The sequence below is a fragment of the Zingiber officinale genome, chromosome 7A, assembly GCF_018446385.1.
Source record: "Zingiber officinale cultivar Zhangliang chromosome 7A, Zo_v1.1, whole genome shotgun sequence".
NCBI classification, from domain to species: domain Eukaryota; kingdom Viridiplantae; phylum Streptophyta; class Magnoliopsida; order Zingiberales; family Zingiberaceae; genus Zingiber; species Zingiber officinale.
This window is the reverse complement of record NC_055998.1, coordinates 3,271,739-3,343,827: the sequence shown is the minus strand read 5'-3', so window position 1 is coordinate 3,343,827 and position 72,089 is coordinate 3,271,739. Positions and strand designations below refer to the sequence as shown.

General features: G+C 38.8%; 5 protein-coding genes across 5 annotated transcripts in view; 2 read left to right on the top strand and 3 right to left on the bottom strand.

Moving 5' to 3' along the window:
* Positions 1-319, top strand: part of LOC122002053 (zinc finger MYM-type protein 1-like) — a 1,952-nt gene extending 1,633 nt beyond the window's left edge. The window contains exon 3 of the mRNA XM_042557086.1: positions 1-319. This exon is cut by the window's left edge and continues 125 nt beyond it. Within this exon, the coding sequence (XP_042413020.1) occupies positions 1-319 (319 nt within the window).
* A 14,709-nt stretch (positions 320-15,028) lies between these two features.
* On the bottom strand, positions 15,029-15,668 carry LOC121999858. Its single transcript, XM_042554490.1, has one exon. It carries the CDS (start codon positions 15,474-15,476, stop codon positions 15,216-15,218), a length of 261 nt encoding a protein of 86 aa, XP_042410424.1. The 5' UTR covers positions 15,477-15,668; the 3' UTR covers positions 15,029-15,215.
* A 1,279-nt stretch (positions 15,669-16,947) lies between these two features.
* Positions 16,948-19,567, bottom strand: LOC122000772. Its single transcript, XM_042555225.1, has 2 exons — positions 17,796-19,567; positions 16,948-17,354 (listed from the first exon to the last, which is right to left on the bottom strand). Exons 1-2 carry the CDS (start codon positions 19,508-19,510, stop codon positions 17,168-17,170), a joined length of 1,902 nt encoding a protein of 633 aa, XP_042411159.1. The 5' UTR covers positions 19,511-19,567; the 3' UTR covers positions 16,948-17,167.
* A 7,704-nt stretch (positions 19,568-27,271) lies between these two features.
* LOC122000771 (protein trichome birefringence-like 26) lies at positions 27,272-32,366 on the top strand. The gene is made up of 4 exons (XM_042555223.1): positions 27,272-27,582; positions 28,357-28,425; positions 28,794-29,071; positions 31,412-32,366. Exons 1-4 carry the CDS (start codon positions 27,372-27,374, stop codon positions 32,174-32,176), a joined length of 1,323 nt encoding a protein of 440 aa, XP_042411157.1. The 5' UTR covers positions 27,272-27,371; the 3' UTR covers positions 32,177-32,366.
* Positions 32,367-51,454: 19,088 nt separating this feature from the next.
* Positions 51,455-54,396, bottom strand: LOC122000770 (abscisic acid receptor PYL3-like). Its single transcript, XM_042555222.1, has 3 exons — positions 54,035-54,396; positions 53,429-53,644; positions 51,455-52,417 (listed from the first exon to the last, which is right to left on the bottom strand). Exons 1-3 carry the CDS (start codon positions 54,215-54,217, stop codon positions 52,202-52,204), a joined length of 615 nt encoding a protein of 204 aa, XP_042411156.1. The 5' UTR covers positions 54,218-54,396; the 3' UTR covers positions 51,455-52,201.
* Between the last annotated feature and the right edge of the window lie 17,693 nt (positions 54,397-72,089).

Genomic DNA, 72,089 nt, shown 5'->3' with positions numbered 1-72,089 from the left:
CCACCTTGCTGAACTTTATCCGGAGGACTTTTTATTGATTGATCGTGCAATACTTGAGGACCAACTTGAGACTTACATTCAAAATGTACGAGGTGAATTTTCTATGATTGAAGATTTGGGAAGTCTTGCTAAAAAGATGGTTGAAACGGGGAAGAATACAATTTTTCCATTGGTATATCGTTTGATCGAGTTAGCATTAGTTTTACCAGTTGCAACTGCTTCTGTTGAAAGAGTTTTTTCTGCGATGAAAATTATCAAGACTGATTTGCGTAATAGGTTTGGTAGTATACATCGAGAAGGACATTTTTGCTACAATTGAAAATGAACAAATTTTACAGCATTTTCAACAGATGAGCACTCGTAGGATCCAATTGCCTCCTCTTGTTTGTATGTCTAGATCTGATGCTGGTGGTTCAAGTATTAAAAAATAATTACTTTATTGGTATGCACATATTTTTATATCTGTATTTAGTACTGTTATCTTTTAATATATTTATTTGATAGTAAGAAATTTTTTTAGTCTTTCTTTAAGCACCCTTCTAAATTTTTCTCTGGATCCGCCACTGGATATAGGATGTATATTTTCCCTTAAACCTTTTTCACTTAAACCTTTTCATTATAATTAATTTAATTTAATTTAATTGATTAATTAATTAACTATTTACTTAATCTATTATAAATTAATTAATCAATTAATTGATATCACCATGATTAATTTTTAATTAATCAACGAAATTAATTATAATTTCATACCTTTCAATGGTTCTACGTACTCAGTTAGCATTCATCCATGAATCGAACTCGTATACGAGTCAAACTTTCATCCGATCATATCAGACCAATCCTTCATTGACATTAATTTCTCATTCACTACTCAAGAAATTGAATTACGACGGCCTACTCGCGCAATAGTCATCTTATCCGTATTAGTCACCAAAACCAATTTTCCAACAGTGCCCTCGAGGAGATAAAATTGACAGATAAGACTTCGTGGCGTGGAGGTGCCCTAGAGGCGTTAGAGGTGACTCGAAGGCGTATTGGAGGCGCCTCAGAGTACTTGGACTTACCCTTGCGAGATAAAACCAAAGTTGGTGAAGGTTATCGAGTCCGAAGGTTTGGGGATCATATTCAAGGTTGAAGGCGCCTCGGATAGGGTTGGAGGCGCCCTCAACGCTCTATAAAAGAGGTGTTCGACTAGTAAAATAGCACCAATTAATTTTATGAAGCTTCCAAGATCCTTTTGTTGCTCTGACCACATCTATCGTGTTGTGACTGCCCTACTGCACCGCGACATTTGACTGTTGCCAGCAAACCGATACCAACACACTAGCTCGACCAACTTCAATTCTTTTAAGTGTTAGTAACAAATTTTTATTGTGTATTTTCTTTAGTTACAAAAGCAAAGTGTAGGATTATTACATTTTTCTTTAATGACAATATAAAAATGTCAATAAAAATCCTATTTTAATGACATTTATATATGTCCTGTTATTATCATAATAAGGACATATTTAAATGTTACCTAAACTCATTTATTTTGACATTTATAAGTGTCCTATAAATTTTTATAAGGACAGTAAAAGTTGTCAATAATCATAATTTATAAGATCATTTTAAAATGTCACCTTAAATAAGCTATAATGACATTAATAATTGTCATTTATAATAATTTATAAAGACATTAAAAATTGTCACTACAAGAATAATTATTTAGAATATATAACCTGAATTCAAAATTTATACATCATCACAATACATCCATCATTTAGAATAAAATACAATTAAAAGTGCTAATATGAAATTTTTATTCATCTAACACTTAGTCAAATTAAAAATTACAATACTAATGATAAGTCATTTACATCCAAAACTAACTACACACTACACTCAAACTATTAAATTTTAGACTAACAAAGTCTTGTGAAATAAAAACACAATTAGTTGGACCATTTTCAACCATCATATTGAAAGCAAAATCCATGTACATGCCATCTACAAATACAATGCATATATTTGTATTAGAGAAATAAAACAATGAAAATAAAAAAGATAATAAAATAATTCAAAACATTGGATATCATACCAAATGAGAAAAATGCAAAGTATGTCCACCTAATAATAGTCTTTGTTCACTGTTAACTGTAAATACATTTCATATTTGTTTAAAATTATAATACCACAATAAATATAATAAATTAATAATATTTCAATGAAAGGTTAAAAGCATACCAAATGATATGGCCAAGCTATCATTCCTCCAAGTGTATCCTCAAACCTCTGTAAAAAATCATAAGGTCTAATTAAACTCTCTTCTGGTTCTAGGACAACTTGTACTTGTACTTCACACCAATTTGGTCCTAGTGTCTGTCTTCCTACTGTAGTATTTGGATCCATGCTATGAAGCACTCCTTTTGCCACAATTTTTGTTGAATCAAATAAACTTTTGATCAAGATAGAACATCCAATCTACATGAAAGTGCGAAAGAGGATAAAAGTCTCAAGATGTGTGGAATATATAATAATAAAAAAAAAGAAATTAAACAACTCTTACCCGTAAAGATGGGCGAGAAGGAATAGAAGTTTGTGGATTACTACTTGATGATGTGTGTTGACTATTATTGCAATTTGAAATAGGATTTTGGTTTGCTTGATCAGAAATCTTTGCTTCTAACATTACAATATGTTGGCCTTGCTTTTTAACTTGTTCATCCATTTTTTCTAATTTTGTCTTCTGTTCCATCACTAGTCGATTGCATGTGCCACGACTAGGAACTTCTCCCCATAAATCAGATGGACTAACACCATCACCAAGCATATGTACTCAGCCAGGTCTACCTGGTCCGATAATTTGAGCAAATATATCATTTTGACTCACTAGATCATTAGAATCTTCGGGAAGTTGATTTGCTAGTTCATTCATTGCAACCTTTACAAACATATGACATGTTGATACTTATTTAACACATAATGATAATTAAAACAAAGCACTTTAAATTAATAAATTGAAGAGTATAAAGTAGTTTACCAATTTTTCTGCTACAACATTACTTGAGGGACTTCCATTGGCATGAGTAAAGCAAGCCTGAAATAATTCGACTCGTGTTGGAGGGTGCCCCTTTTCTTTTTCCTAAAAATATATTTAGTTATTAGTTTCTACATTCAAATGCACATAGAATTATAACACGAATAAGAAGAATTACCAATTTGTGTTGCACTTGAGCAAAAGATGTCCTTCCAGTAGTTTGATTCATTATCTTTTGTTTTCTAGCCGCTTTATTTTTTTCACTCCTTTCCTAATATATTAATTACACTCAATAAACAATATTAAAGTCTACATAACATTTGAATCAAATTATTAATCTAAATAAAAACATATTGTCTACCTTTGATTTTTCTGTGTTTCAAAATGCAACTAGTCTCATATATTGTTCTGCATGAGCTCTTTCATCTCTCTGTTATAACAGAACTTGAATTGATAACTCTGGATCATAGTACTTTTTTTTTAGTTCAGATTTTCAGTTTCTCCATTTTTTTGCTATTGATCGTAGTGTCTAATTTTCAGTTCCTGGAGGAAGGTCGTATTTTTCCTTCAAAAAAATAGACAAATTATCTTTGCATAAATTAAAAGTCTTAAACATGAAAATTACGCAAAAGTAATTTAGTTACCTTTATAACATTTAACATGTTTTTTTTATCCGTTGACATTTTATGCCAATCTTCCATATCAATTGGACAATAGTTACCATTTCTTGCCAAAGAACCCAAGAAATCAGTAAATTTATTTCTTTTTGTTCCTATAGGGCGTCCCATATCATCACATGAAATCTTAATGCGTGATAGTGTGCTAGGTCGACCTCAAATTTCTTTCATAAATGTGGGACCTCTTTTTCCTATTAATATTACGAAGTCCACTTTCACTATCTGTACACAAAAAAATATATAAGACATAATAAAAATAATATAATAAATTATTATATTGTTCATATATGTTACCTTCATTAGATTTTTCATTCATATCAACATTTTGATCTGGAACTAAAGTCATGTTTTCAACATATGGGATATTATCTTGCACATCGACATGAAGTTGATTTGAAAGTGTATCTCTTTGGTTATTCAACGTACCTTGTATATTTTGACTATCGGTGAAAGTATTGATTCCAATAAAAATATAAAAATAAGAATTAAATTCAAATAGGTAATAAATTTGTGATGCATAAAATGAGATATTACCTTGCTCAATTGAATGTTGATTAGTGTAATTTGTACTTATAGTTGGTGGTTGCATATTTACCTCAGGTTGAAGTATAAAATGAGATTTCCTCTTACTTCGACGCTTAGGATCCATTCGCATTACAAACAATAGTTAATTACAAATTTTAGATAATAAATCATTCAAAGGAAAAAAAAGAAAGAATGCATCTACTATCGGAGAGAGTACCTCTTTTCCTAGATAAGTCATCAATTTTATGTCCATATAAATTGTCTAGATTATAGAAACAAGAAAGATCCATAATCAGTTGTATAATAGAGTTGCATAACTAGTTAAATTTGAGGAAAAATATATCACAAGTAGCATGGTATAATTATGAGAAGTTTTAATTAAACAATGATGCTATAGTTATTTTAAAGTTGAGCATCAAACACAATTAAATACTTTCTTAGATATTCAGTCAAGTCATAAATTCAAGAAGATCTTATATATCAAAATTTCTATAGCTATTAATAACTTAAATAGAAACTTTGCATGCAAGTATGTTGTCACTACTCGGCGAGGCAGCAACGCACATTTGTTCGTCGGGCGGTGATGCGTTCATGACCGCTACCATGCCTAGCAACAACGTGGTTGCACTCGAATCGACCGCACGCCAAGTAGCGACTCGTTGCTGGCGAAGCAATGGTCGCTTGTATGAGACCGCTCGTGAACCTCGCCACACGAGAAGCGGCCGCTCGTTGCTGGCAAGGCAATGGCCGCCTCATGAGTGCCGACGCTTGTTCCTTTGCTGCCATCTTTCAAGCGGTGACGCTCTGCGCCTCCTCGTCGGCGAGGAATATTTTCTTGGTGAAGAAGAAATAAATTGTTGAAGTTACCTTTCCGTAAAGAAATCCTTGATTGCTGCAGAGAGAAAGGAGACGATGCTGCGATCTGGAGAGGAAGGAAGCAAGCTGCGGTGTAGGGAGGAAGAAGACGGCGTGCAGAGAAGGAGACAACGTGTTAATGATTTAGGGTAAAAATCAACTCTTATAAAATTAATATGCTTATTAATTTATAAGTATAATGACATTTATAAAATTTGTCACTATAAAAGGTCTAATTAGATATTTTATTTTTTAAAGTCAATCTGTTTTAATAAGTGTCATTAAAATATATCTATAATTACATTTTTAAATAAATGTCATTAAGAAAATGTCACAATAGGATTTTTTCTTGTAGTATACACATGATTGATCCTCCTCTCATGTATCTTGATCCTAATAAGAGGAGCATACGATCTTTACTTTATCTGACATGGAGATGCTCTTTTGTCAACATATAAACTCTAAGAAGGTAAAGAAAGAATTTCTTCCCGATTCTTCAACTCCACCGACTTTAATTCTTTGTTTTTTCATATTCTTCCTTAAGTATAATACGTCAAATAAATATTAATATTAAATTGAGTACCGGGGTGATCTATTTGGACTCCCTGGCACCCATCTTACCTGATTTTTGAAGTGCATCTCATGTCCACTACCCTCCCATCGACGACCTTCGACGAGCATGTGCATCAGAGTGTTCATTGATGGGTAACTTGATCCTCCACTGTATAGTCTGTATTTGACCAGAACCTATGATATATATGAAAAATTAAATCATATATATAAGCTACTTTTACAAACGGTAAATTCATGCCAACCCATTTGTGCCTCATAGTAGGAAGAGCATAATTAATTAATTAATTTGGAGATGCATGTGCACACTCAAGCAAGGCAACTATCATTAATGAAATAATAACCACCATTGATTGGCACAATTAGTATTTAGTTATTTACATAGTATTTGTTCTAAGTCATGAGATCAATTCTTAATAAGTGTAAAATGACTAGTTAGATGTGTAACCTCTCTCATGAAAAATATCTCCGAGTCCGGATAAATATCTCCCATGATTTACTTATCTGAATTTTACTGTGGGGCCGACGATACTAGATCGATGGAAGTGAACGATATATATCCTAAAGGTAAAATCTTATTGACATAATCGAGAGCTTAAAAAAAAAATTGGCAAAAAAGAAGTCGCATAGGTATATATATATAGTCAAATCTAAGTTTTGATGTTGACAAAAAATCTTAAGTTAAGTTTCATTGTGATCTACAAGACTGACTAAGTATGTAGATAATTCAACTAGAAAATCCTAGTAGGTCAAGTTGACTAGATGCTACGCAAGACAAAAGTTGTAGTGGATACTAGGCAAAGGGAAAGCTTACTTGCAGCTAGGCAAAAAAGTCTTGGTTAGTGGCACTGGATAGGAAAACTTGGCAGATCGAGTACACCAGAAGGGAAGTCTTAGATAAGTTTGGAGGACTGGACGTCTAACACGTCGATGGGTCTGGAGGACTGAACATCAAGAGCAAGCCCTCAGGGTTAGAGGATCGGATGTCAAGCACAAAGTTTAAATAGGTCTGGAGGACCAGATGTTTGGCAAATCAGGTAAACCCTCCTGAGAGAAGTAGGTGAGGACGCATTTCCTCGAAGGGAATAGTAAATGTTGGTTCGACTTAGGGTTTCAGCGAAATCCAAAAGTCAGAATCGGACAATCCTGAGAATGTTGAATTGCTTATATTTTATATTATGTTTGTTTTGCTAAATTTGTGATGTAGAAAATGAAAATTGAAAGTTGGCCGGAAAAAGACCATCTAGGCGCCTAGAGTGGACTCAAGTGACCGGAGGTCTGGGCGCCCCAATTGGGTCCAGGCATCTGGTTAGACCTGAATCCAGCCATGCGTGTAGCTAAGTTGACACACTCCAATTGGCTAGTGCATGTCAGCTTCCAGGTGCCTGGGAAGGATCTAGGTAACTGAGAAGGGATATAGGCGACTTGCATGAGCTTCGCCCTGGTACAACCAGTTCAACGGTCTAAGCGCCCGGGAGTGGTCTTGGCGCCTAGAGTTGGATAATTCAGTGACAAAGGTTGATCAAATAGGCCTCGGTGGAGGCACCTGGAGTTGGTACTGGTGCTTGGAATAGGCTATAAAAAGGACCTTTGACTAGAAGCTCAAATTCACAATATTCTAAGCTCAAACATCGTTTGTATTGCTCTAGAAACGACTACGACATTGTAATGTTGTTCCGACAACAACATTCAATTCTACACTTTGCTTAAAGTTGTTGGTATATTTAATTTGGGCTATTTCTTTTATTATAATTAGATTTTTTTGTACTTATCAAATCATTAGTAGATTGCTTAACGAAAGTGATTAATGATCATAGACTTTAGACTAGCGGTACAGGCTATGAACCAAGTAAAACAAAGTTTGTTAGCATTGTGCTTGTATTCTTTATTTCTGCTACATACCCTCTCGAATTTTTGAAAAACATGAAAAAACTAAACGGGTTATTCATCCCCTCTAGCGCTTCTTCGATTACACACACACACACAAAAGAATGACACATCCTTAGATGAGTGACATTCGACATGGGCACATGATACAACCAGAATCTAATTTTTTTAATCCCTTTCTCATCTGCATGCAACAACTTTTCTCTCTTTCTTCTTAAATTAAAACAAAATATCTCTTCTCTCTCCTTTGATTGCATGTAACAATCACTACGGTATTGATTTTTAAAAACCAACACCACAACTTAAATACACCAGTCATCGCTATAGTGTTGGTCTTAATTAAGATCAACACCCAACACATTTGATGCTATTTTTAAAGACTAGTGTTGGTGCTGATTTTTAAAAAACCAACACCACATTGTTACTGGTTTTTAAAAAATAACACTACCTTTGTGCTATTTTTAAAAAACCACCTTGGTGTATTGAGGCTAATTTTTAAAACCCAATAATGATGCATAGAGAGAGCACCAAGGTATTTTTTAAAAACCAGTACTAAGGTGGTGTCGGCCTTTAAAAATCAGCACTTGGTGCTGATGCTAGTCTTTAAAGACCACAACAACCTTAGTGTTGATCTTTAAAAACCAGCACCACAGCGGTGGCTAGTGTATTTTAGATGTGGTGCTGATTTTTAAAACCCAGCATTATATTGGTTGTTACATGTAATCAAAGAGAGAGAAAAGATAATTTTATTTTAATTTAAGAGGATTGAGAGAAAAGTTATTGCATGTAGATGAGAGGAATTAAAAAGATTGGGTTTTAGCCGCGTCAGGTGCCCACGTAGGATGTCGCCCACACTGGCTCATATAAGGGTGTGCAGGATATCATTTCTCTCATATATATATATATATATACACACACTCACGACACGTGAGAGAGGAGGATGAATCACGTGATTTTAAAACTAGAGTCTTTTTAAAAATTAAAAACAAAGTGAGAAAAAGAAAACGAAGACACAATTGGTCTCATACTCCACGACCCATGATTCTTCAGACCGTATCGACGGGCAATATACTAAAAACCTCTTTTGGAATCGCTAGAAGAGTGAATCGAATACAACAGTAAACTAAGGACAAGTGTAACAACCTACACTTTATTTTATGCAGTAATTAAAAGCTTAATTGAAAATTTTGTACCCAACACGTGAAGATTATCAGATTGAGTTTGATGTTGGATGACTTCTTAGTAGTAGTAGGGCATAGCAGCTGTTGGTGTAGTTTGAACTAACCGTCTAACTCAAGTTTTGATGAATGATAAGTGAGTTAAGTTAGGTGGTTTGCGATCTAATTGCATTATCAAGTGTGCAGGAATTGACAAGTCCAACGGACCGGATACCAGGCTGAAATCAAGTAAGATCCGCGGGACCGGATAGCCGTTACGAAGTCCAGATAGGTCAACGAGCTGATTGAATATATGGCAGGAAGTCCAGTTAGGTCCGCGAGACCGGACAACCAGCAGAAATCCAGTTGGGTCTGCAGACTGGACAACTGCATAAAGACCTGGTAGGTCAAAAGACTAGTCAAACCAGTTGTAAGATGGTAAGTAAAGGTATGTCATTGGAGGAGAGTGACTTTATAAGGACGTGTCCTAGTTAAGGGACAGTAGGCGTCGATCTAGGTTAGGTCCATTTTGGATCCCTAATCTGAGATCTTGACTAGTTCCTGGTCCTGAGAGGACAGGAACTAATTATTACTTCTTATTTTTCACTGTACTAACTTTATTTTGTAGGTTAGATGTTTTAGTTTTGGAGTAACACAACTTGCAGGGTAAAAGGAGCAAAAAGCCTTCAGATGAACAGTACCCGAAGGTGCCTTTAATGGCTATGGAAGATGCCTTCACACTATTCATGGAAGGTGCCTTTAATGGCTTGAAGGCGCCTTCCACAGGATAGAATTCAGACCTCGTCGTGGATAGAAGCCAGGCTGTTTGGGATTAGATTTCTCCAGTTGAAGGCGCCTTCAATGGCTATGGAAGGCGCCTTCCAAGCTCTTTTTATGGATGCTCGCCCAAAGCTTCAAACACAACACTCATACGAGCTTTTACGCATCCAAACGACTTTCCGACTGCTATGAGCTCCTACTATGACTCTGCTGTGAAGCTGCTGCGCCCGACTACTACTCCGAGGATTTTCTATCGCGGTCGGCAGACCAACACATGAGCTCTCTCACATCTAAGTGTTGCTAACGGAATTATTTCCTTGTACTTAATTATTGCAAAAGAACAAGTGCAGTGTGTTGCACTTATTCTAACTTTCCTTGTAGTCGATCTCCTTTTTCGGAGATATCGGAAGAGATATTTTAGTGGAATATCCATCGATAGGTCCGCATGACCTGATTCTTCGAGTAGGAGTCGCCAAAGGCTCTGAACCAAGTAAACCGCTTGTGTTGGTATGGTTTTGTTGCTTATTCTTCGTTACATTCATACTTTGATTTGAAAACTGAAAAGACCGATTTTTGAAAACCATGTGATTCAGCCCCCTCTCACGTGCGACCCAATCCAACAACAACGTTGCAACACAACGGAAGGATGAAGTCAGAGCAGTCGGAGTCTTTAAAGATCGTGTATATAAGTTGTGTATTGAGCCCTAGTCAAATTTGCCTTATATAGAACATTGGAGGTGCTTCCAATGCTACTCAAGGCGCCTCCAACCTCAAATTTTATCCCTGAAGGTTCGACCTCTTATCGTCGATGAAGCCTTCGCCATTATCCACTCGAGGGCGTCTCCTATTGGGATGTATACTATAAGCCTATTTTTTGTATGAACATTTGTTTTGAAATATTTTGAAATGAGAATCACTTTGGTCAAATATTTACATTTTATATTTATATATATGCCAATGCAGTTGTCCATTTAATTTATATTATAGATAACATGGTGTGTGGTGCCACACAAAAGATCATTTATCGATTCCTTATAAATTATAAATAGTAGCTCACAATCAAGATGGATTGAGACAAACCATTGGAGCAATTGTAGTGTAATTTGGTATTAGTCTATCTTAACTATAAAATTACACTAGTACACTATGTGTGTATTGAACATGACTGTTTGAGATTGTTCGATTTGTACTGACTACATAAAAGAACAGAACCTCTGTTATTATAGATGTGGGTCATCTTAATCCCGATATAATAACAAGCACGCATACTTAGTATTTATTTATTTAACTTATCAATGAGTGAGATTTATTCGTTAAATCAATAGGCCCAATGAGTTGGGAGATAGTATTATTTATATGGTGTGTTGTTAATTATAGAAGGAATCTGTGTCCTAATTATTTAGGCTGATGATGTCCCCTTGAGGAGCTCATAAGGATTAACATGGGACGGACCGGGTGGGATACAGGGATAGGGGATTTATTCCCCCGTTGCCACTGAGTTTCGACCCAGCGGCCTCATTGCAGCAACCTCTGCCCCATGCCATCTCGGATGACCCACGGGTGGACTTAGGTGCAGGTGGACTTAGTCCGGCATGATAATAAAGTTGAGTGGTACTACTCTTGAAATTAGATGTTAATTAATTGAGTTGTCAGTAACTTATTTAATTAACAGACATACGATATCTTAAACACAGGGAGATTAATGTACTCATGATAAGGAGTCTATATTGTAATATGGGATTGATGTGGTAGTTAAATAATAACTCTTTAGTGGTATGAGTTATTATTGATGGACTTGGATTGAGTGTTCGGGCCGAACACAGGAAGCACAAGATCATCAGGAGGCCTAAACCAATTCCTCCTCTAGGTCCCTGTTGTAGCCTCTATATAAAGTCTCGCATCCACCCATCCATGTAGGTTTTGTTTTTTGGTTTTCTTCACTTCTTTCCTAGGGTCAGCGCTAACTCCTTTTTTCCTAGGGCTGACGCCAACTCCTTCTTTCCTAGGGTCGACGCCAACTCCCCCTTTCCTAGGGTTGGCGCCACCTCCTCCACCTTGCTAGGGCCGACACCTCGTCCACCTTGCTAGGGGATGGCAACTCTTGCTTATCTTCCTTGGTGGTCGGCGGTTTGGAGAAGAAGAAGAAGAGGAGAAGGAAGAAGATAAGGAGGCGCCCTATCCTAGAGCCTCTCTTGGTGGTCGGCAGTTTGGAAACAAAGAAGAGAAGGGTGTTTGTTGTCTTGGTAGATCGTCGCCCACACAACGTCCATGAAGAGAAGAGGACAGTAGAAGATCAAGAGGTCTTTAGCTATAAAGGAAAGGTACAACTAGTTCTTTAATTTCGATGCGTAATTTGTTTAGTTTTCTTTGTATCGATTTTGAATATCAACACAAGAGGCCAGTGATCTTGTACTTTGATCAAGGTGTGCTTTGATCAAACCATTGGAACGATTGTAGTGTAATTTGGTATTAGTCTGTCTTAACTATAAAATTACACTAGTACATTATATGTGTATTGAGCATGAGTACCGTTTGAGATTGTTCGATTTGTACTGACTATATAAAAGAACAGAACCTCTATTATTATGGGTGTGCATCCTCTTAATCCCGATATAATAACAAGCACACATACTTAGTATTTATTTCTTTAATTTATCAATGGGTGAGATTTATTCGTTAAATCAATAGGTCCGATGAGTTGGGAGATAGTATTATTTGTATGATGTGTTGTTGATTATAGAAGGAATTTATGTCCTAATTATTTAGGCTGATGATGTCCCCTTGAGGAACTCATAAGGATTATCATGTAAATCCTGCAGGTGGACTTAGTCCGGCATGATAATAAAGTTGAGTGATACTACTCTTGGAATCAGATGTTAATTAATTGAGTTGTCAGTAACTCATTTAATTAACTGACATACGATATCTTAAACATAGGGAGATTAATGCACTCATGATAAGAAGGAGCCTATATTGTAATATGGGATTGGTGCGGTAGTTCAATAATAACTCTTTAGTGGTATGAGTTATTATTGATGGACTTGGGTTGAGTGTTCGAGCCGAACACAGGAATCTCAAGCCCATTAGGAGACCTAAACCAATTCCTCCTCTAGGTTCCTGTTGTAGCCTCTATATAAAGTCTCGCATCCACCCATCCATGTAGGTTTTGTTTTTTGGTTTTCTCCACTTCTTTCCTAGGGTCGACGCCAACTCCTTCTTTCCTAGGGCCGGCGCCACCTCCTCCACCTTGCTAGGGTCGGCACCTCCTCCACCTTGCTAGGGTCGGCGCCTCCTCCACCTTGCTAGGGGCCGGCGACTCTTGCTTATCTTCCTTGGTGGCTGGCGGTTTGGAGAAGAAGAAGAAGAGAAGAAGGAAGAAGATAAGGAGGCGCCCTATCCTAGAGTCTCTCTTGGTGGCCGACGGTTTGGAAACAAAGAAGGGAAGGGTGTTTGTTGTCTTGGTAGATCATCGCCCATACGCCATCCACGAAGAGGAGAGGAATACAGCAGAAGATCAAGATGTTTTTAGCTACAAAGGAAAGGTACAACTAGTTCTTTAATTCCGATACGTAATTAGTTTAGTTTTCTTTGTATCGATTTTGAATATCAACACAAGAGACCAGCGATCTTGTACTTCGATCAAGGTGTGCTTTGATCCGTCAAGAACTTGCTTGATTGATCAGATACATGTCTGATCGAACATGCGGGTTGCTAGGAAAAGTCCTGTACTTGTACAATTTTTGTATAGGAAAATTTAAACAGAACGGAATTCCAGTGCCTTCACCTCCAAACCTTCTGAGGTGCCTCCAATGAGCCTCCGAGGTGCCTCCAACGCCTCCAGGGTGCCTCCGCACCACGAAGACTTATTCGTAATCCTTATCTCTTCAAGGGTGCCTCCGATTGATCCAGGGCACCTCCAAAGGTTGATCCAAGGTGCCTCAGAGCACCTCTGAAGTGCCTCAAATATTATTCATCCGATGCTGATTTTTGCTATTTTAATCTTGCAAAATGAGTTAGTTCAAAAATAAAGTGTAACCTGTAAAACAAAGTTAGTACAATATAGAATAACATTATTAATTAGATTCTGTCTTTTCAAGACCAGGATCTAGTCATGGTCTTAGTTTAAACTTCCAAAATGGACATAAACTGGATCAGCACCTACAGTCCCATCAGAACTCGCTCTCACTCGACCACTCTCCTCCATTAACTTACCTCACTTATCATTTGTCATCCTTTACTTACCTTTTGACCCATTAGGTCTTCCTTCCAATTGTTAAGTCCGCAGATTCAACTAGAGTTCGACCAATTGTTAGATCCCCAGACTCAGTCGGACTTTTCGCTAGATATCGAGTCACTTCTTGATCTATCTGGACTTCCCACTAGCTATCAGGTCCAACAAACTTAGCTGAATTTTAGCTTGATGTCAAAATTTTCAAACCCATCAAATCTTACATACTTGAAAATAAATCAAATAACACAACATCTAAATTATATATATATATATATATATATATATATATATATATATATATATATATAATTAATCATTTGGATCTTGTATATCATACATGTACCTTTCATTGCAATAACTTTTGCCCCTGTCACAAGGCATTGAGTTGCCTTGAATTGCGGATGAGCTTCCACGTATTATTAACTTCCATATATTATTATTACCATTAGCTTGTACTACATGAACACTCTTGTCGTGAATAGATTATTAATAATGATGTCAGAGAAGAAAGAAGGGAATTGATGATGAGGTAGGAATATTCATAGAATAAGAGCTAATTTATACTTGTAATCCTACAAACTAATAACGTAACGTATAATTCTAGAGGAAATATAACCTTATTCTCATATTAATTAATTAGCTTGTGAATTGTAATTAATTTCTTGTGCATCACTTCTTTTTGATCACATATACAATAGGAAAGATTCTTACGAATAAGGTTTGATATTTTTGTGTACAGATATAGTGGATGATTATAAATGAACAAGATAAAAAATGGAAGCAATTCTAAATGATACTTGTCTTCTTGCAAAAGGGTTAACAAGGCATGATGTGCCTTAACCATGCTCAAAAGTCAAGGTAAAGATATATATATGTGAAGGAGATTGCAATGAAAAATGCACCCAAATAAGAAAGCATCTAACTAAATTTGCAATAGCTAGGGGATAGGGAGGGATTAATAGCTCTTGACAATGGCATGCATGCATTTCAACTTTTAATTAAGGCTCATTATAATATTATTAAAATTGACATCTAAATACATTTAGATGTATTTTTCTTTTAACTTATTAGTATTAAAATTATCAGACGTTGGTAAAAAGTATAATCAGGGATGTATACATCTGCGTGTGTCTCTGCTTACTGTCTTAGATTGAATGTTTTGCATTTCTGAAAACTTTCAGCAACTTTTTCCCCCTCTTTTCAGAAGCCATAGATTTTTTTCATCTCTTGTTCATCACAAATGAAACATGAGAGAAAAAGAAAGAACTTTTGTTGTGCAAAGATTGTTATTCTGATCACTGTAGTCTCATTAATCAGGCACGGGTAGATTCATGCAAGTTCGTCTTCAATAAGTGAAAAAAAACTACAATATTCTCATAAAACTAGATTATGCACCTCAGAGCATGCTCTTTGCACAACAGAGCTCATACATTACCACACTAAGATCAGTTTGCACGTAGGACTAGTCTGACATAGATAGAGATTTATATCGATGAAGATGGGTTCAGTGATCAAGACCAGAGGAAAGCGCCCATGGCGAACTTCCTCTTGTCATCGACGCCACCTATCGCCGGCAGGCCGTATTCCTGGAGAAGGCAGTTGAGCTTCCACTCCGGCATCGTCTCATAGTCGGCTCTGGTGTAGCGGGGGTAGTGCAGTGGCATCTGGAAGCAGCTTGAGCCGCGTTGTTCTAATTGCTTCTGCTGAAGCTTGTTGGTAGTGGGAATCACCTTCGTCATTCCCATGCCGATGCTTGGACCAAGTGAACCCATTGCTTGCTGCTGCTGCTGCTTGGCTTGTAGGAAATGGAAGGAAGAAATGGGGTTTTATAGAGGGGAAGATGAATGATGGAATGCCAGAGAGGGCAAGCCTGACTGATCGAGGGAACATTAATTGCTGGGAAAAGGATGGATTTCTGAATTGGCTTGCTGGCGTTACAACAATAGCCAACACAGAGGAGGAGCTCCTCAAGTTTAAATGACTAAATGATTGCCATATATTTTTTTTTTCATAATAAAATCTCGATTAGAAGCATCTGGGTCTAACCAGGTAGTTCTACGTAATGAAAGAAAATTATATGCATAGGATTCGACCCAAAGAAAATGTTTGTCTTTTCTCTCAACATTTTGGAAAATCATAAAGTGAAAAGTATGCCAAAAATATTATATATATATATATATATATATATATATATATTTTTTTTTATCATGTCCGGAGTTTGAATCAGATGAGGGACGGGTAAACTGTTGCGGATACTGACGGAGGGGCGATTGAGATGCCTTTCTCGTACGTGCTTCCAAAAATGGACTCCCACGTGGTGCTGACGGACAACGATGACTGCGCCGGCGGTACCTGATCTCTGCGCACACTCAAACAGACATATCGGTGTTACTCGCGTTAGATGCCAGAAACCAGGGAAAAAGTTCCCGGAGCAGACCCTCCAACGCTTAAGTCAGATACTTTTTCTCTAAAAAAACAGTATACGAAGAAAAAGAAAAGTAGAAGACAAGTGCGAATGTGCGAGAGAGCGTACCTACATGAGGGAGAGGACTTCCCTTTTTATATGACAGCGTGTACTTTCTGGAGCCTGACTGATGTTAGAGAATGTCGAATGTCAAGCCTTGTCGGGTGATGGAGGACACGTGACATCCTTCTGTAGCCTGAAGGAATGTTCCATTCGTAGGTGACGGCAGACTATTGAAATATTCCATGACATTTGACAGTTATTCTTTGACAAGTGGTTATGATTCTATGATCTCGTTGTCCTGTAGCGCTTTTCCTCATGATCAGGAAGGAGTAGGAAAGCCCGAGATAATCAGTCAGGTATAATCCCTGGTTGGGAGGCCAAGGCGCTAGGCCGTGAGGGCCCAACTCGTCAAATCCTGACAGGTATCATCCGACTGTATACCCAGGTGTTTCAGGTCAGGAATCCCGATCCGTTGAAACCCGACCGAGAATCAAGTTGCTGATAATATTCTCGACCTGTTGACTGCCACATCTCCTTGACTTCTGACTTTTATGTCCCCGTGACTTCTGACTATCATGTCCCCTTGACTTCTAACTGTCACGTCTCCTTGACTGCATGTCACATCCCATTAACTTCTGATTGTCACATCCTCTTGATCTCTGACTGCCACATCTTTATCGGACCTCGTCATCATGCACCGTATCATATATTATATAACAGACATAAAACATAACCATTGCTTGCACATTGGACATCGATGTCAAAGATATTAGAGATAAAAAGCATAAAAAATTGTATATTTTCAACCATTTACATTGCTTTGGTCGCGAGCATAAACTAACTCTAGGTAATATCAGTAAGAACACTACAAGTTACATCAAAAAGTTTCCCACAGATGAATTAGAACCTACAGCACAACTTTGCAATGCAGCGCACGTATAAAAAAACCAAAACACTAACCCAAGTAGCATTAATTAGTAATCCCATCACACAGGTTTATGATGGCAAAAACAAGGGATCTTCTTTGCTCTGGTAAATTGTGAATAACTGCTTCGAGTATCGACTAGCGAGTTTGCGGCAGAAAGATAGTGCCGTTGGGTCATACTTTTCCAAATCCTGGACAGTTTTCTTTAGAGGGCCATTGGGATCGCCATCTGTAAGAAACTCTGCCACCATAGATCCCCTGAAACAAGATCAAGATCAGTTGATAGACCAATTCGACCTTATTGTAAGATCAATTACAACAACAATAAACCCAGTACGTGAATTTTTAATGTCAGTTAAGTGTTAAGTAACGCATTTAGGAAAAAGAACTATGGCATCGAGTCTCAATTGAAGATGATTTTGATATCCAGTTTATAAGCAGGACAGTGAACGAACAAATAGTGCCAATCATCTACAATAACTGAGTTATAATTTTTTAGGCTTTGGAATTTCCTACATGTCCATATTTTTGATCTATAGTTCTTATCATGGTTACGACTTTAGTATAAATCTACCAATTTTCAACATCAACAAATAAAGAAGTATAATCTTCATACCAGATTGAAATATAGAGAGAACGTTAGAACCAAGGAACCTGAATGCAAAAAGCAGCAAGTATCAAAATCTACTCTGACGATACCTTTGAGCATCTAACTTGTTGAATCCTCGCTTGTTCAGAAGAAATGTTCCCTTCGCGGATTGCTCATCAGAAGTCTGCTGCCGATAAAGAACACAAACAGCTTTCAAGCAAAGCTCAGAATCCCTGGAAAATGATGCTAGCATATCTGCCTCATACTCCCAACTCTCAGTCCGTTTTTTCCGACTTATCTCAGCCAAGATATTACCAAAGTCGATAACACTGCCTGATTCTATTTCAGAAGAAAATTCTTCTGAACTAGGTGCACTTTCAGCACTTTCTGATCCACTTACAATGAATCCGCCTAAATTCTTGCCCTCACTATTTGGACTCGCATCATCATCAAGCTCCTTCCTTAATTCAATCTTTGTTTCCTCTTCATCATCACTGCCCAAGAACTCGAGTTTCCTTCTTGCTCTACTGTTGCCTCTTAAACTTGAACTATTGAAACTAGGAGTTGATGGATTGGTAGGAAACTCCCTTGCTCTACCCTTGCTTCTTAAACTTGTTCTCTTGAAGCTGGGAGTTGACGGATTGGTAAGAAACACCTTTGCTCTACCGTTGCTTCTTAAACTTGAATCCTCGAATCTAGGAGTTGATGGATTGGTAGGAAACTTTCCTTTCATTGAATCATCTGTTTCGCTTAATTTTCGCAGTGAAATTAATCGCTTTGGCTTATAATCCTCCTTGGCTTGCATCGACCAAAGTTTTCCTATTGGAATATTATCGGCATCATCATCCTTCTCACTGTCACTAGTAAATACTCTTGAAACACGCTTCCTTTTTGGTGTTGGAATTAGCAGAACACCATCCGGATGGTTTTCATCAAAATCCTGAACTCCCATTACTCGCCTACTAGCATCAGAATGCAGCATTTCCGGGTTCTTACATAAGGTGGAGTCATTTTTCATGTCCAAAGTTCTCTCCGCACTGTGTTTTTTCACTTCACAATCTTCAGCACGGCGCTCATCATCATTGTCACTGATCACAATTAATCCTAGGAATTTAGGGTTTTCCTTATCCTTTGTAGGTAAGCTGGCTTTGCTCTTTCCCTTTTCTTCACTTTTGTTACTCTTCATTACTCTCCGACCCAGCTTCTCAGCCTCCAGCTGTGAAACCGTGTCCTGCAACTCCTTGCATTTCCTCCTCCAGCAATCCACATTACCGTGCTCCTGCAACACGAGCAAAGTCGCAATCTTCTTCTGAGATTTCTGCTCCCTTTCTCTCGCAACTCTACAAGCTTCCCTTAACGCAAGGATTTCCTCCTCGAGGTACTCAAAATCTATCCTATGTCGCCTATCAATCTCTTCAAGGTCCAGAATCCTCGACTCTAACAAGGAGCATCTCGCTTCCTTATCCCTCAGCTTCTGCTGGAGATCTGACCTGTCGAAACGGAAACTCTCCTCGCTTTTTTTCTGTTGCTGCTCCAGTTCAGCTAGCATGTTCCTCAAACCCCCCAAATCCCGCTCGAGGCCTTCATTCCGCACGCCGAGCTCGACCTTTTCGACCTCCATCGCAGTCAACTCCTCCAAGAATCTCTTCTCCACTTCGGCCTTCAGTGACGCCTCCCTCGACATCAGAGCGCTCTGCACCTCCTGGAAGTCCACCTTTTGGCAGGAGGATCGGAGGAACTCGACCAGCTGAGGAATCCTCATGGAGTTCAAGTTCAACGGGAAGCCCGGAGGAGGCAAGACCGGACTCTCGTCTTCGTCTCCCATGGCAACCCTAGCGCGGACCGAAAGCTTCGGTGAGCAGGAGAGGAAGCGAGTCAAGCGACCGTCGAGGCGTCCAAGCGAACTGAAACGTTTTACAGAGAAACACAGTGGGCCGTAGGATTTCCTGTGTAGATTAGGCCCAACATATATCATATTGGGCCTTATTCAAATCCAATCAGATTGGTTTAATTGCACAATTTGGCAAAAGGTCATGACCCGGTTTAATATGCACAATGAGCAAACAGATTCAAAGAACATTCGGTTTTTTTACCGAACCATGCAGGAAACTAGTTTTAAAATTATTAAATTTTTATTTTTGCGTCATTGATATGGTTGAATCCATTTAAAAATTATTATTCTCAATAGTTTTAGTCACATTAATATTTAAGAATTTTATATAATAAGAAAAATTAGACGAACAAATATATGATTGATTTTATATCATTTGAAATTTTCTAGGTTCATTAGCCGTTTTCGGTCGAATGTGATCGAAAAATCTAATTCATATTTAAAAATTTATTGTTTCCAATATATTTGATCAAATTGATATTTGACAGTATGAAAATAATCATAATAACTAAACGAACTCATAGGACCTAATTTCATGTTGAACTCTCTAGGTTCGTCAACTGATTTTGATTGAATGAACCTAAAGAGTTTGACCAAAATCGACTGATGGACTTAGAGAGTTCGGAATGACGTGAAACCAGATCCTATATGTTCATCTAATTCTTATGATTATATAAATGTACTCAAATATTAATTTGACCTACTATATTGAAAGCAGTGATTTTTTGAATATAAATGTGTCTGAAAAATCTAATTCGTGTTCAAAAAATTACTACTGTCAATATATTGATCAAATTGATATTTGAGTGTGTTAGTACCCAAGGTAGTTTTGATGTGATCAACCAAGTCAGGTTAGGTCTTGTTAGTATTTTAATCTTGTGTCTAGGTGTGCAGAAACTTAGAAGTATAGGAAGTTGAGCAAAAGACGCAGTTAGCAAGAATAACGACACGGGAGAGAGTCGACGAGCTCAGTGCGTCCGAGGGACAAGGTGTTGCGGAAGAGTACGAGGGCAGACGAGAAGCAGACGTGTGGCGTTTCCGAGGGACGAGAAATCGGAGCGGAAGATTGCTCGAAGACTGGAAGTTGAGTTCGGGTGAGCCTTATTCTAGATGGCCGAGATCACCTAAGTGAGCGGAGCTGGAGCAAAAGATCCGGACCAATGCGAGCAGGACCGGAGCTGAGGACCCAGACTAAAAAGTCAACTAGAAGTTAACTTTCGTGTTCTCAGACTCCGATCGCTCAGAATTCTTCCGAGCGCCTAGAATCAAAATGTTATCGGATCGCGACGTGGAGCGATCCGTTGTGATAGGGATAAAAGTTTATACCCTCCTATGTGTCTGGAACCCTTCCAAGCACCCCGACTAGGACTATAAATACATCCCTTGTCCCATAAGCTTAGATAAAACACTTGTAAATAATTTCTTTTGTTTAGCTTCGTATTTTAAGTACTTCAACTGCTATAAGAAGCTTCTCCGCCTGAAGGAATGTTTAGTACGCTTTCAACTTCCTTGGATTAACAACCTCCCCGGTTATAACCAAGTAATTTCTTTGTGCCTCTTTTTCTTTAAATTTCTATCTTTTAATTATTTTTATGCAAGTGTTAATTTTGATAAAGCTATAAAGATCGAGGAAGGTTCATTTTTAATTGCAGGGTTATTCACCCCTACCCCCTTCTAGCCGGCCGCCAAGGGTCCTAAAATTGGTATCAAAACGAGGACACCTCAGAATGACTAACCGCCGACTGAAACAACGAGACAATGGTCAGTGCAAGCATTTATCCACCAAAGTTCGAGGGAGACTTCATGTAATGGAAACACCGGATGGAGGTATTTTTTAAAACGGATTTTGAGATTTTGTTAATTATGAAATATGATTTTGTAGCTCCCAAAGACCAACAATGAAATGGAAAAGAAGAATACCAATGGAGTAAGAAGGAGCAAGTAGACTTCGTAGCAAACGGACGAGCTGAGTTCCACCTACTCAGCGTACTTCCACCCCTGGAGGTCAATCGAATCGGCAGCTACGACTTCGCAAAAGAACTCTGGGAGAAATTCCTGGAACTTCACGAAGGTGCTTCGGAAGTAAAGTTAGCAAGACGAGACATCCTCCGAACCCAACTAACAAATCTACGGATGAACAATGGAGAAAAGGTAGCACAACTCCAAGCACGGATCAAAGAGCTCATCACTTAGCTCAATAATCTCAGAGAATTGGTAACGAACCAAGATTCAATCCAGTACGCGCTCAACGCCTTCTCGAGGACTCCACAATGATCATTCTTAGTGGAAGCATGCTACATCTCTAAGGACTTCGAGGTAAGTACACTAGAGAACTTGTCGTCTACTTTTGAATTTCACGAAACTCAATGTGCAGATTCTAAAGATATCGAAAAGTCGAACAACAATCTTTCCTTGAAAGCCAAGAAGGAAGATCCTAACTCCGAAACATCAATCGATGAAGATGAAACAACTCTAATGATAAGAAAATTTTAAAAATTTATTAAAACTAATAAATTTAAATCACATATAAGAAAGCATTATCGGAACAAAAGAAATATCCGATGCTACAACTGCAACAAAGTAGGGCATGTAAAAGACAACTGCCTAAAATTAAGGAGCAAAGACAAGGAAAAGAATGAGAAACTAGCTCAAACAGACAAGCATAGAAATCTCAAAGTAACGTGGGATGAAACGTCGTCCAAATTAGAGATTAAAGCCCTTGTCGGACTTGTGCTAGTGGCAAGTCACCAAGAAGACGAAGATAAAGCAAGCTCATCCGAAATGAGTATCGAGAGCATTAATAAAGGAGGAGCGACATCGAAAGAAAGCAGCACTTCAGGGAGAACTTCAGATTGCGAGATCGATAAGGTAAGTCAAGTAGAGTCTCTTCCTCCTGACAAGTTATTTCAGTTTGTTAAATTATTATCAAAAAATTGTTGCATGTTGGAAAAAAAATAAAAAGTTAAAATCAAGTTTAGCTGTTTCTTGTCAGTTAGAAGATTTCAATAAATTGAAATTAGAAAATGAAAAATTGAATAAAGAAATAGAAAATTTGAAACATCGTACATGCTCAAATAATCAATATATTAGAAAATATAATGGCTTAAATTGGTACTTTAAATACCATAAGGGACAAAATAGAAAATTTTCATAAAAACACATTCCTAAAATTTTTTTGGTTAATCTAGTAGGTAGAAACTTGTACTGGGTTTCAAAATCATACTTAGGTTATATGTATTTCTAGACTTAGGGTTTTCAGAAAGAAAATTAAATGTTTAAATTTTTTAAGAGGTTTTGTCTAGAAGTGGTTGATGAACCATTAACTAAGAATACCTAGTGTCTCGCCATAGCCTGAAAGTTAATTACTGAATTAAATGTTTAATTGACTTATTGTGAAGCATTCAACTAATGCTTCAATTTTTTCTTAGAAAAATTTATTTTAAAAGCTCTAATCATTTAAATTTGTTTAAGTTTCTTTTAAAGGTCAATCTAAATAATCTTTTAAAATTTTTATGAACTAGGGATCAAAATACAAATTCTTAAAAAATTTTACCAAAATTTTAAGCTTCTGTGAAATTTTTTTCTTAACCCTTGCAAAAAATTTTATTTTTTTCAAAATATTTGAAACTTAATTTTTCATATTTTCTTATTTTTCCCTCAGACTTTTTAGACCTTCCAAGTTATATGTTTAACGCACCCCACCTTTAATGTGATCAAAAGGAGGAGTAGTAAGATTAAATCTAGAGGGAGGATAGTACAATTTTATTTTTTTAATTTTGTACTTTAATTTTTTGTACTTGCAATTTTTGTAAAAATTATAACTGCTTTTTATTTATGGTTTACCCTAATTTAACTTGAGTTTGATCATATCAAAAAGGGGGAGATTGTTAGTATCCCAAGGTAGTTTTGATGTGATCAACCAAGTCAGGTTAGGTCTTGTTGGTTTTTAACCCTGTGTCTAAGTGTGTAGGAACTTAAGAGCACATGAAGTTGAACAAAAGATGCAGCTAACGAGAAGGACGACACAGGAGAGAGTCAACGGGCTCGGTGCGTCTGAGGGACAAGGTGATAGGGAAGAGTACGCAAGCGGACGAGAATGAGACACACGATGTTTCCGAGGGACGAGAAGTCTGAGCGGAAGATTGCTCGAAGGCCGGAAGTTGGGTTCGGGTGAGCCCTATTCCGGATGGTTGAGATCACTCAAGCGAGCGGAACCGGAACAGAAAATTCGGACTAATGTGAGTGGGACCGGAGCGGAGAACCCGGACTAAAAAGTCAACTAGAAGTTGACTCTCTGGTTCGGGCGTTCGGAATCAAAATGTTATCGGATCACGACATGGCGATCCGTTGCGACGGGGATAAAAATTTATCCCCTCCCAGGTGTCTGGAACCCTTCCAGGCGTCCCACCCAGGGCTGTAAATACATCCCCTAGTCCCAAAAGCTTAGATAAAACACTTGTAAACAATTTCTTTTGTCTAGCTTCGTATTTTAAGTATTTCAACTGTTGTAAGATGCTTCTTCACCTAAAGGAGTGTTTAGTGTGCTTTCAACTTTCTTGGATTAACAACCTCCCTGGTTGTAACCAAGTAATTTCTTTGTGCCTCTTCTTTTTAATTTTCATCTTTTAATTATTTTTTATGCAAGTGTTAATTTTGATAAAATTATAAAGATCGAGGAAGGTTTGTTTTTATTTGTAGGGATATTCATCCCTCCTCTAGTCAACCGCCAAAGGTCCTACAGAGTGTATGAGTATAATCATATGAATTAGACGAACTCATAGGAACTAGTATCACGTCATTCTGAGCCCTCTAGGTTTATCAATTGATTTTGACCGAATAAACCAAATGAGTTTCAACTAAAATAGGCTCATGGATAGGGGTGTAAATGAACCAAGCCGCTCATGAGCTATTCGAAGCTCAATTCGATAAAAGTTCGTTTGAACTTGTTTAATGAGGCTAGTTAAGATAATCAAACCAAGCTGAAGTTTCATAATACTCGGTTCGTTAGCTCGTGAACATGCTCATTAGTAAGCTCATGAATAAACTTTTAAATAAAAAAATAATAGTTTGAATATTAAATTTATAAATTTTACACTCTACTACTTATGAAAAATATAGACAAATATATTAAATTTATTTATTAGAATAAAATTATAAACTTTAATAAGAATATTATAATTTTCTCTAAATATATCATTTAGTTTTTAATGAATATTTAATTTTATAATTTATATTTATTAAGCTCGTTTAGGCTTGATAAAAGCTCGAATAAGCTTGTGAGTTATGAATATATTCGTTAAATACAGCTCGAACTCGACTTGATTATAAACAAGCCAAATTCAAACATTCAAGAGTTCGGTTGAGTTCGGCTCAACTCGGTTCGATTACACACCTACTCATGGACCTAAAGATCTCGGAATAATGTGAAACCAGATTCTATGTGTTTGTTTAGTTTTGCTTATTATATAAATGCCTCAAATATCAATTTGATCAATTATATTAAAAATAATGATTTTTTAACACGAATGTATCTAAAAAATCTAATTTGTGCTCAACATATCATTGTTCTCAATATATTAAGTTAAATTGATATTTTAGGGTATGAATATAATCATAAAAACTAGACGAAATCATAGAACCTAATTTCACGTCATTCTGAGCTCTTTATGTTTATCAACTGATTTTTCCCAAAGTTCATTCCACCCAAATCAGTTGATGAATATAGAAAATTCAAAAAATGTGAAACTAGAACTTATATGTTCATTTAGTTATCTTGATTATATAAATATCCTCAAATATCAATTTAATCAACGATATTAAGAATAGTGATTTTTTGAACACGAATATATTTGAAAAATCTAATTCATGTTTAAAAAAAAAAAATACAGATCTCAATATATTAAGTTAAATCATTGTTTGAGAACATGAATATAATTAAAAAAACTAGAAGAACTGATAGGACCTAGTTTCATATCATTCTGAGTCCTCTAAGTTTATCAACCAATTTTGGTCAAGTAAACCTAAAGAGTTTAATTCAAAATCGGTTGATGAACCTAGAGAAATCAGAATGACGTGAAACTAGGTCCTTGTCTAGTTCTTTTAATTATATTTATTTCTCAAACTTTAATTTGATTCAATATATTGAAAGTAGTGATTTTTTGAATACAAATTAGATTTTTCAGACACATTAGTATTTGAAAAATCACTGTTTTCAATATAATATGTCAAATTGATTTTTAAAAGTATTTATATAATTTGAAAAATTAGATGAATATATAGAAATTAGTTTTATAGTATTCCGATCTTTCTAGATATACTAGCTAATTTCAGTTATTTAAAAAAAAGAAAATTAATCAATTTGACTGTTACAATTTATAATTGTAGCAGTCAATTAGAAATAGTATAAGGGTCAAAATAAAATTGAGTATATAATTTAATAATCTTAAAATTAAGATACGTGCTTTAAATATTTTAAAAAATTTCGAATACGATTCGATTAAACAAATATATATTTTTTTAAAAAAAACGATATATCATCATCTGCGCCTACAAATGCAGACAAAATATATTCCCCAGTGAAAGTAGCAACAGACGCCACCATTTTTAAATCGATGCGGTTGGGACAGATGTCGGAAATAAAGGCGCTAATCTCGGGGAAGTTCTTGCAATTGCTTTCGTTATTCTAAAGTTTGTTTTGAATTTCGAGACTAAAAACAGTAGGCGACAAACAATCTTTATACTCTTTACTTTGTTCTTTATTAGTTTGGCCACAGACTCTTATTAATAATAAATCGATACTTGGTTTTGAGGGAAAACTTTCATATGCCCCCTCGAAAGTTTACTTTTTCAAAACGCACACCCAGTTTTATTTTTATTTGCGAGATGTGGGATCCGGTGAGGTTTTGGTGTGTATCTCCTCCATCCGACGCTTCCTCCTACTAAAGTATAGCAAACTTTTGGTTGGGAGTTGCTGCCTTCGTCCCAAGTGGTCGATTATTAAATAGGTTTTGCAACTTAGAATTCTATGATTAGAGTTTTACATATTTTTATATTTTAAAAAGTTTATTTTGATTAAACAACAAATCTGATTCTGAATTATTACATAAAAGTATTTGTGCTCTGCTACGGATATTATGGGAGGAAAGGTGTTTGGATAAAAAATAATGAGCAAAAATAAAAAGATCCCAAATTAAGAGAAATACCAGGTATTTTTAAAAAAAAAAATTAAATGGATGTAATTTTATTTCAATATTACCCTTTGATCGAACATTGTAGCAGAAATAATTGATACCTTTTACAACAGGTAGTAATTATCAGGTAGTTTTTATAAAGTATAATTCAAGGATGAAATTATCAGGTAGTTTTTATCAGGTTGTAACTTCTACCATGCTAATTCAAGGATAATTTAGAGAGAAAATTACAGAGTGATGTCCATTTATTTTTATTTTTAAAAAATATATCTTTTTGATAATTTGTAAAGACGTCCTTTTTTTATTTTTAATTAAAAATAATTATAGGACAGCTCGCATATTTTTATAATTCCCCAGCCAAATCCAAAAACTGCTCCTATGCATCCGCCTTGCTGTTTTTAGTAATAGATTATACTTTATAGATTATAGATTATAGATTGTGCGCATAATTGTTCTTGCGTTTCAATTATTTATTAATCACTCGATCAAGTTCCCATAAGTCAATTAATTATTAATTACTAGCTAGCTTGCTATTTATTCGTGAGTCTCGCTGGGCCTCGGCGGGGACGGCGCTCTGGGAGCTCACATCGCCGCATTGCTCTATTATGGGGTCGGATTGGGGACAGTGCCAGCAGCTGCAGCGGAAGAGCAAGCAATTTTTGGTCAAGTTCCTCGGCCTGGCGCTTCTTGTTGGCCTCTCCTCCCGTCTCCTCTTCTCCGGTTCCCCCATGTTCACGCCGGCGAGCGAGTTGCCCTCCGAATCCATAGCGGAGAGATCAGACTCGACGGCGGGGGTTTCTGAGGAGGCGTATAAAGGTGAGGGCTTTTCTGTCGCAGAGATCTGTTCGGCTAGGGTTGAATTTCGCCTAAATTCACAACGTCGGTAATATTCGAGAAAAATAAGAGTCTCGAAACGAGGTGTTTGTCCGCTCCTCATCGAGCAGTGACTGTTAAAAGCTAGTCTGGTGGTTTGGGTTCTGGATTTTCATTGCGAATAAAAAGTGTATTTTACGGTGGAAAGGTCTGAACTTTAATCATTGTCAGTCTTATCATTTTTTCGGATCTTTTAGCCTGTCTTGATTAGAAAATTTGAGAACGAAGATCTTTAATTTTGGTTTTCATGATGATGACACATATCTATATTCTCCTGAATTCTGTTTAGTTTGTTGAATTACATTGGTGGGGTTCTTATTTATAGATTGGATTAATGTTTAGGAGAGCGAAGACAAAGATCTTCAAGAACACTTGTTCATAAATGATCACATTTCACTTTACTGAGGATAATCATTTGATAGCTTCTTGGTGGCTAGATCCGGTATTGTGCTTTATCATCAGCATCAACTACTAAATGAAAATATTTAATTCCATAAAAACACCCCAATAAATTCTACAAGAGCATAGTCCTCTCCTGAGAATATAGGCTCGTTTATTCAAATTATAGCTTTGTTTGTATGAAATTTGTCTGTGCAACTTCACCCACAAAAACTTATCAGCAACTGTATTCTATTATGGATGACTTGTTATTTGGTCCAACTGTTTTTTTTCCTCTTCCTATGTTATATGATACTTGATATTACTGTATATTTTCAGTATCAGCTTCAACAGACAAGTCTTCAATTCCAGTTCCAGAAGCAGTCACAGAGGACCAGGTTTCAAAAGGTAGTGTTCCTAAGTTAACAAGAGAGATAAATCTTACTTTTACCTGCTGATCAGCTAAGTTTGATTTGCTAACAACTAGTAATTGAGCTTATTAGGTGAATCTTATTAATTAGACTTCTGGTGATGAAGCGAAATTAATTGGATACGGATGTTAGATCAACTCTGCATAGATTTAGTTGATAGAGAATGAGTAAGAACAATTCGACTGCGGAAAGGAGTCTGAATATTGAAACATTGTTTATTTGTATAGTGTTCTAATTAATAGCCACTGTTTTTATAGTTTCTTTTTCTTTTCCCATTATATTAGTGCAATCTTTGAAAATTTAGTGAGCTATAATTGACTAGAAGATGCACCATACCTGATGCAGATAAGTGTGATCTCTTTACTGGAGAATGGATCCCAAATCCTACTGGACCAACATATACCAATGAAAGCTGCAGGTTTATTGAATCTCCTCAGAATTGCATGGTGAATGGGCGTCCAGATACAGGATATCTATTCTGGAGATGGAAGCCACATGGGTGTGATGTTCCTCCATTCAGTGCTAAGAAATTTCTGGGTGGTATGCAAAACAAATGTTTGGCACTAATTGGCGACTCAATTTTTCGTAACCATGCACAGTCATTGCTTTGTCTCCTTTCCAAGGTAAACTTTAGGGTCATAAGCTTCAGACATATCAATTTTTTACTCATTGGCAAGTATCGTAAAGTTTCTGTATAATTCTGTTAGACAACATTGCAAAACTATTTAAATGGAGAAAGTGAAGAAAATTGGATCCTAATTCTTATCTTGATGATTTTGTTAGTCTCACCTTACCTTGTCTTGGATGAAGGTTGGTATTGTGTAGGTTATCTGAGCAAACTTGTGCTTCCATGGGCTGTCCAAGTCCATCTCTTTTGTTTTATTGCTTATTTCTTAAGAATAGGTAAAAGTCTTGAGAGAACAGTGTTAACATCACATAATGCTATTTAAATTTGAGCATCTCTTTGTTTTTAAAGCAATTTTCTAATCTCTTTTAAAAGCTTTGATTAGAGATTTGTAGCATGCCATTCACCGGAAAATGCAGTTAAACAGACTTAATGAAAAATTGAAGGACAAATTTGACCTTGGGATTACTATTCAACATCAATATTGTTCTGTATTTAAAGCAATGCAATGCAATTCTATTCTTTATTTCTCTGAAATTTTTTCTAGTTTATTCTTTTGGGAAAATGAACGAGTAGTGATCTAAGAGGCTTCATCCTAACATGCACCTGGTGGAGTGCTGCAGGATAACTTACCCTTATTTTGATCTGAATCTAACAAATTTTGGCTCGTTAGAAAGTCTTGATCTGAATTAATAACTTACCATGTAACTAAAATGCAGTTGCACGAAAATAAAACCTGAGCACCAAGTTAACATTGGGATGGCCAGCCAACAATAACATTTCTCTCTATTTAAACCAATGCAATGCCTCTGCAGAATGGACACAGGCAAAATAAAATACTAAAAGCCCTCTTGTTTTCTTCAATTTTTATTCATTTCAATTTTTTAAACATTTGTTTTGGGCAAATAGAGTGTGCCCTAAGAGGAGGCACTATCTTAACATGACATTGTGGAAGCATATTTTTGGCTTATACCTTAAGAGTAAGCATGACAGCAAATTGAATTTGTGGTGTTTAGCATATGCCTCAAATAATTATCTTTTGCATCTATATTGTTTTAGTCTATTTGAATATTAATGGAGGTAAAATCAATTTCCATTATTTTGGGATTATTTCATAAAAATCTTTGTATTTTACTGCTAATTTCTTTACAGTATTTACATCTTACTAAACAAGCTACTCTTGCAAATTCATTGGCTGTATTTGCAGTGTAAATGTCGTATGAACTTCATCACTTGCATGCTGTCTTATCCTTTCTTTTCTTGTATTAGGATTTTGTATTTTCTATGCAGACTTAAGGTTAACCATTATTAATGAATTTTGACTTTTTCCAAATTGATCTTTCTCTGAGTTTATTGATGAAACTGCAAGTTTTGCTGGTCTTTGTGAAAGCAATCAACTTTCATCAGCTATCTAGCAAACATTTTCCGCACTAGATAACCTGAAGCTGAGAGTTTAGTTTCTTTAACTAGTTTGTATTTGAACTTTATCAACTTCAAATGGATTGAACAACCTTTTTCAGAACAAGATTTACTTAAAGCTATGTCACCTTTGTATAATAAAAGACATCATTTTCTTCAAGTTTGTGCAGAAAATTCAGTATTTGAGAAAATTTTACAGGAATGAAGTTCTATAAAGAAAGTGAAGCCACTAAGTGTTTCTATCATTGTGGAGTTCTCTATGTAACATTCGGCCTCAAACTATAATTTAATTTTTTGGTGTTTGATTATGCAATTAAATTCTTAGACGATAAGTCTGTAGCCTGTGCCAACAAGAATGGTCTGTGGTATTTCTTGTGAACCTTTCACATTCCAAAATAGGTGCATATTTTTTTCTGGCCTTTGGTGCTGATAATCTTATAAAGTTATTGTCTTACTGCCAACTTTTCTTGATTCTATATGCTATAACTAACCGTTTAAATGGTGCATGCTTTGCTAGTTATATTGTCCTAATTACTAACTTGTTTGCAACATGATGCTGGTAGTCATCTGGTGGTTTCTCGTATTGTTTTATTTTCTGGTTTAAATTGTTGCCAGGACTTGGTTCTCTGTTTCTTTTCCTTTTCATCCGTTTTGAATCTTTTAGGCAGTCCATAAATCCGTTGTGTAAAGAATTTGTCCAGGGTGGAGCTATTTATATGTTAATCCAGGTCATAAATCTTACAGTTATTGTTTCTGGAATTTATTACATAAGTATCAGGATACTAATTGGCTGTAATTACTGGACATAGTTGAGTTTTGAGGGCATAACATGACTTCTCTTTTCTATTTTTTTTTTCCCAGTAAACTGAGTTGATAAACATATGTCTCCTCGTCGACTGATCAAATTATTGCAACTCAGGTGGAAGAACCTGTTCTGGTTTTTCATGATGATCAATACAGATCAAGGAGATGGCATTTCCCCTCGCACAACTTCACGCTCTCGCTCATCTGGAGCCCTTTCCTCCTTAAGGCCGAGACTTTTGAAGATGACAACGGTGTGGCAACATCTGAGAGTAAGCTCCATGCTGACACACTTGATGAAACATGGACAAGCCAGTATAACAGCTTTGACTATGTGGTAATATCCGGTGGGCAATGGTTTTTGAAAGCTGCAATTTATGTGGAGAATAACGCAGTTATCGGTTGCCACTATTGCCCGAAACTAAATTTATCAGAACTTGGTGTTCAGTATGTCTACAAGAAAACCCTCAACTCTTTATTCCACTTTATCAACACTTCAGAGCATAAACCGACCGTCATATATCGCACATGGACGCCAGACCATTTTGAGTTTGGCAGATGGTCCAGTGGTGGAGTTTGCAACAGGACCACACCGTATAAGGTTGGGGAATACACTGGTACAGATTTGGACCGTGCCATGCAGAACATTGAGTTGGAGGAGTTCACCAAGGCAATAGGAAGAGCAAATGGGGCAAAGCTGAAACTCCTTGACACTTTCAAACTTTCATTGTTGCGACCTGATGCGCATCCAGGACCTTACAGGACGTTCCATCCATTTGGCGACGATAAAAACAAGAAAGTTCAGAATGACTGCTTGCACTGGTGCTTGCCTGGTGCAATCGATACTTGGAATGAGCTAATTGTTGAGCTTATAAAGGACTAGTGAATTCAAGTTACCTTTTTGCTGATGGAACTTTGTTTCTTTAATCCTCTACACTTGAAATGGAAATGCTTATAAGCCAGTGTGTCAAATTGATGTATTAGCATTTAGCCTCCATATTACTATATTAGGTTTAATTGTAAATTTTCATCTTTTAGAAACTCGATTTAATGGAATCTGAAATCTTAGCACAGCTCTCTGGTAATGACTTTTGTAGGGTTTAAGATACACCGAAGTAGACGATAGAGTCACCATACACAAGTTTTCAGGTGAACTCATGAACATCTGTTGCTCAACACAATAGAATCCACACGTCATATTTTTGTTGCATCTTGTGATTATTTTGATGTGATCAACCAAGTTAAATTGGGTCCTATTTGATTTTAATCTTTGTGTCTAAGTGTATAGGAGTTTAGGAGCACAGAAAATTGAGCGAAAGACGCAGCTAGCGAAAAAGATGATACGAAAAAGGAGTCGATGGACTCGGTGTATCCGATGGACGAAAAAGCTACGGAAGAGTACACCGGTAGATGAGAAGAATGTACGCGACGTTCGAGGGACGAGAAGCCGGAACGAAAACCTACTCAAGGAGAAGGCCGAAAATTGTGTTCAGATGAATCCTATTTCGATTGACCGCAATCACCCAAGCGAACGGAGCAACGAAAGATCCAAAAGAAGGTTGAAGTTATTTATATGCTGCAGGCAGAGGACGCCCTCCATAAATATGGAAAGCGCTCTCCATAATAGATGGGAGGCACCCTCCATAAGGTATGAGAGGTGCCCTCCATGCTTATTGAGGATACCTTCGACCTAGTCTTAGTAGCTATTTGGCAGCAGATAAAGCTTTATCCGTTGCCTCACTAGAGGCGCCCTCAAGCAATAGATAAGATTTTACAGAGACTATAAAAGAACCCCTAGATTTAAGAAAGATACAACAACTTTAGAACTAACTACTGTAATCATTTTTTAAAGATTTTCTGAACTTTTCAAAGAGTATAAGAAGCTTCTCCGCCTACATAAAAAGAGCATTTTTAGTAAAACTTTACAACCGTCTTAGATTAACAACCACCTAAATTATAACCAAATTAAATTCGTTTATCTCTTTTCTTTTTTAATTAGTTGTTCATTTCAATTTATTTCAATTGTGATATTGCTACTAATTTTGGTTGGAAAGAAGGAAAAAGTTTTATTTTTATTTTCAGATGCAGCGCCCTCACCAGCCCGTCGTTGCGCCAACAATTTCCGAAAGATTATTTCTGAGACTTCTAATAGCAAAAGCAACTAGCAAACTTGTACCGTACACGCAATCCAATTACGATGCTGCAAGCTCAAGTATTCAAAAGAGGACTAGGCATATTTACATAATTTCTCAGAAATTGCGGCGTTGTTGGGCCTCCTCTGCCTTTATTTTTTGCACGCAAAACCAACCTTCTTGCAGCTTGCGCTAGTGCCAGTCCTCGATAGAAAGGAGAAGATCATGACAATAAAATCCTTACAGAAAAGGCGCAAATATTAAATACATGGTTTACAAAGTGTAAGTTTAATCACATTGATAAAATAAGCCGAACTTATAATCCAAACCTGATCAGTAAATGATAGCCAAAGCCATAGAAGAATATATAAAATATAACAGAGGGCTAAAATTAGTGTACATAGAAACCACCACTGAAAGCTATATAATTGAAAGGCTCCTCTGTATTTTGCACCTTATAAGGGTAAGAACATAAGAACAGTTAGTTTCACAGATTAACCACATATTAGAAAGCAATGGGATAGAACTTGACTGAATGGAAATTGCAAGAGGTGATCCAAAGTGTTTGTCTTTGTGCCCGAATTCCTCTGCTGATACTATTTTACACACTTCCTCAATTGTTTTTAAGCATGACAATAATGACTGCAAGATTGGGTTATGTAATATATTAACCTCTATTTAACTAACAGATTCCAATTGTGGATTTAAGCGACTAATCCTTTTGATTTTTAGTACTTAGGCATCTGATACTACAACTAATTTAAGAATACAACTGAGGAGATACAAAGCACACTCGCCTGTTCACATAGTTTTAGATAATTAATCCACCACACGTCGTTCTCCTAACATCTGAACCCACTCACCATTCTTCACTATAATTATCTTCTTGAAGGTTCCAATCGTGTGAAAAATTGACCTAAAATTAAAACTGGAAAAAAGATCCAGTTTCATCTCAGTTGAGCCCAAAAACTCTGCTACTATTGCATGATTTCATTTATCAAATATTGGTTTATGTCCATTTATTCTATCACTAGTGGTTCATAGATTATCCCGTTACCCATGAGGGATAATTTATGAGGAAAAGTAAAACTACTTGTAAACTTAGTCAAGATAATTCATTCACTACTTGTCATGCTTCTAACATCACAGAGCTATCAACAATATTTTCGAAAGAAACATAGTTTGACATCTAAAAGAAAGGAGATTCCTTTGTGAATTCATGATCGCATGAACTCAATTCCAGCATTAACTTCATTGGTTTATGCTTTCCTATCAATTTGGTCCCTCAAATTCTACAAAAACATAATTTTCTTTTTAAAAAGTAATATAATCCCTAAATCAACGGCCACACCAAAAACAGAAACCCTACGAAGAATGTAAAATACCTCACTTTTCGGTGCTGGTCGCGGCTTGCGACGGCTTTTCTCCGGTGTGATCGGTGCCCCGCGAAGGGAGGGGATTGGATCCCTTGATCAGCCATCCGAGTGCAAAGAATGAAACGCCGGCGAGGATGGCGGTGCCCCAGGCCTGGGAGTACCACCGGCTGTACTGCCGTATGGCAAAGCGCCACTGATCCCTCAGCGTCGTGACGTCGGGGTTCACGGAGTCCGGCGGGTTCGGATAACGAGCCCCCTTCCACCCCGCCGGATCCTCGGCGCCAGGGATCGGCGTGGGCTGCGGCCTAGGCTTTGGGGATGGCGCCGCCGCTGAGATACTGGGCTTACGCGACTCTGCCATTTCGGACGGATTCTGTAACGCATGGCTGTTCATGTGAGAACTTAAAAGGCGTCCTCGGCCCAATGATTTAATTGGGCCACGCCCAATTAATTCTCTTTTAATTACAAAATATGTAATTTTTTTATATTGATATTGAAATTTGTTCTCATATACTGTCACGTGTCGATCAAGTTAGTAATATAATTAAATTTATAATATAATTAATATTACATTAGTGATAGAATTATATACTATGCCTATAATCTTTAATTATAACGATAGTTATATTTTTTTATTTGATGTCTATTATTATTTATAAGGAATATAATTTATATTATTATAAAATAATAAAAATATCTTGCGATCTCTGTCGGCGGTGGTCGGCGGACGGCGGTGTCGGTGCACGGAGGCGGTGACGACAACTACAACGTTGCGATCAGTTGATGCAGTAAATAGACTAGGAATATATTTAACATTTAAATTTTAGTTAAATATTGAGTTTGAAATGTAATTAGATTATATGTTGTTGATCTTGTAATTCATATTACAAAATTTTATTATCTTTTATAATTTAGATTACATTACAACTTTTAAAACTGTATCAAATAAAGTAATCAATATTGTAATGTAATCTTGATTGCATTATAAGGTTGATTATCTCTCAACAAACATAGCCTAAGTGAAATCGTCAAACGCGCTCCTTCAAAATCACCTTCCATTATTTGGAAAGGAGGGAAATCATAATAATTTCATCCGATAATAATAATAATAATAATAATAATAATAATAATAATAATAATAATAATAATGATGTATGTAACGAAAGATTGAGACAACCAATAGGACATTTTGTATCCATTAAAAATCGATTTAAGACCTATTGATAATAGCACCTTTATATGAAATATTTGCACTACTATGTGGGAGTTACATCAATAGGGGGTGACTAACATATGTCGCTTTTTCACAGTTTTTGAAAAGTATATAGTAGAAATGAAATAAACACGAACACAATACTAACACCGTCTCTTTTTTACTTGATTCACAGTCTGTGATGCTAGTCCAAGGTGTAACGACCCGGCCCTTTGGCCTCTTGGGTGCCCCTTGCGGCGGCCCGCTGGCGGCCCCTTATGTCGTCGGCCCATTTGACGACCTCTAATATCGTCGACCGACGACCCTTGGCCGTGCCGTTACTCACTAGGACTTTCCACCCCTGGCAGTGGATTTTTGTCTTCCCCAGGATTCGAACTCTAGACCTCCAGGCTAAGTAGTAGAGTTTATGAATTCTGATAGCCAAGCCGCTCACTTGGCTACCAGGATTCATAAACTCTACTACTTAGCCTGTAGGTCTAGAGTTCGAATCCTGGGGAAGACAAAAATCCACTGCCACGGGTGGAAAGTCCTAGTGAGTAATGGCACGGCCAAGGGTCGTCGGTCGACTGTTGGACCCCGTGGTAGTTTTGATGTGATCAACCAAGTTGGTTAGGTCCTGCTGTGTTTGATCCCTGTGTCTGAGTGTGCAGGAGCTTAGGAACACAGGAAGTCGAGCGGAAGACGCAGCTAGCGAGAAGGACGGCACGGGAAGGGAGCCGACGGGCTCGGTGCGTCCGAAGGACGAGAGAGCTGCGGAAGAGTACTCCGGTGGGCGTGAAGAGCGTGCGCGGCGTTCGAGGGACGTTAAGCCGGGACGGAAGGCTACTCGAGGAGAAGGCCGGGAATTGGGTTCGGGTGAGCCCTATTCCGGTTGGTCGCAATCACCCAAAAGAACGGAGCAGAAGGAAAATTGAAGGCGCCTTAAACACATTGAAGGCGCCTTAAACACATTGAAGGCGCCTTGAACACATTGAAGGCGCCTTGAATGATTGTTTAAGGCGCCTTGAGCAGTCCAGTTTGACCGTTTATGCTGCGGATAAAGTTTTATCCGCAGATTGAGTTGGAGGCGCCTTAAACCTTGTTGGAGGCGCCTTGGACCCTCGAGATAGACTTTCTAGGAGCTATAAAAAGGCCCCTGGAGCTAGGAATTCAACAACAACTCAAGCAATCATTGTGTAGCCATTCCTAGCAATAGTTCTAAGCTTCCAAAGTGTAAAAGGCTTCTCCGCCTTCAGCAAAGGAGATTTTTCTACTGAGCTTTTTCTTACTGCCCTGGATTAACAACCTCCTTGGTTGTAACCAGGTTAAATCCTGTTTTCTACTTAATTTCTATTTCCTTGCTTAGTTTAATTTTATTTCTGCCTTTACTTATTTACTATTGCATTAATTGAGTTGAAATTCGAGGAGGGTATTTTTATTTTGTGTTTTCAGCAATTCACTCCCCTCTTGCCGGCCTCCGCTGCACCAACAAGTGGTATCAGAGCCAAGTTGCCTCAGAAGGACTAACCGCCAACTGAAGCACTACGATCAAAACGATGGCCGGAGCGAACATTCATCCCCCGAAGTTCGACGGAGACTTCGCAACATGGAAGCGCAAAATGGAGGTATTTTTTAAAACAGACTTTGATATTTTAATTACTATGAAATATGATTTTGCAGCTCCTAAAGACAAAGAAGAAAACACGTGGAGCAAAAAGGAGCAAGCGGATTTCGTCGCCAACGGAAAGGCTGAGTTCCACCTACTCAGCGTTCTGCCGCCGCAGGAGGTAAACCGGATCGGAAGCTATGACTCCGCGAAAGATCTCTGGGAAAAATTCCTGGAGCTTCATGAAGGTACCTCCGAAGCGAAGCTAGCAAAGCGCGACATCCTCCGGAACCAGTTGACGAACCTCCGGATGAACCAAGGCGAGAAGGTAGCGCAACTCCAAGCGAGAATCAAGGAGCTGATAATGCAACTAACGAACCTTGGAGAAGAGGTAACCAACCGGGACTCTATCCGGTACGCACTCAATGCCTTCCCGAGAACTCCAGAGTGGGCCTCCTTAGTAGATGCATACTATATCTCTAAGGACCTCGAGGTAAGTACGTTAGAACAGTTATTTTCGACTTTTAAACTTCACGAATCTCGAGTTTCAGAGCCAAATGGAGTAGAGAAGACCGGTCAGAACATAGCTCTAAAGGCAAAAGTAATCGGTTCTGACTCCGAAGCCTCGGGCGATGAATCCGAAGCAGCACTACTGGTAAAACGGTTCAATAAGTTTTTTAATTCTAATAAATTTAGACCGCAGAAAAAGAGGCATCAACAAAGAAAAAGGACGGTTCATTGCTACAATCGAAGAAGGGCACATCAAGGATGACCGAAATTAAAGAGAAAGGAGAAAGAAAGGAAAAATCACAAGAAACCCGAATCCTCCAAGCACAAGAACCAAGGCTACTTGGTCGATTCATCATCCTCCGAGTCGACATCAAGAATTCTGGGACTAGCGATGGCCAACCATCGCCTAGAAGAAACGTCTAGCTCGAAATGAGCATAGATGAAGGGGAGGAACATCAGAAGGAGAAAGCAATGATGAAGGGGGAGCATCGCAAGATGAGGTAAGTAAGGTACGTGCCCTAAACTCTAAACAGTCTTTTGAGTTTATTAAAGCTTTATCTAAAGAATTAGATCAATTAGAAAAAGAAAATAAAAATTTGAAATCTGAAAATAAAAATCTAAAATTAGAAATTGAGAAATTAAGAAATAATACATGTTTAAATAGATTTCCAAATTCAAAAATTAAAGTTTATGGAAAATTGAACTGGTATATTAGAAACCATCAGGGCCAGCTTAGAAGGATACCCAAAAATTATGTACCCCCTAAGTATCTGAATAACCCTGTAGGTAGGAACCTCTATTGGGTTCCAAAATCTGTGCTTAATTAATTTTTCAAAAATTAAAAGCTTACAGTGAGAAAATTAAATATTGAAATTCTTTATGGAAGCTTTGTCTAAGGAAGTGGTTGTTGCTCCAATAACCAAGAAGGCCTAGTGCCTCGCCACGACCTGGAAGCTAAAATATTGAAAAAAAAATGTTTAATTAACTTTCTGAAAAAGCATTAAACTAGAATTAAATAATGCTTTAAAAGTTCTTAAATCTTTTTAAATTTTTAAAAAGTCAGATTGTGAAAATTCAAAAATTTAAATTTGACTTAGAAATTTTTTTATTGACTTAGAATTTTTTTATTGACTTAGAATTTTTTTTAAAATTCAAAAATTTAACTTAGAAATTTTTTTTGGAAAAATTCATATTGACTTAGAAAATTTTTTTTGAAAATTCAAAAATTTGACTTAGAATTTTTTTGTTTGGAAAAATTCGTTTTTGAATTAGAATTTTTTTAAATTCTATACATTTCACTTAACTTAGGTAATTTTTTAACCCCATTTTTGCTGTGATCAAAGGGGGAGAGAAAAATACAAGTTTAGGGGGAGTTAGAAAATTTTGAAATTTCTGTTATTATAAAAAGTGTTGCAATTTTACTAATTGCAAAAAAATATGCTTAACTTGTTAGTTTAGTAATTTTTTCTTTAAAATTACTTTTTATGTCTATTTTAACCCTAACTTGAACTTGGGTTGATGCACATCAAAAAGGGGGAGATTGTTGGACCCCGTGGTAGTTTTGATGTGATCAACCAAGTTGGTTAGGTCCTGCTGTGTTTGATCCCTGTGTCTGAGTGTGCAGGAGCTTAGGAACACAGGAAGTCGAGCAGAAGACGAGAAGGACGGCACGGGAAGGGAGCCGACGGGCTCGGTGCGTCCGAAGGACGAGAGAGCTGCGGAAGAGTACTCCGGTGGGCGTGAAGAGCGTGCGCGGCGTTCGAGGGACGTTAAGCCGGGACGGAAGGCTGCTCGAGGAGAAGGCCGGGAATTGGGTTCGGGTGAGCCCTATTCCGGTTGGTCGCAATCACCCAAAAGAACGGAGCTTCGGAAGCTAAAGAGGAGAAGAAAAGAAGACAAAAGAGGCTGAAATTACTGTAGCAGAAATTACTGTAGCAGTAACCTTGAAGGCGCCTTGAACACATTGAAGGCGCCTTGAATGATTGTTTAAGGCGCCTTGAGCAGTCCAGTTTGACCGTTTGCACTGCGGATAAAGTTTTATCCGCAGATCGAGTTGGAGGCGCCTTAAACCTTGTTGGAGGCGCCTTGGACCCTCGAGATAGACTTTCTAGGAGCTATAAAAAGGCCCCTGGAGCTAGGAATTCAACAACAACTCAAGCAATCATTGTGTAGCCATTCCTAGCAATAGTTCTAAGCTTCCAAAGTGTAAAAGACTTCTCCGCCTTCAGCAAAGGAGATTTTTCTACTGAGCTTTTTCTTACTGCCCTGGATTAACAACCTCCTTGGTTGTAACCAGGTTAAATCCTGTTTTCTACTTAATTTCTATTTCCTTGCTTAGTTTAATTTTATTTCTGCCTTTACTTATTTACTATTGCATTAATTGAGTTGAAATCCGAGGAGGGTATTTTTATTTTGTGTTTTCAGCAATTCACCCCCCTCTTGCCGGCCTCCGCTGCACCAACATCGACAACATTAGAGGTCGCCAAATGGCCAAAGGGCCAGGTCGTTACTCACTTGGCTACCAGGATTCATAAATTCTACTACTTAGCATGGAGGTCTAGAGTTCGAATCCTGGGGAAGGTAAAAATCCACTGCCAGGGGTGGAAAGTCCTAGTGAGTAACGACACAGCCAAGGGTCATCGGTTGACGACATTAGAGGTCGCCAAATGAGTCGACAAATGGGCTGCCAAATGGGTCGGGTCGTTACACAAGGTACGTGATCATTAGTCGCTTTCGTTGACTACAAGAAACCAAATATGCAACCAGGGATGGATCTAGGATTTTAGATCTGGGGAGGCCGTATATTAATGACAAGGTCGAATATTAAATAACAAAAATAATTATTAAACATATTATATTATAATGATCTCTTCACATTTTCACGAATATTATATATTTAGTTAGAATGTGGAATATAAAGGAGAAAAATAAAATTAAAATTCAATCCAACAAAGATTCAAACTTGAGAAGCATTTTGAAGAAAACATAATCTTACCATTAGACCAATCATGCACAACTAAATCTAGTGGGGGCAAATAATATATATATATTAATGAAATAAAAAAAAAATCTATATAAAATAATATTATTTAAAATTTGGGGAGGGGGGTGGGCATCCTTGGGCCCTAACGTAAATCTGCCCCTGTATGCAACATAATTAAAGACAACAATAAAAATACTGACAATAAAAGGAATCGAAGCTTGATCGTTGTTGTCAGAGCAGCACTTTGGCGGAGTTTTGGAGCAGTACGCAGATCGTTTGAGTGCAAAAAAGTGTTGTTTTGAGTTGTTGGTCAAACACTATTTTTATAGGGCATTCAAGGTGCCTTGAATGACCCAGGGCACCACAAGTGAACCTCATCCGATCCAATGCAATCATGCATTATCATCTTGAGATAAATTTCCCAGTTAGGCTCTTGGAATGACATAGGGAGCCTGATTCCAGATGCCTCAAAACAACCCAGGGAGCCATGTTCCAAGCGGCTCTAAACAATTTAGGGTGCGTTGGATCCTTCTCCAAGCATCTGGATCTTTGTCTAGGCTATTTGCTTTAGCTGCCTACATCACAAAGTTAGCATACAAGCATAATATAAAAGTTGACATAATTTTGACAGTCTCGGGACTGTTTGTCTTAACTTTTAGATTTTCAGTGAATCCCTAGATCGGATCGATGCCTAATGTTCCCTTCAATGGAATGTGTTCTCACCAACTCCTCTCATGAGAGTTTACGCGACTTGTCAAATATCCGGTCCTTTAGAGCTGTTTGGTCTTCCTGCTTGGCATCGAATCCTCCTACTCCAAGACATTCTCTCAATGTTCGGTTCTCCATGTTGGGAATCTTTGGACCTGCCAGAGGGGGGGAGGGGGGGGGGGTTGAATAGTCGATCACCCAAATTGTTCGCTTCCACAATGACATGTCGATTTACGTAGTTCAGAGATAAAGTTCCTACTCCATGGCTGTACATAAGGTGGGCAATCCCTATCCGTCGGTGAATTAGTCTCCGAAAACTCCGGCTAGCTCAATTCTCCTTGTCGGTGGAGAAACATCACCACAACTCGATCAAGAACATAATGATTGCTATGAAGGCTTGAAGATTCTAATTAGGGGTTAACCACATCTAATTTCGTTACCAAGGTCAGCCACCCTAAGCTCCATTATATAGAGCTTAGGGAAATTATCAAGCTGATTTTACCATTACTAGTCGATTGGTCCTCACACCAGTCGACTGGTGCTGGCCAATGACACTCCATATAATCCGTGATTCTGTCAATGACTCTTTATCATTCGACTGGTAACATTAACAATCGACTGGTGTTTCAGCCGTCGGACACAAAAACATTATGTGTCCTGCCCTAGTGGACTAGTCTAGTTACCAATCGACTGGTAAAATCCTAAACCTAAAGTTTTCCTTTTTGAGTACATTTCTCTCACACTCGGACCCTCAGGACTCATTTAATTCTTCTTCGCAATCTTGACCTCTTGCCTTCAATCCTCCTACCTTTGGCTCTTGTACCTCGAATGCATTCAAGCCCACAGTTTGCCCCAATGTCATCCTTTACGTATGCCTCAAAGTGTGATTCCCTCTGCTTATCCTTGCTGGCTTGTCCACGATCCTTCGGATGCTCCATCCTTCGCCGAACCCGAAGATATCAAGCTAAGTCATATATGTATCCTATAAACCTGCACAACTCAAATACATATATCAAATACAAGGGTAAACCTAACTTAAACCCTTTACCCAAACATCAAAACTAATGGTCACATCGGACCCTCAAGATTGCTTCCAACAATCTCTCCATTTTTTATATTTGGTAATACATTTAAGTTAGGGAAAGCATAATAGCAATCAACCATGCAAATGAAATATGCAACATGTATTGGAACCTATCACAAGACTTCCCCTACACCTAAGCTCCCAATTGAGCTAGAAATTTCTCATCACAAAGGTATTTAAGGTTTTCCACTTAAATCTTACTTCTCTCCCTTTTCCTAATATCAAAAGGCTTCCAATAATATCCCAATTGTAAAAACTTGATCATCAAACTGACCCTAAACTTGTGTATTTATCCCCCAAGGATCTCATACATCTATACAAGTTGTCCCGGTCAAACTCATTGCTCAGAAATAGTTTTAGATTGTATCAGTCGACTGCTCTAGATCCCAGTCGACTGCCCTCATCGAATTAACCCCGCATAAATATTCTGTGCTTGATGAACAGTGCTACAAGTCGATTGGTAACTGATGCAGTCGATTGACACCCCTATTTCAGTCCAAACTACATTCTGAACATAAGTTTAGAAATGCACAAAAAATTTTACAAACCTCCAAAAATTCTCAAATTTTGTGGAGAGGTTTGTTTTATACGTGACTACTTGGAAAAATATATTTAAAAATATATATATCATGGATCCCAAGATTGATACAAAATCTAAAACTATCTAAATGGTTCACTTGAACTTTAATGTAAAATCCTAATTTTGACTTCCTCTTGATATATATGCCCATATTAAATCATAATATATCCCTAGCATTAGTTTATATGACATTTATACATGTAAAATCAATTTTCATGCAATATGAACCCAATTTCATATTTCCTACATGAAACTCATCCTAATTTTGCTAATTCCTTGGATTGGAGATTCAAGTTCGTCTTCAAACCACTTGGCACATTCCATGACTCATCTAGAATTCCAAGGAGGGTCCACTTGAGATCCATTGACCATGAGTCTCTATTTGACTCTTTGAGCTCCTCTTAGAGCTCTTAACCATAACCACCTCATCCCTACCATAATTATATGCAACCCTTACATATTTCTTCTCATTTGCCTTAGATGACTCTCCCTTGCCATTATCATTTGCCACCCTAGCATATGATTTCTTTTTTGCCTTGGAGGAACTAAATAAGTATTCTAAATCCAATATATCATTGTTGATTTTTTAACTACCCAAAATCTTATCTAACCCTATCGATACAACCTTGAATCTTTCTAAGATTTTCTCCAAACTATCAAGCTTTACCTTCAAAACTTGATTTTCATTTTCTAGATTCCTAACCCTAGAATTGACTTGTCTACAATGGACATTCCTAGATCTACCCATCTTTCTAGGCATATGTCTCTTCTTCTTAGAATTTTTGCCTATGTTCTCCATTACCTTCTTCTCTTTAGGTAATAAAAATGTAAATTGTCTAGGTCTATCATGCATAAATACCTTAGGGTTAATTCCTAAATTTACCCTACTTCTATCAAAATACCTAAAGCTAAATTTTTTCATTGCTATATGATGATAATCATTATCAATCCTAACATGCATGGGGAAATTATAATTTGAATTACAATTCAAATTAAGGTATACCTCCCTTACCCTTGAAGCTCTCCCTCAACTTGAGCTTCTCTTCTTCTCTCACTTCTTCAAATATGCTAGCTTCTTGATTTCTCTCTTCTTGGGGTACTTGGTGTGGTAATGACTTTTCTCCCCACACACGAAGCACACAATGCGCATTCTCCTCCTTTCGATTTCTTCATTCCTACAACCCATATTAGTATCTTAAACAACTTGAGTGAGTTTAGGATTTACCTTCTTCTTATCGATTGGATACCTACTTTTGTAGTGTCCTTTCTCATTACAACTGAAGCAAACGACGTGGTCTTTTGACTTGACTTCGGTGGAGATTCTTGTAAGGTTGACTTTCAAGACTTCCTCTTAACTTGTCTTGGATTCTTCTTCAATCCTTGAAGATGTGGATGACACTTCCTCATCTTCCTTCTCCTCCGAAGTTGAACACATGTCAACTTTCAGTTGCTTCTTCTCCACTTAAGCCACTACGTCCCTTTCCTCGGACTTTTCTTCTTCGTGTGTAGGTTTATGTTCTTCATCTAGAACCATCTTTATCTTGCTCCACAAATTATGGGTGTTTTCGTACTCACCTACATGACTCATCACGTCATTAGATAAAATATTAATCAAAATTGATATTACATTTTCATTTGCCTTTAATCGTGAGCTTTGCTCCTTGGTCCAATAACATGGTCAGAGGTTCTTCCCTTTCTGGTCTCTTGGAATTTCAAACGGCTCCTCAACAACCATCATGGTGTTCTAATTCATCTCGAAGAAAGCCTTCATTTTCACCATCCAAAAGTAATATCCCGTAGACTTTCCCTTCATACTTTGGTGGAACAATTAAGTCGGCTATCCTTAGCTTCCTCTGTGGTTAGTTCGATGGAGAGCATCCTCGCTCTAATACCACTTGTTGGGGATCTTTGGACCGACTAGAAGGGGGTTGAATAGTCGATCACCCCAAATTGTTCGCTTCCACAATGACTCACCGATTTATGTGATTTGGAGATAAAACTCCTATTTCACGACTGCCCGTAAGATGGACGATCCCTATCTGTAAGTGGATTAGTACCTGGAAACTCCGGCTAGCACAATCCTCCTTGTCGATGGAAAAATCTCAGCACAACTCAATCAAGAACACAAGGATTGCTATGAAGGCTTGGAGACTCTAATTAGGGGTTAATCACATCTAATTTCGTCACCAAGGCCAGCCACCCTAAGTTCCATTATATATAACTTGGGAAAATCAACAAACTAATTTTATCGTTACCAGTCGACTGATGCTGGCCAACGACACTCTATAAAATCCACTATTCTGCCAAAGACTCTTGATCAGTCAACTGGTAACATTACCAGTCGATTGTGTCTTAGCCATCGGGCATAGAAATATTTTATATCCTACCCTAGTCGACTAGTCCAGTTGCTAGTCAACTGGTAAAATTCTAATTTTAGGATTTTCCTTCCCAAGTACATTTCTCTTGCACTCGGACCCTCACGACTCACTTGACTATTCCTCGTAGCCTTGACCTCTTGCTTTCAAGCATCCTTCCTTTAGCTCTCATCCCTGGATTCATTCAAGCTCGCGACTTGTTTCAATGTCATCCTTCGCATATGCCTCAAAGTGTGTTTCTCTCGGCTTGTTCTTGCTGTCTTATCCACAGTCCCTCGGATGCTCTATCCTTCACCGCACCCGAAGCCATCAAACTAAGTTATATGTGTATCCTATAAATCTACACAAATCAAATACACATATCAAATATAAGGATAAACCTAACTTAAACTCTTTACCCAAATATCAAAACTCACGGGCACACCGGATCCTCAAGATTGCTTCCAACACTCTAGATCCATCAATCTGCTAACATCTGGTCCTCTAAACCCATCTAGACTTCTCGCCTGGTGTACTTGAACTATTAAGTGTTCTACCTAATATATGGTCCAGCTGACCTACGTACTTAGACTTTTCCTTGCCTAGTATTTAGTCATCTTGACCTACTAGGACTTTTTCCTTTGTCTAATATCCACTAGGATTTTTGTTTTACTTGGTATCCAATTAACTTGACCTACTAAGACTTTCTGATTACCTTATTTTTATTATGACAAATTCAAAGTTAATCAAAGATTAAAAAATATATTTAAAATCAGACATAAGGAACATATTTAAAAAGAGATATAAGGATTAAGTCATTTTTAAAATATACTTTCTTTCCCTTAATTTGATCTCTCCTCCTTAACTTAACCACTTCCCTTAAATTAATATTTTAAAGTTTTTAAAAAATACTTAAATTTTAACTTTTTAACCACTTTCCTGAAATTAATATTTTAAAGTTTTTAAAAATACTTAAATTTTAAGTTTATACTTTCCCTGTGTGACATATATTAAAAAATTGAGTTTAAAATCAGAGCAATGCATATTTTTTAAAAAATATTTTCAAAAGTTAATTACATAAGTATGTGAAAATAATTTGAAAGGAGCATTTAAAAAGATTTAAAAAACTTTTTCAAACATCGAAAATGCTTTAGAATTTGTAAAGTAAATAGAATATTTCAATAAGGTTTTACCGGTTAAATATTTTTTTTAAAAGCTAAGTGTTTTTTAAATAGTCATTCAGAAATATTTAAAGTTAGAAAATGAATTTTTCAAAAAAAAGTTATTAAATATTTTAATTTGGAAAATAACTTTAAAATTAATTTTTAAAATATTTTGAAATTTGAAAATAACTTTTCAAAGTAATTAAAAAATAATTGAAATAAGATTTTTCAAGTTTAAAATGATATTTTCAAGAAGATATTTTAAGAGAAGAATTTTCAAGTAAGGAGAAATAAGATCGAGTAACAAAAATTTTAAAATTATTTTATAAATCTAATAGAATTTTTGAAGAAAGAAAAAATATTTTTAATGTTATAGAGAGTTTTTGATAATAATATTTTTAAGCGCTAGAAAATCTCTGAAGAAATAATTTTAAATTATAGATAACTTTTTGAAGAATTTTAGCCTTTAGAAGACTTATTCCAACCTTTAAAAAAAATTGCACTTAAAAAAACCCATATGAAAAATTTAAGAAATGCTTAAAAAACATCTTGCAATAATTGAAACTTAGCAATTAAAACCTTAAGTAGGTTGACAGATCTTAGAGTCTAAACATACATCTCATTCTTATTTAAGCCTTGCTAAGAAAGGATTAAAGGATTTTGGCTTGGTAGTGAAAGTAAATAATTGAGTAAATAAGTCCATGAATTTAAATTCTAGATTTTATTTATCAAAACTTTGATTAATTTGATCTAACTTAAAATTAAATTTTTAATTAAGTTTAAATTAATTAAATTGGAGTTTCTTTAATTCAGTTTTATTAAGTTTGTAAACTATTGATTTTTATTTATTAATCAGTGTCAAGTTATTTAAGTTAAGTTAGATTAATTAATTAAGTTTTAGTTAATTTAAGTAAGTCAGTTTAATTAAGTAAAATTATTTAATTAAATGAATTAAAGTAAATCAATTAAAGCAACGACTACTTCTGGAGAAAGTATTTTAAAAAAATTATACACTTAATTTTCTTATTGAAAAATCATAGTTTAACTAATCTAGGATGTGGCGACGTGGCTTCGGTTAGTTTCACTTAGCTAAGTAGACCAAGTAGAGTATGTCTTATCCTACCTGACTACCTAGACCAAACTTCTCTAACGTACTATCATCTCACCCCACCCTGATACTAGGTTGGGCAAATATCAATCACGTCTAAATCTTTATCTAATCATTCTAAATTAGACATCAAATAAACTAAACATGCAAAGTAAAATAATAAATCAATCAAGCATATAAGTTTATCTAATAACAAAAATAGTTTTCCTATTACCTCCCTTTAGATCATAATCTCGATAAGGTCTATCTAGGTAATGTATTTGACCCTTGAAAATCTAATATTGGTTTAGTCCAACTTGATTAATCAAACTTGATTTAGGGACACATACTTGGACTTGATTTATAACCGCTCAATTTACTAAAGATAAATATGATTTGAAATGAGTTTTAGCTTGGTATCTGAGTCCAGATCAATTGTATAAGACTCTTTATTTTTCAAGTAGCATATTAAGATTTTTGGAGTCCAAAGTAAACTGTTCTAATACTTTTTTAAGTTTTTTGATTTGAACTTTCAAAGTAGAATTTTCTTACTCAAGTTGTTGTACTTGAGTTGAAGTTCCACTTTGAACTTGTTCAGTTGACGAACTTGGGCCAGTCGACTCCTTAAGGGCTATTATCTCCTTTTGGAATGACTTGACTTGGACATTGAATTTGTCTAATTTATGAGGTAAATATGATATTATATTGTATAATTTTTCAACTAATGTAGGACTTATAGTGGGGGTTTGAACCTTCTGAACCGGATGCAAATTTATGGCTTGACTCGGACTCGACTTTGGACTCGGTCTCGGACTCGAACTTGGGTTCAAATTTGGTCTCGGTTACTTGAGTTTGTGTTGGTAGTTCCAATAAGCTTCCTTGAGCATGTTCTTCCTCGTTCGACTCTTCCGATGATTCAGACCACATTACTTTCAGAGCCTTCTTTCTTCTTTGTTTTTTGTTTCCTTTATGTTTGGACATTTCGGCTTGTAGTGTCCCTTCTGATTGCACTCGTAGTATGTTACTTCTGACTTGGGATTTATGGTCCAACTCAAACTCGATTGCTTGCTCTTTGATCGGATCAACTTCTTTTTTTTTTTTTTTGAGAATTTTTTGAACTAGGTTGACTATTTCGAAAGTGATCACTTCGCCATCTTTTGAATCCGATTCATCTTCAGATTCGGGTTCGGTTCGATACTTGTGCTTCAACTCCTTTGTCTTGATTTTATTTGTAATCAAAGCGAAATCTTTCTTGGCCGGAGTAGTATTAGACTGTTCATGTAATTCAAATTATGAAAAAAGTTTGTCTAATTTAACCTTTGAAAGATCCCTTGAAACTTTGTAAGGATCTGCATAGATACTCACAAAGGTTTTCTCAGAAATGCTTGCAAAACGTACTTGATTATGTCGTGGTTTTCGACATGTTATCCAATCACATGTAGTCTATTGAGAATATCTTGAATTTTGGCGTGAAGTTGACTCGTCGATTCTCTGTCCTGCATTTTGATATTGTACAATTTATTTAAATATAAATCACGCTTACTTACCTTCGTGTCGAAGGTCCCTTTGTGTAGCTCGATCAACTTCTCCCATAGATCTTTGGTGCTTTTGAAGGGTTCAACTTGATTCAACTCTTCTTTGGTCAGGCTGCATTGAAGAGTGTGAGTTGCCTTAGCATCGGTCTCAATTTGTGTCTTAGTGGCGTTGTCCCATTTGCCACAGGTGAGTGATACTCCTTCAATGGTGGGAAGTGTGAATCCTGTTTAGATTACGATCCATATCTCCACTTGGATCAAGTGGTATTCCACTCGACCCTTCTAGTAACTAACATTCTCGCAAAAAAAAAAAAAAGAGGCGGTTGGGCTGTATTGTACCCTTCTTGATGGGCCATCAAAATAAATCTTGCACACATGAAACTGTACCCTTCCAGGGGTTGCACATTCAAAGCGCCCCTGCTCTGATACTAATTGTAGGATTGAATAGAGTGTTAGGGGGGAGGGTGAATAGCACTGTTGCTTTTTAACGATTTTCAAAAAGTCTATAGCGGAAATGAAGTAAACATGAGCACAATGTTAACACCGTTTCTTTTTTTATTTGGTTCACAACTCGTGCTATTAGTCCAAGGCTGGCGATCGTTAATCACTTTTATTGGGGAATCCATTAAGTATTTGATAAATACAAGAATTCAAATATGTAACACAAGTAAAGACAACAATAAAAATACCGACAACAAAAGGAATCAAAGCTTGATTGTCGTTGTCGGAGCAACACTTCGGCGGAGTTTTGGAGCAGCACAAAGATCTTTTGAGCATAGAAAAGTGTTGTTTTGAGCTCCTAGTCGAACACTATTTTTATAGGGCATTCGGGTGCCTCAAATGACCTAGGGTGCATCAAGTGAGTCTCATCCGATTCGATGCAATCGTGCGTTACCATCTTGAGATAAACTTCCTGGTCAGGTGCTTGGAATGACTTAGGGCATCTGGATTCCAAGCTCCTCAAAATAGCCTAGGGCGCTAGGCTCCAGGCGCCTCCAAACAACCCAAGGCGCCTAGGTTCTAGATGCCTCCAAACAACCCGGGGTGCCTTGGATTCTTCTCCAAGCGTTTGGATCTTCATCTAGATAGTTTGCTTTGGCTACCTGCATCACAGAGTTAACACACAAGCATAATATAAAAGATGACATAATTGTGACAGTTTCGGGACTATCTGATCCTGACTTTTGAATTTCGAGTGAAACTCTAGGTTAGATCGACGCCTACTGTTACCTTCAATGGAATACATCCTCACCTACTTCTCTCATAAGAGTTTACCTGACTTGCCAAATATTCGGTCCTCCAGATCTATTTGGGCTTCATGCTCGACATCCGATCTTCCGACCCCCAAGACTTTCTCTCAATGTTTGGTCCTCCAGATCAATCGATCTGGTAGACGTCCAATCCTTCAAATCCGACTAGACTTCTCGCTTGGTGTACTCAAGTTGCCAAGTCTTCTGCCTAGTATCCAGTCTAGTTGACCTACTAGGATTTTCTCTTGTTTAGTATCTAGTCAACTTGATCTACTAGGATTTTTGCCTTTGCTTAATATCCACTAGGATTTTTACCTTGCCTAGTATCCCGACTAGACTTCTCGCTTGGTGTACTCGAGTTGCCAAGTCTTCTACCTAGAATCCAGTCTAGCTGACCTACTAGGATTTTCCCTTGTTTAGTATCTAGTCAGTTTGATCTACTAAGACTTTCTAATTAAGATACCTACACACTTAGTCAACCTGATTTAATCATAATATAATTTAACTTTAAACCCTTTATCAATATCACAATTCATCTAGTGCACTCTCAAACAACATCTCTTTCCTTGGAGTTGGACCTTCAAGTCGACTTTTCTGCTAGTAGAATCAATTAACTAAACTTTAGATATATGCATATTTGTCTCAGCACCAAACGATAAAGCAAACGTTTTTCAAATGTTTGAAAAAAAGGAATGCAAAAGATGCAACATCCAAAATGCATAAAATATCCAAGACAACCTGTTTGGATATCCAACTAACACCAATCATCTCAACTCTGATCCACTCGAATCACTGATTGTTCCTACGGCCTATAGACGACCACAGGCACGGACATGCCATGGAATAGAGCCCAATCAATCTGCCAATTCACTGAGAAACAAAATTAACAAATAGCCACAGAAAATAATTGTTATTAGATGTTCAGTTAAGTCGATCAGAGGAACACAGTCGCTCTCCGTTTTCCTCGCCAAAATGGATGTTAGCATAATTAGACTCAAAAATACACCAACGTTCCAATCCAATGGGAAAAGATAATATCCTTTAAGTTTTCCTGCCACTGTTCGGCTTTGGCTTAGATGCAGTAATATTTCTACCTTCACAAGGAGTACAAGGAAATACTTCCGCATAGCTTACCAGTAACAAATTCAGGAAATCCAACTAGATAAGCTCAAAACAGTGGCAAAAGCTTCTGATGTCAATGAGAATGGATGTGATCCTTGAGCTTACCAATTTGTAAAGAGGGTAAGGGATCTAGCAGACACAGGATATAGGGGTAACAGAGACTAGTGAAGTATATCAATAACCTTGACGACTTGAAGCTATGCAATCCTGTAGCTTTGTGACTTCCCTAGATGTCAATGGTCTCTGTCAGATCTTGAACAGCCAAACTCTCTGATATCGCAGCTAATGATTTGATGTTGCACTTGATAAGAGACTCAACAAAAAAGCAAGTATCATCCCTGGTGTTCCCTTCAGGCACATCGACAATAAATGACTCTATCACCAATGTCCATGGTCTCCCATCAATAATCTCAGGGTGTGCAGTTAATACAGATGAGTAGTTCTGAAGAAACAATTAAAGATTCATGAGCACAGATGCAGTTAGGTTATAGCAAACCTGAGGAACATTAAGCTCAAAATAAGCTCATCTTAAAGATTTAATAGGTAGCGTTTAAAATCACTAACATATTATCATCCGGTAGATAAAAGAAAGCAAACTTCTCAACATTTCCATAAAAAAAAAAAATAAAGTTGATATTAACACGAAACCAAAAATCCATGATGCCTTATTTGTAGTCAATCTGTGCCTTAGCATTAGCCTAATGCTGCCAGCAGCCACACTAGTGACTAGTGTCACTAAATTTGCATAAAAAATGGTATCTTCAAAACAGCAATTCTCAACAAATTAATAGCAAGTATCCATCACTTGTTCATTTGCAAGGTCGGTAGAAAAAATTAACAATGAACAACACTTATAAGGAATAATGTGAAGACACTTGATACTCATGACTAAAAAAAGTTCATATTGTTGAATACTGATTTAGATGTGTTTCCTTATGTCCTTGTTTCCTATGATAAAGCTAGGGAAAGAAAAAGATTAGAGAAAAAATTCCATAGAAGAAATACATAAAAAATAAATAAAAAAACTTTTTAAAGTCAGATTTGAGCTCCAAGTGAATTCTTTGGCTAAATCTAAATGTAAGCAATACATACTTAAACTAGAAAAAGTGATCTTAATCTTTTTCTTCCCACAAACTTTTCTGTCAAAAGAAATAGATTTTCTGATGCACTATTTTCTTTTCTTCGTAGAAAGCATGCCTTGTAAAAATTATAATGTATTCTATTATGATCAAAAGTCCAGCGACATATACCATTTTGGACATGCATTTTTTTAACCTTGAAAGGAAAAAAAAAACACAGTGCTAATAGAATTAGACATATCTAAATTTTACACTAACAAGAAGTTTTCAGGAAGACTACTAGTCTCAACATCTACGCAACTTTGAATACTGCAAGAACAAGTAACCAGGCAGAAAGGAAAAAAAGTAGATGAAGGCTAGAGGAGCAAAATGACCTGTAGCTTATGGTCCCCTCCAACAATCTTGATGCTCAGGATACGTTCGTTGTCATCAAGCTGTTCAAGCCTTTCAGTGCTGGTAGTAGCAGGGAGCCCCGACTTGATGTTAACTTCTCTCAAGCATCCCACTGCAAAATCCCCTTGCATCATGCATCTGCTCACAAACGGCTTGTACCGCTGCGGCTGATCAAATCGCCTCACCAAAGACCAAACCTAACAAAAGACTCCACAATTACAAAATCACACACGCTGATCTAGTAGTTCAAGTAGAAATTTTCAAAATAGTAGCATCTATTATCCATCTACGGTTAACGAAAGGAGGGTTAACCGTTCAATCTTTAGAAAACTAAGAACAAATTTTTGACTTCAACCCAAAGAAGATGCAAAACAGTTTCTTGATAGCTGAAAAGTATGTTCTCAAAATCTTGTTTTTAGAGAGTAAAAGGGAATAAAAACAGTCCCGTTTCCTAGTACGGCTGGCCATTAATCCAAAAGTACTATATTCAAACACTAAACCGAAAAGAAATAAAAAACAGGGTACCTAACAACCCAGTAATTTCTGAAAAAGGAAAAAAAAGAATAAAAGCGAGAAAGAGATGGTACGAGATGGACGGGGGCTTTGATGTGCTTGAGCACCGACGAGCTGCACTGGTTTCCCTTGGGATCGTAGCGGTGGAATCTACGGATGTACTCCGCCTCCATATCCCTGGATCCAACCCCCGGCGGGTTCATCTCGTCGGCGAGACGCCAATACTTCCTCACGCTGCTTTCGCTTCTTCCGACCATGTTTGCCCTTGCGATATTCCTCGAGGCGAAGGCAAATCAAGGTACCTCAAGCCTCAAACTCCTACGACCTCCCGCTAGATCGTTCCCAAATCGATCGGCGTTCGTTGTGTGGCCTCGTTCCACTCTCCGCCTCGCTTTGCGATTGGATGTTATTCTATTTGTTCGTTTGCTTTGACCTTTCTCTTAACCAATTCCTTTCTCTCCCTCCGCCTATACCAAGAACATAAATGCCCCTGGACTTTAAATTATTTATGTAATTGCCAACAGAGCCACTTTGTAGTGGAACCCACAAGAACTAGCAAATAGTAAGCTCATCTGATGCTGCCGGCGTCTTGGCGAAGCCAATAAACTCGTCGTGTCGGTGGTGGCATAAAGGTAAATAATTCCAAACACCGTGTCTACATGTTCATGACGGACAGCCATTCTTTTACGCATTTGTCGTTACATATACCACGCTGCAAACGCGGGCCCCCGAAATGGAAACCAACTGCAGTACAGGTAAACGAAACGAGTGGACTCATTCCTATTTTTCTTAATGCTCATGTGTAAGTTGGATTTCTTCCCTTCGACGAATGGAGGAGCCATCCGGCTGCGTGAGCCGTTGCATTTGTTCCTCGCTGGCACTGACGGTGGATTGAAATCCTACGTGTCCCTGAGTTACGGGACCGTCACTGGACCAGACAAGTTTGACGTAGAACGGACCGTCCTTTTCGTGGTTAAATACATGAATCGTTTAATTATCTCGAGTTAGTTGTGACAAGGAGAGAAATGTATTTAATCGTATATCTTATTGGAACCTGGGGGTTCAAGCATATCCCCTCCCCCTCTCTGTCAGTCTCTGAATTTTTTATATTTTGATTATTTCAGAATTTAAAGAATAGTGTCGAGGGAATTGACTCATCTGTGATGTATAAGATTATATATGTACGATACGGCGTGTTATTGTCGGGAATCTGAGAAGACGGTAGTTGTCGGAATGACGTATCTGAAATACTGACTATATCCCCATGACTCAGATGGTGAACTGTCCTCTGTATTGACCAAGTCGTCAGAGGTCTTCCGGTCAATGCAATCTGCAGCCAGCAGCCAGGTTATCCCGATCTCTAGTATCCCGATACTCGAGACGGGTCCCGCAGATATATAAGTAGTCGAATAATAATAAAACAATGACATAAGTACAAGATGAGTACGATGACGTACCCTGGTCCCGGGGGCGCCCTCGGATGGGTCGATGAGCGAATCGCGATGCCGATCGAGTCGTTGTGGCCCTGACGAGTAGATGGGTGTGAGCCAGCTGAGGAGCCGGATCTGAGAGCGACGACATGAAATCCAGTGCAACAAGGATCCAAAAGGACAACGTGTAGACCGAATATGATAACGGCTCGTAGACCGACACACGACACGTAGGCCGGATATAATAGCGGCTCACAGGCTAGAAGATACAAGTAACTCACAAGCATGATAACAATATGCATAGCGAAACACAACACGGCTCGATGGCCGGAACCCCATCTCGATTCGAAGGTCAGAGCAAACAAGCAGTACGCAGGCGGCAACTGCACAGAGGGTGGTGACGTCCACGGGAGACGCCGGTTGTGGCCGCGAGAGGAAGCGACGGTGGTTACCGGAGGTGACACCCACTGGAGGCGGTGGGTGTAGCCGCGGGAGGAGGCAGCGGCGGCTGTCGACGGTGACACTCGTTGGAGGTGGCGGCTGCCGACGTGCACTGGTGGCAGCGGTGGTGCCCGCAGGAAGTTGCATCGACAACTGCTAGAGGCAATGACGAGGCTCCTTGGCAGCGTCAACGCCGAAGGGAGGGGAGGAGACGAGGTAGAGGAGAAGAGCGGCCGGAGGTTTCTGCTAGTGAGCAGGGAGGGATAGAGGAGTAATGGCCGGTCTGCCCGGTGATCCAGCGGCAACGCCACGAGGAGGAGAAAGAGAGGAGAGGTAGTCATCGCCGACGTTGTGAGGAGGAGAGGGAGAAGAGAGGTGGCGGCGGCCGGCGCTGGCGCCGACGAGGAGCATGAGAGGCTGAGGAAGAAGACCTTTCCCATCTTGTTGGTGGCGGCGGAGAAACACGAACCAAGCCCCCTCTTTCTCTCGAATCGACCTCCTCCTTTTGACGCATGAACAGGGCCCCCTCCCAAGCCCTAAGCCATCAAATGACAAAAATAACCCCCTCTATCTCCATAATCTCCCCTATACCCTCATGCTACATCCACATCACAAGCCTCCCCTTCAAGTCTAGTCGAAGGAGGTGCAAGTCCGACTGACTAGACTAAGCCCAAAACAAAATCGCTACCGAATGCGAAATCGGATCACTGGGCTCGTCTTATCACGTCGAACGAGTAGCTATGGAGATGCCAAGCAAGTGACTCAAGTAGTATCGAGCGAGCGACGAGAAGTAGTGCAGTCTAGGCAACGGAGATAATGTTGATCAAGTAGAAAGATTGGCGATCGAGCCGAGCGCGCGATCGAGAAGATGCCAATCAGGCAGCCGAAAAAATGCGAACCGAGTAATCAAGAGAGTGTCGCGCGAGAGATGGTAGCAATGTCGAGCGAACTACGAAAAATAATACCAAGTCGGCAACCGGACTGACACCGAGCGAGCGGCAGAACGCTAAGCGAGCGACGAGTAAAATGATAGTAGACCGAGCGACACGCGGGACCATGAGTAGACCGAACGGACGAGCGATGTCGAGCATGCGATCGCGAGGATGCCGACCGGACGATCGGAAGGATGTCGATCAGGTGGATAGACGCCGGGCGGACGATGCCGAGTGTGCAACCGTAAAGATGCCGATCAGGCGATTGGAAGGATGTCGAGTGAAACAAGCACGTGGCTAAGTGGACGATCGGGCAAAGGATCAGGCGATTACCAAAGCGTCGAGCGAGCGACGAAAAATAATGTCGACCGGCTGCCAAGCAAGCTCTCAGCCGAACGCCAAGTGAACGTATAGGCGAATACCAAGCGAGCGATGAAGCAGTGCTGGGCAGGAGTGGAGCCCGAAAATCGAGCAGGAGCATAGCCCATGAAATCAAGTGCGCAGAGACACAAGTCGTGAGCCGAACGGGCGCATCGCACGTGAACTGAACTGGAGTGTAGTCCGTGAGTCGAAGGCGCATGGAAGCGAAAGTTGTAAGCCGAACGGGCGCAGAGCCTATGAGATATCCTGGTCTGAAACCAATGGAGATACTTTTGTCCGTGACCATCGGCGATAACTCGACCCCGAACGGAGGAGATAAGTTCCTCTGATATGCTCCGTGACCAATGAAGACCTCTCGACCCCGAATGGGGGAGATATGAGATCCAAGGAGCTGGTCCGAGACCAGTGAATATCACTCGATCCCGAACGAGGGAGATAAGGAAATATGATATACTAGTCCGAGACCAATGAAGACCGCTCGACCCCGAACGGGGGAGATAGAATATCTGATATGCTGGTCCGCGACCAGTGAAGATTGCTCGACCCCGAATGGGGGAGATAGGAGATCCGATGGTGACGATTGCTCGACCCCGAACGGGGGAGATAGAAGATATGATAAAACTGATCTGCGACCAGTGAAGACCGCTCGACCTCGAATGGGGGAGATAGGAGATCCGCTGGTGATGATCGCTCGACCCTGAACGGGGGAGATAGAAGATCCGATATGACTATCGCTCGACCCCGAACGGGGGAGATAGAAGATCCGATGGTGACGATCGCTCGACCCCGAACGAGATAGATAAAAGATCCGCGGGTGATGATCGCTCGACCCCGAACGGGGGAGATAGAAGATCCGATGTGACTATCGCTCGACCTCGAACGGGGGAGATAGAAGATTCGATGGTGACAATCGCTCGACCACGAACGGGGGAGATAGAAGATCCGTGTGTGACGAGCGCTCGACCTCGAACAGGGAAGATAGAAGATCCGATGCGACTATCGCTCGACCCCAAATGAGGGAGATAGAAGATCCGATGGTGACGATCGCTCGACCTCGAACGGGGGAGATAGAAGATCCGATGTGATGATCGCTCGACCCGAGCGGGGGAGATGAAATATCCGCTAAGTTGGTCCGCGACCAATGACGACCACTCGACCCCGAACAGGGGAGATAGATGCTCTGATAAGTTGGTCCGAGACCAGTGAAGACCACTCGACCCCGAGCGGGGGAGATAGATGCTCTGATAAGCTAGTCGGTGAAGACACGGGTTTAAGGTCGCCGCTCGACCGCCGGTGGAGACTTGGGTTTAACGTCTCCACTCGACGGTCTTTAAGGCAGGGTTTAAGGTCGCCGCTCGACCATCGGTGGAGACTTGGATTTAACGTCACCGCTCGACGGTCTTCACATGGGTTAATAGTCGTCGCTCGACTCTAGGGTTTATAGTCGCCGCTCGACTTCTAAACCCTGTGACTCTAATATAACTCAAACCCGGTTGATCGGCACGGGAGTCTTTGCAATTGGGCCTGTGGCTCTGATATAATATAATCTCGGCCGATCGACGCGGGAGTCTTCACCGATATAATCCCGGTCGATTGGCTCGGAAGTCTTCGCAGATATAATCCCGGTCGATTGGCGCGGGAGTCTTCACAGATATAATCCCGGCCGATCGGCTTGGGAGTCTTCATAGATATAATTCCGGCCGATCGACGTGGAGTCTTCATAGATATAATCCAGGCCGATCGGCTCGGGAGTCTTCGCAAATATAATCCCGGTCGATCGGCGTGGGAGTCTTTGCAATTGAGCTTGTGGCTCTGATATAATATAATCCCGGCCGATCGGCACGGGAGTCTTCACAGATGTAATCCCGGCCGATCGGCTTGGGAGTCTTCGCAGATATAATCCCGGCCGATTGACGAGGGAGTTTTCACAGATATAATCTTGGCTGATCGGCTCAGGAGTCTTCGCAGATATAATCCCGGTCGATCAGCGCGGGAGTCTTCGCAATTGAGTCTGTGACTCTGATATAATATAAACACGGCCGATCGGCACGGGGCCTTTGACAACGAGCCTGTGGCTCTAATATGATATAAACTTGACCGATCGACACGGGATTTTATGGTGGAAACCCCGGTCGATCGGCACGGGAGTCCTCGCTCGGGAAACTATGATAGACTCTATGACCGAAAGAGAACGTAATGGAAAAACTGACCTGCCGACCAGCAAAGGATCTGACTCAATTTCTCAACTCCTGAATACCCGTGGAGTGAGGAGAATATGTTATACTTGTCGAAACCCATCAAGGTCATAAATATGGTAGCATTTTCTAGCGCCGTCCATCTTCACGTTCTAGATCAGGTGTGTTCCCACAGACGATGACAAATATGTTCCTGTCGGGAATCTGAGAAGATGGGGCTGTCGGAATGACGTGTCTGGAATGCTGACTGCATCCCCATGACCCGGATCGTGAGCTGTCCTCTATGTTGACCAAGTCGTCAGAGGTCCTTCGGTCAATGCTACCTACAACCAGCGATCGGGTTGCCCCGGTCTCTGGTATCCCGATACTCGGGGTGGGTTCTGCGGATATATAAATAGTCGAATAATAACAAAACAATGACATAAGTACAAGATGAGTACGGTGACGTACCCTGGCCCCGGGGGACGCCCTAAGATGGGTCGGTGAGCGGATCGCGATGCCGATCGAGTCGTTGTGGCCCTGACGAGTAGATGGGTGTGAGCCAGCTGAAGAGCCGGATCTGAGAGCGACGACATGGAATCCAGTGCAACAGGGATCCAAAAGGACAGCGTGTAGGCCGGATATGATAACGGCTCGCAGGCCGGCACACGGCATGTAGATCGAATATGATAGCGGCTCGCAGGTCGGAGGATACAAGTAACTCACAAGCATGATAACAATATGAATAACGAAACACAACACGACTCGATGGTCGGAACCCCATCTCGACTCGAAGGTCGGAGCAAACAAGCAGCATGCAGGCAGCGACTGCACGGAGGGTGACGGCGTCCACAGGAGACGGCGGCTGTGGCCATGGGAGGAGGTGACGGCGGTTGCCGGAGGCGACACCCGCTGGAGGCGGTGATTGTAGCCACGGGAGGAGGCAGTGGCGGCGACACTCGTTGGAGGCGACGGCTGTCGGCAGCGATGTTCGCATGAGGCGGTGGCGGTGCCCGCTAGGGGTGGCAGCGTGCACTGGTGGTAGCGGTGGTGGCCGCAGGAAGCGGCAGCGACAACTGCCAGAGGCAACGACGAGGCTCCTTGGCGGCGTCAGCACCGAAGGGAGGGGGAGGAGACGAGGTAGAGGAGAAGAGCGACCGGAGGTTTCTGTCGGTGAGCAAGGAGGGATAGAGGAGCAATGGCCGGTCTGTCCGGTGATCCGACGGCAACGCCGCGAGGAGGAGGAGGAGAAGGAGAGGAGAGGTAGTCGTCGCTAACGTCGCAAGGAGGAGAGGGAGAAGAGAGGTGGCGGCGGCCGGCGCTGGCGCCGGCGAGGAGCATGAGAGGATGAGGAAGAAGACCTTGTCCATCTTGTTGGTGGCGGCGGAGAAACACGAACCAAGCCCCCTCTTTCTCTCGAATCGGCCTCCTCCTTTTGACGCATGAACCGAGCCCCCTCCCAAGCCCTAAGACATCAAATGACAAAAATAGCCCCCTCTATCTCCATAATCTCCCCTATACCCTCATGCTACATCCACATCACGGTGTGTAGTCAATCCATATCAGATTAGTCGGATGTGTCTACACAGTTCATTCCTGAGCCTATCGACGATACTTTTTGACTGCCTAAGTGTGTTCGAGTCCGAGTGGATGTGTTTCCGACTGTCCAAATGCTCAAATTTGAGTGGGTTGCAAATATTGAACGATCACCCTAGCACGAGCACAACACTATAGCATCTCAAACACTGTGTTTACCAGCACCGTTCCTATCTGCCGCTGATCCGACCTCCCACGTATGCAACCTCCTGTTGTTCCGACCTCCTGATTTGTCTAGTTTTTACTCGGGCACCCGAATACTGAGCATATAGGAATTATAATAAAATTATATCAAATAATTAGACCCTACCTCGCAGTGGAATTTCAAAGAGGAGAGAATGTTGGATGAAGGAAGTTGTCTTTTGCTGTCGAAAGAGTGATCAAAGATATGAAATCGGGAAGCCCTTCATAAATCCACAAACTAAATTCCGTAGTCTCAAATGTTCTTCTTGCACGATGAAAACGAATATCACCTTCTTAACATCCTCTTACCACTCTTGGACGCTCTCTTTATAATGAGAATTATCCTAGAGGTAAATGGGACATTTTATCCCAAAGAAAGTAGCTAGGCAACGTGGACATGCTCACGTTTCCATTTTCTACATCTCCCACCCGTCCAAGGCAAATCATTAAGACTAAATAAGGCACGTAGAGAATATAAGAGTTTAATCACAAAACCATATCAAAACATTCAATTCATACTTAGAGACAATGGTTCATGCGATAGTCAGCACACTGAGCGATAGCTGCTAAGAAGATTGTTAAACCTCACATAGTCGCTCTCCGAGAGATCAATACTAATAAAGTTGTTATACTTTACTTAGCCGCTCTTCCAAATGAATCAGAGAGACTCTCATAATGGCACATAACCTTTCTCTTGGTGCTACATATCCATTATCTAGGAAACATCCAATCTCCCAGTGGTACACAATCATTATCTTGGAAATATCTTTGTCTTGTTATTTACCTAGATTAAATAATCTTCATTTACATCAATATGAACATCTCTAATCCCTTATAATAACTATTATGTCAAGAAGATGTTTCATATTCAATATTCATAATTATTTCTATACATAACAGAAATGGATCGATCAATGAATAATATTAAAAGATACAAATCTATTTAATCTTCCATTTTAGCTAGAATCTAATCATTTTAATCAGTCACTTTTCTAGTTATGCTCTATAGACCTAATCATATATAGCTATAGGATACATGCTAAAGTAGTAGAAACTGATTAAAACTTCAAGTAAACAATTAAATAGTCATTAAAGGTAAAACTGAGATTAACTTATAATCTCAAAGATCTCACATAGTAGAAAAATAGAGATCCCTTCATCTACTACTTTTATTGTCGCTATAATACATGTGGTATAAATCATATGTTATGATGTTTTTCTCTTTACTAAAAAAAATACATATTTTTCTAAAATTTAATATTATACAGATTTTGATCTAGATATACTTAATGTTTAATTCTGAATTTAACTCAAGAATTTAATTTTGGCTTCCAATAGGTACAGTAAATGGTGGGATCATTTACTTCAATCATTATTAGCACATAAATGATCTTATTTTGACACAATTATCAAGGCGACATTAACTTATGGATATATCTCTATTCATAGCTACATAAGTTATCCCATATGTAACGATCTTACCTTTATTTATTTATATTTAACAAATAAAGATGATTGTCTATGTGAGTGGATCAATCTCAATCTGCAACATGTTTACCAAGACTTTATCTAAATGTAACAAAGATATTTACATTTACACTGAATATATCATGACATTTCGTATATCTAATTGCCTTTACCAAATGTTACATTTTATGAAGTCCCAAAGACTTCACATATTCTTAAAATTACTTTTTAGTCAATGACTTACTAAAAGAATCTATAAGCATAGCACGTGTAGGGGCATACTTAAGAATTATCTTTTTCTTGTCAATAATATTTCTTACAAAATTATATTTAATTTCTATATACTTGTCTTTCTTGTAATATTTGAGATCCTTAGAAAAAACTATAACAGCTTGATTATCATAGTAGATAGTTACTAGACTCCTACAGTCCTCAACAATGTTCAAATGCTTCAGAACCCTTTTAACTAGACTGCTTCTTACACAGTTGCTGAACATACCACATATTCAACTTCCATAGTTGACAAAGGTAACAAAACCTATTTCTTGCTATTTCATGAGATGACACCACCATTCAGGAAGAATGTCTAGCCTGATATGAATTTTCTATCGTCTAGGTTCCCAACCCAATCTGCATCTGAATAGTCTTTCAGACTCATATATGATCTTTAAAAACAAAGATAATAATCTGTTGTCGCCTTTAGATATTTAAATATTCTTTTTACTACCTTCCAATGTCTTGATCTTGGATTTGACCAGAAGTGACTGACTAAGCTAACAACATAGTTGATATCGAGGCATGTACATAATATAGTGTACATCAAACTACCAATAGCACCGGTATATGATTTTTTATTTAGCTTAACTATTTCCTTAGGGGTTTTGGGACTCACACTCTTGCTCAAAATAGTACATTTCATAATAGATGTATGTTCTACGTTGCAATTAGACATGCTGAAATGATGTAACATCTTATTTATATGACTCTTGTGATAAATCCAAAAGTCTTTTTAAATGATCTCTAATGATCTTCACCCTTAAGATGTATTCAGCTTCTCCCATATCTGTTGTATTAAATTGTTATGACAGTCACTTCTTAACTTCATTCACATGTCCTATGTCATTTCTAGCTATCAGCATATTATCAACATATAATGATAAAATGACATACTTTTCTTTTTCTCTTTTCAAGAAAAGGCAATGATCCTCATTGATCATCTCAAAACCATTAGATAAAACGATTTTGTTAAATCTTATGTTCCATTATCTTGACGGGAGCCTGACCTGCCACTTGGTACGGAAGCTCGGCCGCTCGCGGAGACGCATATAGAAAAAATAATCTTTCCAATGTTTATTGGAAGATGACATTTTGTCGAAGAAAACCAAGCCGACCCGAGACTGGAAGAGATAGGTACCCAGCTCGGACTGCTTGGGGTAATAGAAGTAATGGAATACCTGAGGTGTGAGGGGAATACCGTGTACTTTGAACAGTACGACCACCCCACATAGGAGGCGAAAAGAGTTGGGGACGAGCTGCCCCAAAGGGGCGCAAAAATAGTTGCAGACTTCGGTTATAAACGGATGGATTGGGAAGCGCAGACTGACCATGAATTGTTCGCAGAAAAAACAAACAGTGTCAATCGACGGGTCATTGGGCCGATCGGACGGGGAGGCTAAGACTATCTCGTGGTCAAAAGGAATGTCAAAGGCGTTGACGAGGCTCGCAGCGTCGCCCGCGTCGAACCGAGTCTCCATGGTGTTGTACCAGAGATCGGAAGCGGGGTCGGACGGCCGCAACGAACTCGCCATCGCCAGAAAAATCAAAGAACATGATTGACGGGGATAAAAGTTTCAGCAAGCAAAGACGGCGTGGTACAAAAGCCACTGAATACCGAAAATCCATTGAATAGAGTCGAGAAGGATTGAAGAACAGAAGGGATGGGGGAAGCTTACAAGGGGAAGAAGAGAGCCGCCAGGGAGCACTGGATCGCCAAAATACTGATCACACTGGAAATGCTTGTTGCAATCGGGGAAGAAGGTGCAAGGTGAAAAGAAGGGTACACGGTGACTTTATAAAGAATGGCTCGGTCGACTGGAGCCTTCCGATCTAGGACATGGGAATCAGAGCGCACATCCAGCCGTTGAATTCAAACCGTCAAACGTCACATCTGCAGCTGTCATCTCGGACGTGCGGTGGCTGCGGCGACGACACGTGGCACCTTCCCACAGGGCAACATTTAATGGGCATGGGTGCATGCTCGACCTTAATGGGGGTGATTTGCACGAATTCCGAGGAGATTTAGGTGATGTCAGCATTAACTGTGTAGGTCGCATCCATCCGAAGACGCCGAAGGAGAAATTTCCCAAGTATAAGTCCTTAGTGTGTCGAACGACCTAAGAGATCAGCCCTACGTGTACCGATCGGGACGCAACCAACCCATTAGCGAATCGACCGATCGGTCACCAAACTACTTGTCCAGTTAGTTGGACTTGCATCCTCCTTCGATTAGACTTGAGGGGGAGGCGCGTGATCTGGTGGTAAGGTGGGGCCCGCCCGGCAGACGATCAAGGTGGTCAGTGCCCCAGGAGTCCGTCCGATCGGACGATCCATCTACCAAATCGGCGTGGGGAATACCCGACCCGACAATACAACAGCTCGACCAGATACCGAGCTTCTGACGCTCAAAAGGCTCAAGTATGGAGGAACAGGGGTCGAGCGGTCGCCCCGCTTGGCCGAACAGCGGACACATCCCCGACCAGGCAGGCATGGCTCCCTCGCTCAACAGGACGGAGTCAAGATAACAGACCATTGGCCGAGTGGACATCCCGCTCGGTCCAGTCGCGATATCAGCCGGATGACAGATTGGCCGAGCAGGGAGCCGCTCGGCCCAGTAACAGACAAAAGGAGTAGCTGGTGATATCCTTCTGGGAACTCGTTCTACTGGCAAACAACGTGGTCGACGGCATGGTCAGACAGAGAATCGTACGATGGAAGCTTCCACTGTCACGTCAGGGATATGATCAGGCTGTTAAGGTATGGCGTCAGACACACTTTTCTGGCACATCCTCTCCAGGTATGCTCTGAGAAGCGTGCACACCTTGGGAAGCATGCGCGGGCCTCTCGGGAGCCCTATATAAGGACCTCTAAAATTTGACGGAGGTATGTTTTTCAATACTGTAGCTACAATTACGCTGCTGCTCTTTTCTCTTCTTTACTTCATCCACTTACCGCCGGTGACTGACTTGAGCGTCGAAGGGTCATCGTCGGGGAGCCTCCCTGACTCGGCACTAACGACTTGTCGTTGCAAGCTTAGCTCGTCGGAGGCCCACGTCACCTTCGGTCTACATCTAGTCAACGTGAGCATCATCTCCCCAGCTTCTGTTGACTCGACTCTCGGACAGGATCACAAAAGTAAAAAACCCTACATACTAGACATATGTATTAGTTCTAACATATCTTATTTCTTGGATTGAATTTTTCTGGTAATATTGTATTTTCTCAAAAAATATGAGTATCGCGAGGAAGAAAATTATTATATTTTAATTAAGATGAAACATCTCATATAATCAATACATTAAACCCAATTAACAATCCAATACATTATAACTAAACTATGTTTGTAGAAATCAAGTTTGTATTAATAGCATATCAAACTTGAGTAAATTATTGATGTTTTTGCTAAGCGCATGATAAGCAAATTGGTCATCACATGGGAAATAACTTGAGATTTCTACTTAAAAGAGGATTATCTGAGAACAAACTGCTACTTGTCTGAATGACTAATCTATTGGCAGCATGAACTAGAAAGATAAAAGAAAGAAATATTCTAATTCTCATAAGAAGCCACTCTACCTATCTAAGGAGCTTGGGCTTGTCAATTGATGAAAATATTATCTTATGAACTGGGACGTCCTTGATGTCTTGCCTGCAAGTTACCGGTGCAATTTGTTTTAGGAAACAAACAAATCATTAAGATAAGTTCATCAAGCACAATACTGAAAATAGTCAGGCATATTAAATTGAAAATATAATAGCAGTAATAGTTTAATCAAAATTTTAGAATATCACGATAATTCAAATGTGATAATTTAGTACTTTGCTTTTGTTATACTTCTCGGCTTTATTAGAAACAGCAGGATCTAACATCTTACATGAGGAATCCAGATTGGCCAAATCTAACAAATAGAATAGTATGTTGAAAACAAGTGGCCTTATGGCAAAGACTGACTTTCATGTTGACTAAGACATCCAGTAGGATGAGTTTGGATAATACCAAACGACATTTAAACTAAAAAAATGTTGTAAGCTCAACGTGTCTATGAGTTTAAAATCTATTTTTTAAGTTACTCTTTTTGCTTGCTCTCTAAGTGATGCAAATTACTTTGACATAGGTTAACAACTTCTGAAATATTCACCGTTAAAGAGTTTTTGTTACTTCTAAAAGAAATTTTGAAGTGACAAACTTAGCCTGATACATATACAAGGAACGTGAATCAAGGTGATAATTTGATATTTTACAATTGTAGTGTTACAGTTCATCCCTTCTCAAATTGACAAAAACAAAAGATACTAATCAAACTGTACAGTCATGAGAATGAGAAGATCATTTAGTTTGTTACATATTGTAACATCAACATTTCTCTTTCTGCATTAAGAAGTAAAGCCAGTAGATTTATTTTCATTTCTCTTTAACTATACTTGTTACCATCAACATAATGAACTGTTGTTTAGAGTTCTAAGAAATTTTGTACATACAATTTTTCTAACTTCACATAGCTATCATTTTTTCGACAATGCAATTCCTGCAACTATCCACTTCACATAAAAGAACATGAACTAGTCTATATGAAAGTCAATGTGGAGACTGAAGAAGAGGACAATTGAAAATCCAAAACAAAATAGTTTAACAATTCCTCTGTCCTCAAAGCTCCTTGTACTTGCAAACAAAGAATTTGCAGCAGGGATATGCAGAAGTTACTTGAATATCATATGGTTAACAGTTTGAACTTTAAAGTTTTACCAATACCATCAATATTTGAAATTAAATGGATTAATTTTATCAATAAGTATGCATCTAGTAGAAAGAGCCTCGATGCATTTAGTGATCCATTTAGTGTCTATAATGATTTATTTTTAGATAGAAGCACTAAGTCTCATGCTTCATTTCTTTCAAATTGGTTTAACTCTTCTTGTATTGCAATCACCCAATTAAGATCAGACAGTGCTTTATCTATGATTTTAGGTTTAGTTTTAGAAATTAAGGCTATTTAACTTATATTCTAAAGGTTGATCGAGTTTTAACTCTTAAATCTAGGTCACCATAAATTTATTCAATTGGATGGTTTGAATTTGTTCTTAATGTTCTTGGGTTAAGTTCTTTTTCTTGTTCATTTTGTCATTCTTGTTGATTTTGTGTTTCTTCTTCTTGTTGATTTATATTTTGACTAACTTCTATTAATTCATTGTTTGTTTTCTCGAAATTCAATAGGTCTTCTTTTTCTTGATTTAAGTTAGATTCCTTAGAGAAATAATTTTCATCAAATGTTACATTAGTGGTTTTTTTTTTCAACTTTTTATGTTAACTTATTATATACCCTATAAGCCCTATTATTAGATGAGTATCCTAGGAAGATTTCTTTTTAAATTTTTTATATAAATTTTCTAAGATAGTTTTTGGTATTTAAAATATGTATATTACATCCAAATACTCTTAAGTATTTTATATTGGATATTTTATTGAAATAGATTTCATAGAGTATTTTATTTTATAATTTATTTATTATAATTCTATTTTGAATTTTGAATGTAACATGTCATATTAACGGCTTCAATCCAAAAATAGTTAGGTAGATTGTATTCATTTAACATAGATCTAGCCGCCTCTTGTAAAGTTTTATTTTTTTTTTCTTTCTACTATATTCCATTTTGTTGGGGGTATTGTAGGGCATGAGAATTCGTGATGATATCTATTTTCTAGATATAAGTTTGTTAACTTTTGATATTTTTTTAAAAAATTCACCATCATTATCACTTCTAATTTTCTTAATTTTCAGGTTTTTGTCATTTTCTATTTGTTTAAAAATTTATTAAATATCTCAAATGTTTCACTTTTACATGTTAATAATTTTACCCAAATGCATCTAAAGTAATAATTGATTATAACTAAGCAATATAAGTTTCCATTAATTGACTTAATTCCATGAAAGTCACATAAATCTAGATGCAGTAGTTCAAGTATAATATTAATTCGACTGTGGTTAGTTAATTGATATGTTGACTTAGTATGTCTTTTTTATTGACAAGTATTATAAATTTTATTTTCTAGAACTTCTAGTTTGGGTAATCCTCTAACTAATATAATTTTACTTGATTTTAATATATTTCTAACATAGATATAGGCTAGTCTCCTATGCTACAATCATGTTTCCTCTTTTTGTGTCAAATGACACTTTAATGGAGGCCAAAATAAGTTTATTGAGTAAATACTATTTTGCCTAAATCCATTAAGCAATATAGGGAGACATTCAATGTGATTTATTAAACATTCAAAAGATAAAAACTTAATTACAAAACCAATGATCCTGCCCTGAAGCTGAGTAGATGACCACCGGGTAATAACGTGACGTGCTTCGTCTGCGGTGAAGGTGCTCCGCTCCTGCAATCACAAGTCGTTAGTGCCAAGCCGGGAAGGGGTTCCCGGCGAAGGCCCTCCGACGGTCAAGTCACACAACAGCCGAAGGAGAAAATAGAGTAAGTAAAGAAGTGAATAGTGGTGCCTAAAAGACGTTTGCGCGTACCTCCGCGGATGGCCACCTCTCCCCTTATATAGAGATTCGGCGGGCTGACTGCACACTTCCCGGGTAGACGCGCATTCCCAAAATTTCCCCAAAAGCTATCATCGAGAAAGGGCCCCTGACATCTTACTATAACGGGGCGAACGCATCCTTGTCAAGGCGGCGGAATCTTCTCCCGTACGATTTTCTGTCCATCAGTGCCGTCAGCCAGCGGCATTGGCTCCCAAAAGGATGTTGGCACGTATCCCTCACCGGATTTGTCGGTCGTTAGTCTGATTGAACATCCCTAACCTCTTACGGGTACATTAGAGCCGAGCGGCGTGAGTGACTTTGGTTTCAATGCATTGCAGGCTCACCTAACCCTTCTTGAATTCGTCCGGCCGATCGGCGAATTCTTCCGGCCGACCGGCTCGTAGCGACTTCCGCTCGGCTAGTCCTTTAGCTGACCACCTCTTGACTTTGACGACCATCTAAGCGTTACACTTTCTTGGAGGTGGGCCCTCCTAGATTATCACCGGATCACATGCCTCCCCTTTAAGTCTAGTCGAAGGATGCTGTAAGTCCGACTGACTGGACAAAATGTTGTGAAGATGTGATTTCCTACGAGCATGTCGGTCACCTATGCCGGTCGGCCCACATTCACCGAACTCTTTCCCTTTTTTGAAGGGATGCTTCTGGCGAGCCGGTCGGCCGACATGCAGTATTGTCTATCCACGTGCTTTCTATCCTTGCTCGGTTGGCTCCTGGAGCCGTTGCCAAGGCGCTCTTCGCAAAGCTTCTTGGAACCCGCACCAACTCGAGGCATTGATGTGAAGCACGCTTCCTTAATTACTCTGACAACCGCCTTATCGATGCATGCTACGCGTCACCACCTGCCGGCGCACGTTTGAAGTGATAGGCTGGGATGTGTGGTGTCGACCATTTTGCATGCCACAAGGCGTTCCAAATTAATTAAAATTGAAACTCATTACAACTAAGACAAGTGTTGTAGTAACGAGTCCCAAGTCATATTTTTTCCCAAGGTTAACTAGTAAGTGTGTACACTCTAGATTCAATTCAAATTCTACTCTTACATCATCAAGATGAATTCAAATTAAGCTTCAATTAAGTTTAGATTCTAACTCATTATTCAATCACATAATTCAATTCCCACATCTTCAATTCCCAATAACAGTAAACTCAAAACTTAGAAACTCTTGAATAAACCGAACTACAACCAATCCCCAATCGCAATCACTTCAACAATCAAGCTCAAGAATTCAATCAAAATAGCATTGTACAGAGGAAGCAATCTACATATCAGAATAAGCATCCCACATTTAGGCAGGATCACAGTCTTAACATATCCAATGAACCAAACAAAAGCTTTGCTAACTAAACAACCAAAACTAATGAACTTAAGATGATAAGAACATCTTATTTCTGAACAGAAACTCAATTACAAACTAACTAAACAGCTGAAACAAGAATTCTATCACAGTAATACAAAAGAAATCAAATAGCAAGACTAAGAAATTAAATCGGGATCTCAAACATCTCAAGTACTGAACAAGGATTTGGGTTGCAGAAATTCAACATAATCGGAACTGTAAGTAAGAATCTGAAACGGAATTGCAAAAAGTAGACATTAGATCATTAGATCTGAGTGAATTCAAGAACAAATTAAAGACAAAATAAAGAAATCAGAACCCTAACATTCCACATTCCAAAACCGGAACTAATCTCATCAATCTACTGTGCAACAGAAATGCCATCGGAAACCTCCCCTCAAGCATTCAACAACGATCACCAAGCTTCCTTCTATTACCAGGGATCGCTCACAGCTCTTGGAAACCTTCCCTCAAACTCACAATCATCTGGTAACCCCAAACAGCCGAAGAACAGAGTTTGAATTCTGAAATTTCCCAAACTCATGCGATTGATCAGATCGCACCAATTTAGCTGTGGAATAAGAGTTGGAAGAAGATCTGAGACTCAGAGAAACCTCCCTCTGAGCTCAGTTGGACACGAAGATCGCCGTTCAAGAAAAATCCCTTGAAGAGGATCACGACAGTGAAACAGAACCAAAATCGCGCAAAGAAACCTCCCTCTGGCACTCTCCGAACTCGGAAGATGGACGCCGGTAGCTTGCTATCGCCGCCGATGAAGAAACTTAGCCTTAGATCTGGAATTGAGGAACGGAGACTCGGCGTCGCTGTGAAGAAGAAGAAGTACACTATAGCAGAGATCGCGAACACGCCGAGCCCAAGTGTACACTGTAGCTTCTCAACATTTTAAACAACTTCAGTTCTGATCGGACGGCTGAGAATTCTCGGCGCTTGATCAACAGTGGAAAACATCTCAGATCTGGATCAAAAGGTACTGATCTTCATCTATGGTCCAAATGTACTCCTCATTAGGTTGGACGAGCCGAATCTTCAACGGATGGCTCAGATCTGCTTGATCTTCAATGGACGGTCCATAATGCTCCAAGGTTTGATCGCCTCGTTAAGCCCTTGATTTGAGCCCAAATGCGGTCTGATTTGATAGGGTCTGATCCTGTCTGAGAAGCTTGACAAGATGGAGAGTCGGGAGAACAAAACCTACCACTAGTGAAGAATAATCCCTGTAGAACACCGATCCGAGAAACCCAAAGCGGATCGGGAAGAATAGAATCACCGAGTGCCCTCCTTGCGCGAAGATCCGGTGACGAGAGAGAAATTCGACCGAAGAGAACCTAGATTCAGAGCTT

Bases quoted from the DNA above. Each gene is read 5' to 3' on its own strand.
- LOC121999858 (XM_042554490.1), bottom strand. From the start codon at position 15,476: ATGGGTTCACTTGGTCCAAGCATCGGCATGGGAATGACGAAGGTGATT.
- LOC122000772 (XM_042555225.1), bottom strand. From the start codon at position 19,510: ATGGGAGACGAAGACGAGAGTCCGGTCTTGCCTCCTCCGGGCTTCCCG. The intron at 17,355-17,795 runs GTATCGTCAGAG...ATCTTGTTTCAG, and splicing joins AACAAGTTAGATGCTCAAAG to GGGATCTATGGTGGCAGAGT.
- LOC122000770 (XM_042555222.1), bottom strand. From the start codon at position 54,217: ATGGTCGGAAGAAGCGAAAGCAGCGTGAGGAAGTATTGGCGTCTCGCC. The intron at 53,645-54,034 runs GTACCATCTCTT...GTCTTTTGTTAG, and splicing joins TCAAAGCCCCCGTCCATCTC to GTTTGGTCTTTGGTGAGGCG. The intron at 52,418-53,428 runs GTCATTTTGCTC...TTGTTTCTTCAG, and splicing joins GAGGGGACCATAAGCTACAG to AACTACTCATCTGTATTAAC.
- LOC122000771 (XM_042555223.1), top strand. From the start codon at position 27,372: ATGGGGTCGGATTGGGGACAGTGCCAGCAGCTGCAGCGGAAGAGCAAG. The intron at 28,426-28,793 runs GTAGTGTTCCTA...TACCTGATGCAG, and splicing joins AGAGGACCAGGTTTCAAAAG to ATAAGTGTGATCTCTTTACT. The intron at 29,072-31,411 runs GTAAACTTTAGG...ATTGCAACTCAG, and splicing joins TGCTTTGTCTCCTTTCCAAG to GTGGAAGAACCTGTTCTGGT.